This window comes from Nicotiana tabacum, chromosome 18, assembly GCF_000715075.1.
Source record: "Nicotiana tabacum cultivar K326 chromosome 18, ASM71507v2, whole genome shotgun sequence".
NCBI classification, from domain to species: domain Eukaryota; kingdom Viridiplantae; phylum Streptophyta; class Magnoliopsida; order Solanales; family Solanaceae; genus Nicotiana; species Nicotiana tabacum.
This window is the reverse complement of record NC_134097.1, coordinates 5,657,608-5,729,696: the sequence shown is the minus strand read 5'-3', so window position 1 is coordinate 5,729,696 and position 72,089 is coordinate 5,657,608. Positions and strand designations below refer to the sequence as shown.

General features: G+C 38.5%; 2 protein-coding genes across 2 annotated transcripts; both read left to right on the top strand.

The window, feature by feature from the left end:
• The first annotated feature begins 41,013 nt into the window (after positions 1 to 41,013).
• Positions 41,014 to 42,043, top strand: LOC107785604 (putative F-box protein PP2-B12). The gene is made up of 3 exons (XM_016606947.2): positions 41,014 to 41,181; positions 41,268 to 41,353; positions 41,439 to 42,043. The coding sequence occupies exons 1-3, from the start codon at positions 41,179 to 41,181 to the stop codon at positions 41,845 to 41,847; spliced, it is 498 nt and encodes a 165-aa protein (XP_016462433.1). The 5' UTR covers positions 41,014 to 41,178; the 3' UTR covers positions 41,848 to 42,043.
• A 4,738-nt stretch (positions 42,044 to 46,781) lies between these two features.
• LOC107785603 (putative F-box protein PP2-B12) lies at positions 46,782 to 47,811 on the top strand. The gene is made up of 3 exons (XM_016606946.2): positions 46,782 to 46,949; positions 47,036 to 47,121; positions 47,207 to 47,811. Exons 1-3 carry the CDS (start codon positions 46,947 to 46,949, stop codon positions 47,613 to 47,615), a joined length of 498 nt encoding a protein of 165 aa, XP_016462432.2. The 5' UTR covers positions 46,782 to 46,946; the 3' UTR covers positions 47,616 to 47,811.
• The last annotated feature ends 24,278 nt before the right edge of the window (positions 47,812 to 72,089 follow it).

The window sequence follows — 72,089 nt, the reverse complement described above, 5'->3', positions numbered from 1 at the left end:
ATAAAATACAACAGCTGTCCGGATTACAAATTGGACAGGAAAAATGTAAATACTCTGAAGGAGACTCTGTTGGTTGCGGATCATCGTATAGAATGGAACTCACCTAAGTCCTCGCCATAATCGCGCCTCTGCGCCCACAAGGTCGCTAAATATGTGTGTATCTGCAAAACAATGTGCAGCAAGTGTAGTATGAGTACGTAAATCAACGCATACCCATTAAGTATCCTGCCTAACCTCAAAGAAGTAGTGATGATGGGTCGACTCGGACACTTACTATGGGCTATAAATAAAATACCAATGATATAATTAAGTATCGATTTCGTAAAATGGCTGTAAGCTCAATATTTTGAAGTAAGTAAGCAGTTACTTTATAATTAAGAAATCTCCAATTTATTTTCCATTATTAAACAATTTATCTCAAGCCAAAGAGGCAATATCAATTATTATAATTTCCAAAGCAATTAATACAATCATGCGCAAGTCATGCCGAGGTCGTATGACCCGATCCAACATTATATTAAACTGTGCACTGACGGAGGGTCGAACGGCGCGAACCATAGATGCATCTATTTAATCTGCCGAGGCGTTCGGCCCGTTCCACAAAAGTAAACACAATCAAAAAATCACTCGAGAATTCATTAAGGAGCAATTACTCAAGGAAAATGTCACTCTTCTTTTAACGGTCAAGAAAACAAGTTTAATCCTTTTAGAAATTTATTTACCAAGTTCAATATGATTTAAGCAATTTAAATCGAAAATGAGGTTACAATTATCACAAGTATGGCATGCTTTTGGGGTCCTAAACTATCCGGACTTAAGCATAATAGTTGCTACGCACGGACTCTTGTCACCTTGTGCGTACGTAGCCCCCACATATAGAAGCACATATTTATGTAGCTCACCTATGAGGTAAATTTTCCTCTTACAAGGTTAGAAAGGAGACTTACCTCAATCCGAAGTTCCATAACCTGCTCCAACGCCACTCTAGCACCTCAAACCGATGCCCAACGCTCCAAACTAGCCAAACAATGTGGAAACTAATGAAAATATACTCTAATACTCATAACAATTCAATTTACAACAATTCCCAACTCCGATCGAAAAGTCATAATATCACCTTCGGGCCCACGTGCCCGGATTCCGAATTTTTTCGAAGATACACATTATCCACAACATTACGAACTCAAATATATAATTTATTCCCAATTCCATGTCCAAATTCGTGGTCCAAATCCAAAAATACCAAATTTCTAGATTTTCTACCAAAATCCCATTTTCTATAAATTTTTACTCATAAATTCATATATAAATCATGTATTTAACTCACAAAGTGAATAAAACACTTACCCCATAATAGGTGATGAAGATGGCATCCCAAATTGCTCCAAAAATCGGCTCCCATGGACGAAAATGAAATAAGATTAAGCCAAACCCTCGTTTTAAAGAAGACACTGCCCATCCCCGAATTTTGCACATGCGGTCCAATAGCCGCTCCTGCGGCTCCGCAGGTGCGGTTCAAATTCCGCTCTTTCAGTCCTCACTACCCAACCAAGACCTCGCACCTGCGGAAGTCTTTTCGCATCTGCGAGCATCGCAGGTGCGACATGCTCTGCGCATCTACGCAATTTACGCACCAGCTATAGCTGCCTCGCGCCTGCGCACTCGCAGGTACGCTTCTCCAGTCCGCTTCTGCGGCTCCCCTAACTCCAGTCCCTTCTCACTTCTGCGAGTAATTCTCCGCACCCGCGATCTCGCACCTGCGGCCAAAGTCACGCAGGTACGATTACACCAGAAGCATTAACCTTCAGAAATTCTTAAGTCAAAAAATCGATCCGTTAACCTTCTGGAATCCATCCGAGGCCCTCGTGACATCAACCAAATATACCAACTCATCCCAAAATACGTTACGAACTTAGTCAAGCATTCAAATTGCATCAACCAACACTAAAACCATGAATCACACCCCAATTCAAGCTTAATGAATTTTAGAACTTTAAACTTCTACATTCGATACCGAAACCTATCAAATCACGTCCGATTGGCCTCAAATTTTGCTCACAAATTATAATTGACATTACGGACCTACTCAAACTTCCGGAATTGGAATCCGACCTCGATATCAAAAAGTTCACTTCCGGTCAAACTTCTTAAAAACCTTCAAATTTCTAACTTTCTCCAAATGACCTCAAAATGACCTACGAACCTCCAAATCTACATCCGGATACACTCCCAATACCAGAATCACCATACAGATCTATTCCCAGACTCGGGATCCCAACGTACATCGATAACATTAAAATGCACTTCAACACAAATTTATGAAATCCTTCTAAAAATGCTATCTTCTACAATAGGCGCCGAAATTCTCACGGGTCACTCAAAACTCGATTCGGACATACGTCCAAGTCCTAATTCATCATACGAACTTGTTGGAACCTTCAAATCCCAATTCCGAGGTCGTTTACTTAAAAATACAACCTTAGTCAATTCTTCCAACTTAAGGCTTTCCAAATGAAGATTTTCTTTCCAATACCAACTCCGATCTCCCCGACATTTAATTCCAACCACGTGTACCAGTCATAATACTTGAAATAAAGCTGTTCATGGCCTCAAACCGTCGGACGATGCGCTAGAGCTCAAAACGACCGGTCGGGTCGTTACATTCTCTCCCACTTAAACCTACGTTCGTCCTCAAACGTGCTAAGAATTGCTATGGAGTTGTCTAAAATCACTGTTTAACAGCTTGTGCACCTACCCATGCTACTACAACTAAGTTGAGCCCATTAGCTAGAGCAAATCTGAATATTCTCCCCTTTATTTAGGCAAATAAGCCTTAGAGCCAAATTCCAACATTTGAAATTCTTTACTAGGCCTGCTTCCAACATACGAACACCGTTTGAATCACTACACGATGTACCAATACATGATAGTATACTCTCACTGAATTCACACCATGCATCGCATTATTCACATGACCATAATAACATTCTCTACGACAATAGCCGAAATCCCACGAATCTGATGCTCACAACACACCTCGTGACACATATAAGTCTCGTTCCAATTCTCGAAATGCCATGCTAGAGAAAATGTGTAGAACTCATAGCCACCAGCCAAATTACAATTTATGAAGTCTCTCCACCCGACAAGAACCATTACCTCATTCTGGACTAAATAACAATATCTACTTTTTAATATGTTTCATATAAATCTGATCGCACTAATCCCAGGCCCTAAAATCTCGTCTCACCCCAGTACAAGCTGCTCAGGCAATAAGCAACCTCAGATACTGCAAAAGCCTCATATGCTGCCACAATGTGCTAACAAGCTACGGACTCTAATGCGAAACATAAGGAAAATGAACTCTGGAAAGAACTACTCCACCCGCGTAGCTAATTTAAACAACCGAAAAGATGTTATGAACTTTCCCCAGAAAATGAGAAACAAAACACATACGAATAGATATGGGGGACTGTACTCAACATCACACTATTGCGGCGCGAAACCCGATCCAAATAAGCCTTCTAAAGCTCACGGGTAAAGCTCAAAATTTCAAGAATCTCTTTATTCACTATAAGGCTTCTAATTCACAAAGGAACATGAATTAGAATTAAGAAAAATAATGGATTTCGGGCAAAAATTTCATACGAATTTACACTACGTAATAGCAACGGGATTCGAAATTCTAAGGGAGCCCGGTATAATCTTTCTCAAGAATATCATACGGATTTTTCCCTACTTTGATCCGCTGTTACGTGTTGTCGCAATCAACATGTGTTAGAGGAATTGTCAAGAGAATGGCGATTCATATGTGTTAAGGCTATCCCTTCTTTCTTTTTGGCATGATCTATACGACACAGACGAAATGAGCAAATGCACAACTTCCATAAATGACTCTATTTCATAGAAGTATTAGAGATGCTTATGTTCTTGAATTCCCATATGTTTTATTATTCTATCGTATGTTCATGGGTCTCAGAAAATACGTAAGTTGATAAAGACTATTTCATGATATTAATCAGAGGTATAATGGTCTTACGACACTACGAAAGATTTTATTGACGTACTTCTCATGCATTGCATTCATTTACATTGACCCATGACCAGATGGCGTTATATACGCGTATATATGTATATGGGATATGGAAAAAGGTTACGGCATTATATACGCACCACCGCCTGATATGATGGGATGCCCTCAGAGGCTTGATGATGATATGAACACATATACCTATGCATGGTACGATATTTATATGCATATGCATGGAATTGTAAATATAAATGATTCACAGAGCTATTCAGATATACATGTTGAGTCCTTTACTCCATTTTTCTCTCATGTCTATTGTTTACTGATTTTCATTCCTTACATACTCGGTACATTATTTGTACTGATATTCTTTTTGTTGGGGACGCTGCGTTTTATGTCCACAGGTCCCGTTAGACAGGATGAGAGTCCTCCATATATGCTATCAGCTCAGCGGAAGGTGTTGGTGCGCTCTATTTGCTCCGGAGTTGCTATTTGGTTAGTATGATTAGAACATGTGTTGATTGGTATGGCGGGGTTATGTCCCAACTTTTATGATGTTATGTACTCTTAGAGACTTGTAGACAGGTGTCATGTATATGAATGACTGTATGGCCTTGTCGGCCTATGTTCAGTGTAAGAGTGCTCATTTTGGCCTTATAGGCCCGTATGTCTTAAGTATAAGTTGATATTTCACATTATACTCTAATTATCTCATGGAAGCCTCTCCGGCTCAGTTATCTATGATAGTATGATACGAAAAGATACGTTATGTTAGTACTCGGTTGAGTAAGGCACTGGGTGCCCGTCGCGGCCCATCGGTTTGGGTCGTGACACGACCCCATGTACTCTTTAAGTGCTGAGTCTAACCTCGATGAAGTAGTGACGAGGTTAAGGCGGGTCACTTACAATAACCTGCACGTAATATAATAATAATAAAAGTAGGAAAAGAAAACATGAAATGACGACAAAACAGTTAACTGATGAAAACAAACTCAATCCTCGAAATTAGTGAATCTAAAAATATCAGTCCTTAGAATCTCATATGAAAATACTGAAAGCTAACAAAATACAACAATGAGTACAAAAAACACATTCCATTGTGGCGCGCAACCCAATCCAACCGTACAAACACAATCCTCCCTTATTTTACCATATCAATATCAAGAATAACATATAAAATCCATTGCGGTGCACAACCCGATCCCACCATATAATCAGAATTAATAGCATAATCCTCCCTTATTTCACCATATCAATATCAAAATCACATATAAAACCCGTTGTGACGTGCAACCCGATCCCACCATATCAATATCAAATCCTTCCTTATTCCACCATATTTCAACTATTGCGTTGTGCAGCCCGATCCATAAACCAATTCAATAAATATATTCAATCCAATAACTCAATTCATAAGAATCTCTACGATTAAAGAATATGAAACAAAGCAATAAAGGAAACCCATGCCAAATCAAGGAATGCTACAATTAATACAAAGCAACAAGACAAACTAAATATATGGCAGTTAAAGTGTACAAATAAGACAATTAAGGCATATAACAATTAATCATGAAATCATGGAAGAAACAAACATTTCAATACAAGAGTAATAGATGATAAGTAATAAGTTACGACATAGAAAACAATTAAAGCATGTAACAATTAAGACATGGAATAAGATAATTGATGAAATACGGGAAAGCATGGAAATAATTATTTTGACAGTGTATATACACTGATCACCTTGCATATACTCTATTACACACATAATTCACATAACATATAGCTCAAGGGTTCCTAGTTCCTTCAAATCAAGGTTAGACCCAACACTTACCTCGCTCCGCAATCAAATCAAAGCTCAACTTGGACATTTCCTCTAAATTTCGCCTCCAAACCAATTGAATCTAACCAAAATTGACTTAATATTATCAAACAATGCTAAGAAAATCAATTACAATAGATAAACGAAATATCTTTACACTTTTCCCAAAAAGTCAACAAAAGTAAACCTCGGACTTGCTTGGTCAAAACCTGAGATTCGGACCAAAACTCAATTACCATTCACCCCCCGAGCCCGATTATGTGATTAGTTTCGAAATTCAACCTCAATTTGAGACCTAAATCTCAAATTTATAAAATCCCCCAATTCTACCCAAATCCCTAATTTTCTACCATGAAACAGCATAAATTAAGGTTAGAAATTAATGGGTGTTGATAGAAATGGAAGAAAAGGAGTTGAAATATACTAACATATGAAGTGGGGATGAAATTCTTCGTCAGAATTGCCTCTAGACTGAAATCTAATGTGAAGATAGTGTTAAATAAAGAAAATCCCGTCTTTGGAACATTTTAAATCACTAGCGTCAGGTCTTCATCACATTTGCGAAGGACCTGTCGGGATCGCGAAGCACAACGACCCTATTGGACTTCGCGTTCGCTAGATGCTCATCGTATTTGCAATGGCTCTTCCCCCTAGCCATCGCGTTCGCGACCCATTGATCGTGTTCGCGTAATTTCTGCAATCCAACCTCAGTGGGTCATAGGTGAAGACGTACTAGTTAAAAACTGGTCGTGATGACGATAAAAACTTATATCATTCCAATATACGTGGCATATATATTAAAATACATTGATTTTTAACTTAACAATAGAAAAAAGTATGATTAGGAGTAATCACTAGATGCTGGTAAGTTTTTAACTGGGCGGACCACGACCCAAACCAGTAAAAAGAGTACCACTAATATTATTGTTGCTTGTTACTAGAAAGAAATAATATTTGTAATCTTAAAAATAAGAGAAGTTATCTGCTAGCTATAACAAGTAACATTGACATGATAATATAAAATTCCTAATACTGACAGTTTATATAACTTAAGCTTTAAATATAAACAGTTGAATTTAGTTGACATAAGAAGAATTATGATTAATTAGAAAAAGGTGTTAAAATTGTTTCAAACCAGAGTTCAAATCGAAAATGTAACATTATAGATTTTTTACAATCCCCTTCCGTAAATTCCTGACTCTGCAAGGATTGATAGAATCCATAAAGTTTCCTATATAGAGGGGAAGGTACAAGATGTTGATGACATATATTCAAGTATCTCAAACTTCTTCAGTTCTTTAATTTTTTTTCCCATTTTCCATTATCACCACATTTATATATCATGATTTTCCAAAAAAAACAAAACATGGAAGTTGAAATTTTGTCAACAAAGTTGATAAAACCATCTTCACCAACTCCAAATCACCTTCAAAATTACAAACTATCCTTTTTTGATCAAATAGCTGATGAGGCACATTTACCTCTTGTTGGTTACTTATTTTAAGTTTCAACAACAACAACAAACCAAGTAGTTTCCCATAAGTGGGATTTGGGAAGGATAAGATGTATGTAGTTTCACCACCACTCCTGGAAGGACAGAGAGACTGTTTCCGATAAACCCTCGGGTAGAGAACGACTGAAAAAGAATAAGTAATTGCAACATGTAGGAATAACAGCAAGATGAAATTAATTTGAATTCACAACGAGAAATCTCATTCAGAGTAAAACACTCCTTATCAAAGATCGGTAAGAACATCTAATAATAAAGCTAATTATCGACTTAGATTTTTGATGTTTTGCATAGAGTTCTTGTGGCAATCATTTTAGAGATGATTCTTAGCATTAATAATTTAGTAAAGAATACTTATCTTTGACACGTCTCTTCTAACTAGTTTTACTAGATCTCTTTACACTGTGTTTATGCAATATATATGATTATCTCTTTTTGTGACAAGTGCAAACTCTATTTTCTAGAAAGATATATATTTAATTAATGGCGTACCTATGTTACCTTTTCAAGTATGATTGTTCACATGCACAACGAACATGTTAATAGGTCATTAGGTCCCCTTATTATTATTATTTTTTTTTTTTTGTGATAAACATGTTTATAGGTCACCCTATCAATATAATATTAAAGACGTTGGTAGGTGGGGGCGGAGCTAAAGTAAGGCAAGGGAATTCAATTGAATTTACTTCAGGGAAAAATTGAAATATTGTGCAAATAGAGTAAAAATGAGTATAATTTTTCCCTTTTTACACAATCAGGTTTCTGATGCTCAAAGACTCCTATGGTGCAAGTATTATTGGGTGCACCTCTACAAGTAAAATTAGTGGTTCAAATTCTACTCTGAACGGTCTTGATTTCGGCACAAAGTATAGATATGTAAACATAACTAAATTTTCAAATAGTATATATAATTTTGAACATATAAGAGACTAAAGTTAAACCCGTCAAATATAAATTTTAGATATACTTCTTCACAATACTGCACCCATCATGTGTCCAAGTTCTCCTAACCAGACAAACTTACCTGTTCCACAATGACAAAATCACATGCTCATGCTGTGCTTGAATACGTAGTTTGTACTTCGTACAGGTATTAATAATATGCCACTACACACGTTTTTTAAAATTAAGTGGGAAAAAACATTACATGCGACCAAACATATGTCACATCTACTATAGTATTATGGTGATAAATTTTGGAGTAACTTCACAAGTACGACATGACATATTGCACACTCAGTAGTACTATATAACCTCATTGCTATCCAATTAATTCGAAGCACTGTTTTAAAAGGTGTTTTCGGGGCTAGCCTCGGGGCGAACTCTAGAGCGAGGCGCATCAAAAACACCCCGAGGTGATTATGTGGGACGAAAATCTCAAAAGAGTATGTTTTCGATCGACCTCTGACTCGGTATATATAGTCGCAACAACTAAACAAAGGAAATAAAATAATAAAAAAATATGAAAAAAATAATAATAACAACAACAAGATAGTAACATAAGCGAAGCAGAAGCACATCAGATAGATAAAAAACCAAAAATAAGACTAAATAAGAGATATGAAGCAGAAAAATTAGAAATTTCCTTTTGTTAAGGTAACTTCGATTAGTAGTAGTAATTATGACAATCTCTGGATAACTGTAGTAGAAAACAATGCTAATTGAAAATGAGCTCATACTCATTTTCCTAAACCATGTATAACAATGTTATACTTTTTTAAAATTATTTGAATATATGTGCGTGCACCCATGTTTAAAGACTCCTATGGTGTAATAATTATTGGATGTACCTCTACAAGTGAAATTGGCGGTTCAAATCTCTCTTCGAATGATCTTGTTTTTGGCACACACACACACACACACACACACACACATATATATATATATATATATATATATATATATATATATATATATATATATATGTGTGTGTGTGTGTGTGTGTGTGTGTGTGTGTGTGTGTGTGTGTGTGATAATCGCTAAAACTTCAACAAAAATATAATTCTGAACTTATAATTTCAAAATTACAGTAGCTTCATGGTAAGACACTAAAATTAAACCCGTCTAATGTAAATTCCAGATCCACATTTTCACAATAGTGCACCCAATATCTTAAAATTCTAGATCCGCCTCTGTTCCTCGGACCCTGCGTGAATACGAAATAATTTGTGCACCGGGCTACCCTTTTTTTAATTTATTATGGTTTATGAAGTCTTCAACTAATGCTGATGTGATTTTGAGTTCTTTTAGGGAAAATGACATTGTATAACCGCTATCAAAATAATAGCCGAAAAATGTATTATACAAATTTTATATAATATTTCGGCTACCGAATATAAATACTTTTTGGCTCGGCAAAAAGTGATAATAACCCATCTCTGCCTGTAACAAAAAAAAAACCGAGTAGATAAATTTAGTGGGCCAACAACTCTGTGAAGTGAATTATTTGTCACGACCCCAATTTTCCACATTAGGATGTCGTGATGACACCTAGTCTCTAAGACTAGGTAAGCCTAACACATGTTGATTTAATAACATAATTGAACTATTTAATCATTTATCACAAACCATTAAATGACATACATAGCTGCAGGCAACCAATAGTTATACATTTTCCAAAATCGGCAGTATAGAGTCATAAGCACTACTGAAACACACCAGAATTTCTAAACACAATACTGTTTTGAATTACAATTTAACAATAGCATAATGAAGTAAGATGGTGACTTCGAGGCCTACGAACGTCAAGCAATAAATTTTCAAAGATGAGCTAGTCAAAATTCTTCGTGATTCCTGGACCATGAATTATGAAAAGTTAAGGGACCCAGAAGAATCTCTACAATCAGGTAAGCCAACTTTTACCAAAAGAAATGACAAAATTATTTCCATAAGTTTTGACCATTCTCATCTAAAAAATCCAATAAAACTATCTTTTCTTGCCAAACGATCCAACCCAAAGATACAGATCCCGACCCTAAAGCGAACCCTTCTGGAATATACAAAGTATCATGGAAGAACATGAGTGGTGTCAACATTTCAACAAAGAGGGTAAAAGAGTTTGGTGGTTCAAATGTGTAAGGCCCCGAAAAATTTTGCTAAGTAATTTAAGGTTCCGTGGTGCCAAGATAGGCTAATATATTGTATTTTCAAATTTTTGGGTTGAATAGTGTGTTGAAAAGTTGAATTGTTTCGACCTTGCGAAGCTAGGTCTGTAGCGCTCTAGACCGTGCTATATCCCTCGCGAAGCCAGGCTTGTAGCGCGTTAGACCATGTTATATCCCTCGCAAGGCCAGGTCTGTAGCGCGCTAGACAGTGCTACAAAGCTCGCGAAGCCTGGTCTATAGCTTGCTACAGAGTTCGTAAAGCCTGGTCTATAGCCCGATCCGAATTTCAGAGGATCCATTTTTCTATCCTTATAACCCAACCCTATCTCGATAAATAGATGTAAGGGACAATTTTAGAAGGGAATATCTGATATTTTTAGAGAGTGGAAGTGCCCTAGAGTGAGGAGAAATCCCTAAGCATTTGTTCATCAATATCTTGTTCAAACTTTGAAATCCAACAAGGAAATCTCACAAGTTCTTCATCTAAGAGGTAAGGTTCCATACCCTAGTTTTTAATTTAGAATTTGGGTAGAAGATGGTTGATTAGGAGTATGATTCTTGGGTATGAGAGTTTTATTTATACAAGTATGTACCAATAAGATTTGTGGGAAGACTGTTGGGCTAAAATAAGTAAAGATTGGGTTGAGGAGTGAAGAAAATCTTCTAGAAGAATCTTGTAGCCAAATTTGCACACCTAGTGATTGATAAAATGCTCAAATAAGCTAAAACCATGAAAATCTTTCTAGTTATGGTTCACTTTTGTTATTTTTCTAAATAGATTGAAATTGCTAGGATTTTCGGAACCTCGTAGTAATGTAAGGAAGGCGTATGTTGGCTAAACTACTCTCTTAGAATCGAATTCCATAATGTTTCTGTAGGTTTCAAGTATGGTTGGGTCAAGTCCTTAATTCCCATGTTTCGAGTTATTCTTAATAAATTCGATTATCCAGAGTAAGCGTAGTGTCGAAAGATGTATGTATTCAAAATGTATCCCTATTACTCCTATCATATTATGTTATCCTTCGGGAATGTGTCCAAGAATGATATGTGTATTAAAATATTATGTCTTTGAGTCGTGATTCAAATAAAAGTTATGATGCCAAATCGTGGGAGAAAAACTCGATCTGCTTAAGACTCTTAATGGCTCATACGTGTACCTAAAGTCTTGATTTGAAATGCATTGTTGTTGATAATCTATTAAGATGCTGAAAAGTGAAAGAAGTGGGTTGAAGATGTAATATGTGGCCACCGTGCCGATAATGAAAGTTATACTTGTGGATAATAGTGCCAACGAAATAAAATAATGTGAGAAAGGTTATGCAATTAGCCTTGGTTCAACTGTTCCAAATGGACCTCGAAAATAGATTTGCCTAAAATCTCATGTCCTCAAGTCATGCCACAATGTGGTTCTTTTAACTAATGCTATGTTGTGTAAGTATTTCCAATGTATTTTAAGATTTTACATATTCATGATTCGAATTTGTGTATTTCCCTTTTGGGGAAAATTATTTCAATAATAAATGGTGTGTCACTCGTTTATGATTATAACTTGTGCTTTGATTGCTAATCATCTTTTTCCATTATTTCGAAAGGAAACTATTGTGATTAAAGCCTTCATTACTAGTGAACTTCAAGTTGTGATTTCCGAAATAATCTATATGTTGATATATATGATGATGATCCATGAAAGTAAAGAAATGAAAGTGTGGAATATGAAATACGACCATTGTGCAATGAAAGAAGAATTATATGCATGGCCAAGAGAGCAAATAAAATAATGATGTTGTAAGCGGATGAAAATGCCAATGAGGCTATAAATGGTGTGAAAGGTTATGAGGTAAATGCATTTGTATTGTTGTTTCCTTTGTATGAAAATTAAAAATATTTTTGGGAGTATCGTTAGTCACCGAGGAAGTGTAGGTTGAAATAACCTAACCCCAAAACTACACGTGCCGGTATAGGAGTGGATTGTGATTTTTTCCCTTATTTGGGATGAGATTGATGTGATAAAAATATTTTCCCTTAATTAGGATAAGATGATTGATAGAAAAGGATGATGTTGATCCACACAACATTGCGGTGAGATGGCCTAGCCGATCGGGTCGTGATCGGATGCCATGCCGCACACATGGTGGTGATTCTGCTCGAAACTGTAATTGAAATGGTGATCGAGATTGTGATTGTGGTTGATGTCTCGGATGAGGCAGCCAAGCCGATGTCGTGATCGAACTCTGTGCTAAAAGTACGGTGGTATTGTGAACGGTGGCATATCGGTGCTAATGATCTCCCAACCAAAAAAATATTATCTTCATATTTTGGAAATTATTATGCTTTAACTTGGCATTTGGATATAATTGATTTTTGATTATTGTTTTCATGGTTTTCCCTTTCTTATATTGGCATTTTATTTTGAAAGAGGACATTTAGCTTTACATACTAGTACTATTCCATATATATTCTAACGTCTCTTTTGTCGGGGGCACTGTATCTTCAATGGATGGCGGTGGTTCATCAGCGGGAACTTTTGTCCTCGTTAGCAGTTATTCCTTATTCAGCAGGTTTTGGTGAGCCCTACTCTATTCTGGGCTTGATATCATCTGATGTTGTATTTGTGTTTTGTGGTATAGCCGGGGCCTTATTGCCGCCATTTTTATATTACTCTTCTATTGTACTTAGAGGATCCGTAGATAGGTTGTAGGTGGTGTTTGATGTTGTAAATTGAACTAAGAGTGTTGGTACTTGGCAAACATGTTTTTTTTCATTATATCTATGAACGCACAATATTTTGAAAATCGTAAATGAATTTCTTTTGAGAAATGAGAAAAGAATGGGGAATATTTTACTCTCCTCATGTATATCTCTTGATATTGATTTTATATTGTTCATGGATAAGATTGGATAGAAGGCATCAAGTAGGCTTGCTCGACCAGGTTATCTCAGTTGAGCGCCGGTTGCACTCCCCAAGGTCGGGTCGTGACAAAATGCCCCTTCACGGGACACTGCCCCTGGGATCTTGGTTGCGACTGCCAAAACTATTTGGAAGACATAATTTGAGAACCTGATGAACACTACCTGCATCATTGTGAAATATCTGGCCTCAACGAAACCAAATCTGAAACCAAGAAGAAAGGGAAAACCACTGAAAAGCAATTTCGAGCCAAATATAAAAAAAAAAGATCCTTCAATTGCCTCATTAAGCCGTCCAGATAAATATGAATTTTTTGCCTGTTACAAACCCCAGGAATGACCAAAATTACTAGAATAATTCACTCCGAGCCGGGGAGATAGTGAAATACAACCCAAACCCAAACCGCCATCAGCTCATAATGCTTAGAGTCCAAAAAGCCAATAAAACGTAAAACTCTATCAACTCAAAATACCCCAAAGGGCACACAACCACAGATATTCATGTTAAGCCCTTCAAGATCCAGTCATACCTAAGATTGTCCTTCACTTCAACCTTTTTAAAATGAGTGTATCGGCTATACTGCAAAATCCACAAGAAAAATATAGTGCTATCTACTGGAAAAATACTCCAATAAATGATATCGAAGCAACAATGAACTGGCAATCAGAAAATTTCATCTGTCAAAATAAAGTGCTGAACAATATTGGCAACACCATCAAGAACGTGGCCCATACACAAAACAAGACGATGAGCTAAACTGAAACAATTGAGAAAAACAATAGAGCAGACATCGTCACACTATGCGAGACTAATTAAAGCCCTAGAACTAAGGTTGGAAAATTTAAAATATAAGATTTGTCCGCCAAGAACTTTCCTTTTCCAATTCTTCCAGCAACAACAAAAGGAGACGATTTCCATCAGGGAACAAATTGAACTTTTGAGAAATGACTGCTTTGAATCACAAAAACTATAGTTTTTCCTTCAAAACCTACATTCTTCCCTATGTCTCCAGAAGCATATTCCCCACCTAAATTGGACGACACTTTTTCTACTTTTTCTACTACCTCACAAAATCTTATGTTTTTCACCCAACCCTTAAAAGAGGAACATGAATTTGATATTGCAAAAATGGTTTGGGAAAAGAAAGATGCTCTTGCAGCCCAGAAACAACCCAAGAAAATTCGAGATCACGGAGAGAGTTCAAAAGGGTCCATGCCTAAAAATCTGATGATTTCTGATCAGACGGCTCTAGACCTCTATGTCTCCCAGACAAGAAACATGTCAGAAGGAGATACCATATGGTCGGAATCTCTAAATTCATTAGACGCTGATACAATGGAAGACAACTCTCAATCAAGCAATGAATCCACAACAAATTCTTCCGAAGAAGACTATCCCCCAATGATTGTAAACCAACCAAGAGACCCATAAATATCTGAGTAGATGAGGACCAAGATTACATGTGTCACGACCCAAAATACAACTAGTCGTGATGGCACCTAACCCAACCCATTAGGTAAGCCGATTACTAATTATCCAATTTCAATAATAATTATTAAAGCAATTTAAGTGAATAAAGGTCTTAATCGTGTACAATCCCCAAGAACTGGTAGTACAAATCATGAACTTCTAAGAATAGAGTATACAAAGCAGAAATGAAATAAATACATAGTCTGTTTGAATAATACATAAACAGAGCTTTTATAAGTCTAAGGCTACCCTATACAAGAGCAGTTACACTGGAACACAGGTACATCTTCAAGTCCCGCAACCATTGAGCACAGCAACAACAGCAGCCAACATCTGCATGCAATGTGCAGAAGTGTAGTATCAGTACAACCGACCCCATGTACGGAGTAAGTAACAAACGTAGCCGTAGGTTGAAAGTAGTGACGAGCTTCCACCAAGGTCGGGTCCAAAACCAATAGTCCACAACAATCCATAACAACAATAAGCAAATAATACCAGATGTAACTCAGAGATAAAATGCTCAGCCAAATCATGATTTCAAAATAATAGTTCTTCCTTTCAAATACATCAGTGAAAACCCAAATCATTTACCGGAGTTTCAAAAAGAAAATATGAATAGTTTGAAAACAATAAATTTCTCCCAAAATCTTGTCAATAATAAATAAGATGTTTCATTTTCCTTCCGGATAACCCGTGTAAAAACAAATGCATCACTATGCCCATCTGTCAAAAATGTGTGATAAATCATGAATGATGTGATGTTGTACAGCATGAGGAAAATACATCTCTATGCATGTATGTCATGTGTGCATGCCAATGCGATGCAACTCAATGATAAAATCATAAACAGCCCCTCGGGCAGAACATCAATCATATACAGCCCCTCGGGCAAACCTCACAATCACTTGTGCCACTCGGGCATACGTCACAATCACTCTTGCCACTCGGGCATACCTCACAATCACTCTTGCCACTCGGGCATACCTCACAATCACTCATGCCTCCCAGTCACTCAGCACTCGGCACTCGCACTCAGTAGGTACCTGCGCTCACTGGGGGTGTGTACAGACTTCGGAGGGGCTCCTACAGCCCAAGCGCTATAATCTGCATGGACAACTCACATGATGCACGGACAACTCACGTGCTATAATAATAAAGTATGCTGCAGGCAGGCAACCCCGATACACACTCATCCTCACAAATCAGGCCCTCGGCCTCACTCAGGTATGCTGCAGGCGAGAAGCCCCGATCTACACTCATCCTCACAAATCAGGCCCTCAGCCGATATCAAACATGTTGCGGTGTGCAACCCGGTCCCATAAGTATGCAACAAAAAAATCAGGCCCTCGGCCTCACTCAGTCATAAACCTCTCAAGACACTCGGGCATTTCAGTAAAACAGGGCATTCAGTTCAAAACATTTATATGCATCAAAATAGAGTCATAAAACTGAGTTATGATATGCATTGAATTGAATATGACTGAGTATGAATTTTCAATTTAACACAATAATTCACAACAATATGACCTCTGTGGGTTCCAATAATACTGGCACATAGCCTCTACATGATTTTGAATATGCTTTTCAGCTCAATTTCTTTAACACATAAAACCGCTTGGAAAAATGCCAAGGTTATTTAACTATAAAATTTCACATAAATAATTATGTCACAATTTCTATAGTGCACCCACACGCCCGTCACCTAGCATGTGCGTCACCTCCCAACAATTCACAAAAATACATATATTCAGGGTTCATACCCTCAACTCTAAGATTAGAAGAGTTACTTACCTCGAACAAGCCGAATCCAATGTCGAGCAAGCTAAACAATGCTCCAGAAATTCCATTATGCGCGTATCAACTCCCGAACAGCTCGAATCTACCACAATTAATTTGATTCAGTCCACATAATTCATAGGAATTAATTCCATATCAAAATACTAATATTTCCACAAAATCCGAAATTACGCCCCAAAAATCACCCATGGGACCCACATCTCAAAATCTGACGAAAGTTACAAAATATTAATGCCCATTCAACCACGAGTCCAACCATATAAATTTACTCAAATCCGACATCAACTCGACCCTCAAATTTCCAAATTAAACCAAGAGAGTTTTCACAATTTTTTCCAACTTAATTCACCAATTACATGTTAAAAACAACCATGAATTCAGGTAATTTAACCAATATTGAGTTAAGAATACTTACCCCGTTGTTTTCCTTGAAAATCTCCCAAACATTGCCCTTATTCCCAGGCTCCAATCAGTCAAAAATGAAAAATAGGACGAAGTCCCATTTTCTGAACTTAAACTTTCTGTCCAGACTTCTCTTCTTCGCGAACGCGACACGTCCCTCGCATTCACGAAGCACAAAATATGCTTCCCAACATTTGCTCTTCACGAACGTGATGCTTTACGGAGCCCTTCTTCCCGAACGCGAGCTCCCCTTCACGAACGCGAAGGCTAAAACCCGTTCCCACTATGTTTTCCCTTCGCGAACGCGATACCCCATACGCGAACATGATGCACAACTCAGCTTCTCTTCGCAAACGCGAGACTCCTTCGCGAACGCGAAGAGTAAATCCTGCCAGCCACAAATTCCTCTTCGTGAACACGAGGGCCCACTCGCGAACGCGAAAGAGAAAATTCGAAAAATGCAGCAACAGATATCAGCATTCTCACCAAGGCCCAAAATGATCCGTTAACCATCCAAAACTCACCCGAGCCCCTCGGGAACTCAACCAAATATACCAACAAGTCCTAAAACATCATACGGACTTAGTCGAACCCTCAAATCACCTCAAACAACGCTAAAACCGTGAGTTGCACCTCAATTCAAGCCTAATGAACTTTGAAATTTCTAGTTTCTACAAACGACTCCGGAACCTATCAAATCACGTCTGATTGACCTCAAATTTTGCACCCAAGTCACATTTCACATTACGGGCCTATTCCAATATCCAGAATCGGATTCCGACCTCGATATCAAAAAGTCAACCCCCCGTTCACACTTCCCAAAATTTTAACTTTCAGCAATTCAAGCCAAATTCTAATATGGACTTCCAAATAATTTTCCAGATACGCTCCTAAGTCCAAAATCACCATACGGAGCTATTGGAATCATCAAAATTCGAATCCGAGGTCGTTTACACATAAGTCGACATTCGGTCACTATTTTAACTTAAGCATTAAACCTTGAAACTAAGTGTTCCAATTCATTCTAAAATCTCACCGTACCCGAACCATTTACCCCGGTAATTCATACAACAACTGTAAAGTACAATTTGAGCAGTAAAGGGGGAAGCAAAGTTGTAATACTTAAAACAACCGGTCAGGTCGTTACATTCTCCCCCACTTAAACATACGTTCGTCCTCGAACGTGCCTAGAGTTGTTTCCAAGCAATCAAATCACTGTTCCATCTTACCACACATGTACCCGGGGGTGAACCCACGTCACCCTATCCCACATAGGCTTGACTCCACAATACAACTGAAAATCATTAATTTAACCTTAGCCCATAAACCTTTAGAGTTTAATTTCCAACATTTAGAATTTCTTTCAAGACACAAATCTTACATTTACACACCGTATAAGTTCGAACAAGTTGCATCGAGCTATAACTATAACCACAGATATAATCAACCAACATATTACACAACTCGCCTGCTCGTAGCACCATTCCTGATTGCAGTGACTACTCCAAAACCAACCGCATACTAGTATTAAACCTATATCGAACCAAACCTCATCCCAAAACCTTCGTACACTATTGATAATAAAAGAAACACGCAGAATCTCGTAACCCCTTATCATAACCATAATCCCTTTCTGAGCCGACTTTCAATATTCTACTCCCGAATATACCAAAATTAAACCTGATAGAACTTATTCCAGGTCCAATGACCTTATATTACTAAACACAACTATTCCACAGACATGCAACACCAATAATACTCAGAGCCACAACGCGTGCCATCCGTGTACCAATATGCAACAATTCAAATGTGCTCAAATGAGAGAACTGCCCAGCAAGATTAACAAGTACCGCCACAGTGAAATGCTGAAAATTCATCATACACCGTAGAACCATCACTCGATTCTAACACAAGGTTCATACCTTAACATAGCTCCGCTGCAATAGGTGTCCCCATTCAAACGTTGGTCCATATTATATACCTCGAACCACCCCGCTCGAAACCAATAACCACAGAGAGGCAAATGACAAAAATTCCACACAAAACCTGAAAGAATATAACCATTACGCAATCGATCATGCAATACCCAAATACTCTCAAATTCCGCTATAAAGCTTGAATAGAACCGCACCATCTGTCTACATAACCAATGAATCACAACTCCTCGTAGCATAAGGGAGTAACTCACAGATCATCTCAGAACACGAATAAGCTCAACATCAACTGAATGACACATCCCTCAACAATAGCAGTATGGAGCCAACCATTCCAGCTCGGTGTAGAATACACATCTTAATTGGGCCTACCTATGGACCCTCAAATCAACTCGGGTTACCCACAAATAGATAGAAATTCTTTCGAAAATCCATAATGACTTAATCATAACACATTCTATCATTTGGCTAGCTTCGGCCACAACTTCACAGTCCACAACCAGGAAACAATCTGCTCCTGGGAACTCTCAATCTTTGAATCCATAGACCACGCGAATTACTATATTTCATTCCATCTCCACCGCTCGAATGCCTAACACTTCTCTCATACTCGATTATCCCACGAGAAATACTTTAAAAGTTGTTCCGTGCCAATTAACAAAATTTGAATATCAGCAGTCTATCAACCATGTGAGTACCACAATACTAATTTATACATCCGTAAGTAAAAATACAATGCGCCTTCTGAAGTCCGCCCCTTTCTCATACAACACCAAGTAGTAATAGTATTCATCTAGTTATTTGAAACCGTCCATGTTGTCCAACATTCGTTACCTTCCTTTCAAGACTGTACTGCCACCTTCTATATGAAAACCTAGCTTTCGTACAACACATAACATCTATATTGCCATCATGTGAAAAGCACAAGAATCTTATTATCAACTTTGAGTCACCAATAATTCACATACTATTTTAGTTAGAAACATTTCTCTTGCTTCTTTCCAGGAGGAAATCACAATTCACAACACGTTCTCCACATCGGTAGAAACCATCAAGAATACTTTGAAATCCATTTACACGTAATCAAGCCCTTAAAACTAAATTCCTCTAATTTGACCAAGCCACGCAAGTCGTCAAGTCCAGGTGTATTACGACAAAGCACCTGTAGAAAACCCCCACATTATAAGCACCCAAAGAACCGATCATATCCATTACCATACTGATCCAACCTACTACCCAGTTGTCCTATTTCTCCAAGTCCCTTCCGAATTTGTCTTCAAATTGATACTTCTCCTTGCTAAAACACCACGATCTTTAACCACAACTCACCCTACAAACCTTAGCATAGAACCACAATGCCCTACGGCCCATAAGACACTGTATTCTCCTTAGGCACCTCCATAATTACCACAACTGTAATACTCACTCTGAAAATACCTTATGCGAATCTAAAATTATTCCTCTTTTCTTTCTTATACTGGAATGTAGAATTCATAGTCAAACAGAATTACCGCACATCCCGATACCATCCAATATAAGTAACTGATTCTAGTGATATACAAAGTCGCAATATCCATACTCTATTACTGCCATGATACTACAGTCAGTCCAACGAAACTTCTCCCCAAGTTCATACAACGCCAACCATAAAATACCTCAATCATCCACTAAGCTCGCATTTATTCTCTTGACACTCAAGTCAACTTTCTCAACCAAATTAAGATTCAAATCTCCACCCATACACCCCGTCGTCAGAAAACAAACTCTCTACTCACATCATAAGGAATACACCTACGTAGATTACTCCGCAGGGGATAATCCACCTGCTTAGCCTCAATCTGGTATCTTGTTATACCCTTTTGCATTCACAATTACTATGCAATCACTTAGTCTATCTTACTCCAAACTCATTAACCAGACGTGAGAATTTAGTTTTACCCCAAAATTTAACAATGTGAAAGATCCTTCAAAATATTCATATTTGAGACTGTACGCCACATCAATTCGAAAATCAAGCACCCAATGGCATTTCCTTTACATTTCAAGGAAACACTTCTCGTCATATTCAAATTGTCTTAACACATCACGCATTTACATCATACTCATCACAAAGCCATTCTGCCACTCATCGAGCCACAAATTCCACTGTAGGGTCATTACCGGACATACGAGTCCAATTGTACAAGTTATAACTGAAGCTACCGAGCCTAAGCTGCGGTCTAAACCTGGCCTCAAGTCCTTTAGACTGGCCCATCACCAAAACACGGAATACACATCTTGAACCTCGTTCATAAAATCACAAGCCGATGATGCACAGCTGATACCGAGCGCTCATGTGCGCATACGAATACGTGGAAGGAATTCAAAGAGTTATGTCTCAAGCTGAATCAATCTCGCATGATTAGGAAAGAAAAATGGGAAGTATATATCCTAAATGCCATGTAGCCTCTCGAAGATAAGTATGGACGTCATAATACCGATCCGCAAGACTCTACTAGACACTTCCTCATGACTTGTAGAACCTATGAACCTAGTGCTCTGATACCACCTTGTCACGACCCAAAATCCAACTAGTCGTGATGGCACCTAACCCAACCCTTTAGGTAAGCCGATTACTAACTATCCAATTTCAATAATAATTATTAAAGCAATTTAAGTGAATAAAGGTCTTAATCGTGTACAATCCCCAAGAACTGGTAGTACAAATCATGAGCTTCTATGAATAGAGTATACAAAGCAAAAATAAAATAAATACATAGTCTGTTTGAATAATACATAAACAGAGCTTTTATAAATCTAAGGCCACCCTAAACAAGAGGCAGCTGCACAGGAACACAGGTACATCTTCAAGTTCCGCAACCATCGAGCACAGCAACAGCAGCAGCCAACATCTGCACGCAATGTGTAGAAGTGTAGTATCAGTACAACTGACCCCATGTACTAAGTAAGTAACAAACCTAGCCGTAGGTTGAAAGTAGTGACGAGCTTCCACCAAGGTCGGGTCCAAACCTAATAGTCCACAACAATACATAACAACAATAAGCAAATAATACCAGAAGTAACTAAGAGATAAAATGCTCAGCCAAATCATGATTTCAAAATAATAGTTCTTCCTTTCAAATACATCAGTGAAAACCCAAATCGTTATCCGGAGTTTCAAAAAAAAAATATGAATAGTTTGAAAACAATAAATTTCTCCCAAAATCTTGTCAATAATAAATAAGATGTTTCATTTTCCTTCCGGATAACCCATGTAAAAACAAATGCATCACTATGCCCATCTATCAAAAATGTGTGATAAATCATGAATGATGTGATGTTGTACAACATGAGAAAAATACATCTCTATACATGTATGTCATGTGTGCATGCCAATGCGATGCAACTCAATGATAAAATCATAAACAACCCCTCAGGCAGAACATCACTCATATACAGCCCCTCGGGCAAACCTCACAATCAATCGTGCAACTCGGGCATACCTCACAATCACTCTTGCCACTCGGACATACCTCACAATCACTCTTGCCACTCGGGCATACCTCACAATCACTCATGACTCCCAGTCACTCAGCACTCGGCACTCGGCACTCAGTAGGTACCTGCGCTCACTAGGGGTGTGTACAGAATCCGAAGGGGCTCCTACATCCCAAGCGCTATAATCTGCACGAACATATAATCTGCACGGACAACTCACATGCTATAATAATAAAGTATGCTGCAGGTGGGCAGCCCCGATCCACACTCATCCTCACAAATCAGGCCCTCGGCCTCACTCATGTATGCTGCAGGCGGGCAACCCCGATCCACACTCATCCTCACAAATCAGGCCCTCAGCCGGTATCAAATATGCAGCGGCATGCAGCCCGATCCCATAAATATGCAACAAAAAAATCAGGCCCTCGGCCTCACTCGGTCATAAACCTCTAAAGCCACTCGGGCATTTCAGTAAAACAGGGCATTCAGCCCAAAACATTTATATACATCAAAATAGAGTCATAAAACTGAGTTATGATATGCAATGAAATGAATATGACTGAGTATGAATTTTCAATTTAACACAATAATTCACAGCAATATGACCTCTGTGGGTCCCGATAATACTGGCACATAGCCTCTACATGATTTTGAATATGCTTTTCAGATCAATTTCTTTAACACATAAAACCGCATGGAAAAATGCCAAGGTTATTTAACTATAAAATTCCACATAAATAATTATGTCACAATTTCTATAGTGCACGCCCACACGTACATCACCTAGCATGTGCGTCACCTCCCAACAATTCACAAAAATACATATATTCAGGGTTCATATCCTCAACTCTAAGATTAGAAGAGTTACTTACCTCGAACAAGCCGAATCCAATGTCGAGCAAGCTAAACAATGCTCCAGAAAAACCATTATGCGCGTATCAACTCCCGAACGGCTCGAATCTACCACAATTAGTTTGATTCAATCCACATAATTCATAGGAATTAATTCCATATCAAAATACTAATATTTCCACAAAATCTGAAATTACGCCCCAAAAATCACCCATGGGACCCACATCTCAAAATCCGACGAAAGTTAAAAAATATTAATGCCCATTCAACTACGAGTCCAACCATATAAATTTTACTCAAATCCGACATCAACTCGACCCTCAAATCTCCAAATTAAACCAAGAGGGTTTTCAAATTTTTTTCCAACTTAATTCTCCAATTACATGTTAAAAACAACCATGAATTCGAGTAATTTAACCAATATTGACTTAAGAACACTTACCCCGTTGTTTTTCTTGAAAATCTCCCAAATATCGCCTCTTCCCGAGCTCCAATCAGTCAAAAATGAAAAATTGGATGAAGTCCCATTTTCTGAACTTAAACTTTCTGTCTAGACCTCTCTTCTTCGCGAACGTGACAGGTCCCTCACGTTCGCGAAGCACAAAATGTGCTTCCCAACATTTGCTCTTCGCGAACGCGAGACACGGCTCGCGAACGCGATGCTTTACAGAGCCCTTCTTCGCGAACGCGAGCTCCCCTTCGCGAACGCGAAGGCAAAAACCCGTGCCCACTATGTTTTTCCTTCGCGAATGCGATACCCCATACGCGAACGCGATGCACAACCCAGCTTCTCTTCGCGAACGCGAAAGAGAAAATTCGAAAAATGCAGCAACAAATATCAGCATTCTCACCAAGGCCAAAAATGATCCGTTAACCATCCAAAACTCACCCGAGCCCCTCGAAAACTCAATCAAATATACCAACAAGTCCTAAAACATTATACGGACTTAGTCGAACCCTCAAATCACCTCAAATAATGCTAAAATCGTGAATTACACCTCAATTCAAGCCTAATGAAATTTGAAATTTCTAGTTTCTACAAACGACTCCGGAACCTATCAAATCACATCCGATTGACCTCAAATTTTGCACACAAGTCACATTACGGGCCTATTACAATTTCCAGAATCGGATTCTGACCTCGATATTAAAAAGTCAACCCCCCTGTCAAACTTCCCAAAAATTTAACTTTCGGCAATTCAAGCCAAATTTCAATACAGACTTCCAAATAATTTTCCGGACACGCTCCTAAGTCCAAAATCACCATACGGAGCTATTGGAATCATCAAAATTTGAATCTGAGGTCGTTTACACATAAGTCGACATCCGGTCACTATTTTAACTTAAGCTTTAAACCTTGGAACTAAGTGTTCCAATTCATTCCAAAATCTCACCGGACCCGAACCATTTACCCCAGCAATTCACACAACAACTGTAAAGTATAATTTGAGCAGTAAAGGGGGAAGCAAGGTTGTAATACTCAAAACGACCGATCGGGTCGTTACAGCATGACAGATGAACCAATCCCAGAAAGAAGATATGAGTGCATGGCGTCGAAACTAGTTGGAACTGACTTCCACACTTTCACCTTAGATGTCGTCAAGACTTCAAAATGGCCTCAAAGGATCCAAGACTTCTATACTTGGATGGTGACCAAAAATTTGGTGGAACGAAAAAAGTATATCATCTTGTCAGAACTGACTTCGCAATTCTTAGGAATCCGTAGAGATGGGTGGAACTCACTTGAGATTCAAGAAAAAAATATTTTTCTTACTTCCCAGGATATTACCTTAAACATCAGAATCCTACATGAAGTTTTCTGTGGAGATACTAGCCAAAGACAAGAGAAAATGCGAAGACAACTCTTCGAGATGAAGTGTGTGTCATTTGATAGAAAAGACATTGACAAGCATTTTCAAAAAATGGCGAAGATATACTTTGAGATTGGTGGAGACATCAACCTAAAGTAAGTTTTCGTCTCTTCTTTTCCAAAGTTGTTGGCAAGCCCAAATATGACTATCATTGAAGAAATATTTCTATCAATAACAATCCCACAATTCGGCTACATCAGGCAAGCTATTTTTGTCGCATTGGAGGACATTTGTACGAAGTGCTCTGCCCTAAAACAAATTATCTAACACAATCCAGCGCTTCACAAAGCATGTCGCGGATCTGATCTGATCACTGGATCAGGATGTTCCTACCACACATCTAAGAGACAGAAAAGATTCAGGAGGTTAAGAAGGCCAAGAATTCCAGATGGGAAATCAAGGTCCAGGAGGCGCACAAAATATTTCAGACGAAGGAGGCCAGAAAATTTTCACAAAAAGAATAGATGCTTTATTTGCCACAAGATTGGATATTTCACAAGAAATTATCCCTAATCGAGGAGATTTGTTAAACTCCTTGAAGAGAATGAAGATTACACTGGCATACATCTCGGAAAAGAGGAGTACCTCGAGTCCATATTCTCTATGGAGGATGAACCCACTGAAGAAACTTTATTCTCTCTTGATATATACAAAAATCATGGTGCTGACCACTACCAAATTTCAAAATCGGTGGCCAAATTCTGAGAGGAGATCAACGCTCTCGTAGTCATCCCTCAAGTGGAACTCAAGGTTTATTCATTCAAATGGGATAAACAAACTCGAGTTATTGCTTTTACTGACACTGGAGGTGCTTTTTCACTCATGAATCCTGATGTTTTCCCTGAAGATCAAGGGGTGCCGAACTTTAAGATGTACCAGGAAATGATCTTATTGATGGTGCTGAAATGGAATACTAGCTACCATTGTCATCACAAAGCACCCGGTCACAATTGAGTTCTTTTAAGGATTGAAGTACAGAACCAAACTGATAGGGTATGATGTACCAGGAAATGATCTTATGGTTGGATTCAACATTTTCAAACAACTAAAAGATCAACTCCAGATCTGGGCTAACTAGATAACCTTTAAGAACTAGTTCAAACCTTATTATGAAATTCCAAGGCTATTCCAAATCATGGACGACGAACAAATGAAAGAGATTGAAAGAAATCTCATTGAGCATCCTTGTACTGAATCCCACAAAGATTTTATGAAGAAAAGCAAGAGCCCATTACGAAAAATGAAGAGTTGTTTTTATCTAGCTCCCTTTTAAGAAGAATAAAAGCATCAATCCAACAAAAATCAGTCATTCAGGCATGAATCCAGATCACCTTCAGATTGTAAAGAAAGAATGGGAAGAACTTTTGGAATTTGATCTCATAAAACCATCAGATTCACAATGGGGCATTTTATGTCAACAAAAGAGCTGAGCAGACAAAAGGTAAACTCAGGTTAGTTATTAGCTACCAACCACTTAAGCACTTTCTCCAAGATGATAAATTTCTATCCCAAATAAACTCACTCTTTTCTCCCATTTAGTCAAGGCCAAGTATTTTTCCATGTTTGATCTAAAATCTGTATTTTGGCAATTGGGAATCCACCCTGAAGAAAGACCCAAAATGGGATTTTTCATCCCCGATCACCACTTCCAATGGAAAGTCATGCCCTTCTGATGCAAAATTGCACCCTTTTTGTTTCAAAAAGCCATGATAAAAATATCTCCCCCCCCCCCAATCCTACATACTTCTTTAGTTTACATTGATAACATCCTATTATTTAGTGATACATTTGAGGAACATGTTAACTTGCTTCATCAATTTGAGGCATTGGTAAAATAGTATGGGATCATGCTTTCAGCAAAAAAGATAGTTCTTGCTCAAAAGGAGATTGATTTTCTCGGAATGTATTTTGTCCAAGGTGCATACAGTCTAGGACCACATATATGTCAGAAACTACTAAAATTTATAGATACCATCCTCACAACAAAGCAGATCTAACAGTTCTTAGGTGCAGTAAATTATGTAAGAGATTTCATCCCAAATATCTCTACATACATTTCTCCGCTCACAAAGATGCTCAAGAAAAATGCTCTGTCATGGGAAAAGGAACAAGATAAAGCAGTCAGGTAAATAAAGGAGATATCTAAAGATGCCAAGTCCCTCTAAATCCCTTCAAAAGATTAGAAGATACTGCAAATCGATGCCAACAATGAATATTGGAGTGTTGTTCTATTTGAAGAATAAGATGGCCAGAGGAAAATATGTAGATATGCCAGTGGAAAGTTCAAAGATGTCGAGAAACATTATCACTCTACTTTCAAGAAAATTCTTGTAGTGAAGAATGTAATCAAGAAATTTAATTGTTCCCTGATTCATACAGAATTTCTAATTGAAATGGATATGAAGGCCTTCCCAAAGATGATCCAGATAAACTCAAAAATTATTCTCAATCCTCAGATTCTTAGATGGGCCCAATTGTTCTCTCCATTTAAGTTTCAAGATAAGCACCTAAAAGGAAAGGATAACATTCTTGCAGATATTCTGTCTCGACCGGAAGAATTCTCAAAAAGATTTTCCCCAACAAAGATAAAGTCAAAACAACAGCTAATCAGCCACATCTTCAGGTTTCCAAATGTACCAGGAACAAGTTTATTAAAGCCAACAGATCATCCGCCAGAGTTGTTCAACCTCATGGATCCTTTTGATCCATCAATTATAATGGAAAGAAGAACTTATTATGAGCTCCAAGTTTTCTGGCAACATGGAGGATCCATTCTTAAGCCTTATGAGGTCAATCCATAATAACCATTGTGTCATATATTCATAGCACAAGCCAATTATTTTCCACAGGAATATTTATGGTTTTTCTGGTACTTATGCCATAAGTATTATATATTCATGGAATTCAAGTGCAACGTCTTCAAATATTTTGACAATATTGAGCTTGCACTTGAAGTATTTTTATTATGGTTCAAGCCTCGAAGATATTGGATAAAATATTTCAACGATTCGTACAAAGCAAAGGTATTAATGTTCAATAGACCAGTAAAGATTATTAATGGAAATGTCCAAGCACAAGCAGATCTATCATTCTGGTGAAAATTTCCCGTGCCCATTTTATCCATGGAAGAAGAATATAGTGAAGCACAAAGAGTTATCTTCAAGAAAAATAGGTATATCCCAAGAGAGATATGGCCAAAATATTGGGCGAGATGGAATTATACCAACACCCATCCTCACCGGGAAAGAGTCCGAGAAGTAGCAAAAGAAATACCAGACAATATACGAAGTTATCCGAGAAAAAATCACTCAAGACATCTACAACGAAGGAACACAACGAAGTGGGATTGTCAAGCTTCGGTTGTTACTACACAAGATGTTTGAAAATATTCCTAGAGGACAAAGTCCGGGAATTAATGCAAGATAATCACCTAAATCCCTGCTAATCTCACCTTAATCCCATATTATCTACCAATAGCCATAAAAAATATCCTACCCATACCAAGACAAAATTTCAGATATTTCCATGCTATCTGGCCCCATTTTCACGTACTTCCATATGCTTTGTCATATGGATCACCCAAATTTCACATGCTCCCACATGCTATACCATGTAGATTTCACCTCTTTCACATATTTTCAAGATGCTTTTTAGTGTATATGAGTTGCTTGACCTAAAGTCCTTCACATGTTTAAAGGGACCCACTTATAGATAGGTTTGACATATAATATAGGTTTACTTTATAATATAAGTTTGTTTTGTAATAACCTCCTAGCCCTATATAAAGGAGGCAATGTAGTAGTTGTAAGATCATCTTGTAATCTTTGTAAATTTTTGTGATATATTACATATGAGTTATTTTTAAACTTCACACTTGTTCTTTCTTTCGAATGGATTTAAAGGTCGGTCCATGAATGAAAAGAGTAAGAATACTCTAAGAAAGTTAGCTTATTATTGTACAAAAGTTTTATGAGTTATAACAGCTAATGTTGGTTATAGTACAAAAGTTTTTTAAGTTGTGTAGCTTGCCAAGCCGTCCCTTATGGGTTGTGTGTAATGACCCGACCGATCATTTTGACCATTTGTACTTTGCTCGGTAGTTTGAGAGCATGAGTAGCTCTGTATGATGTATTATAACCTGTGTGAGTCGTCGGTTTTGGTTTTCAGGTTATTCGGAATCGATTTGGAAGAATGAATTTCAAGATTGAAGCTTTAAGTTGGAAGAGTTGACCAAGTTTGAATTTTTAGTATTTAACCTCGGATCGTAGTTTTGATGGTTCTGTTAAGTCCAGATGGTGATTTTAGACTTGGGCGTATGCTCGAATTTTCATTTGGATATTTCTAGAAGGTTTCACACTAATTGACGAAAGTTGAAAATTTGAAGGTTTGGAAAATTTGTAAGTTTGACGGAGAGTTGACTTTAAGAATATTGGATTCAAATTTTGGTTCCGGGAGTTGGAATAGCTTCGTTATGTCATTTTAAACTTGTACGCAAAATTTGAGTTCATTCCGGATTGATTTGATATGTTTCGGCACGAGTTTTGGAAGTTAAAAGTGCAAAAGTTCATTAAGATTGATTTGAGGCGTGATTCATCGTTTTGATGTTGTTCTGCGGGATTTGAGGCCTCGAGTAGGTCCCTGTTATGTTATGAGACTTTTTGGTATATTTAGACGGGGTCCTGAGTGAACTCAATGAGTTCCGGATGAGGTTCAGATCATTTTGTCGCATGTTGCAATTGGCTGAGGCTTCTAGTTCTGCTGTAACCTCATCTGCGGAATATAGGTCGCTGAAGCGACTTCTCATATGCGGGGTTATCTTTGCAGAAACGAAAAGGGGTAGCTGGGCGTGAAGGTCGCAGGTGGGGGTGCATTGGCGCATCTGCGCGATCGCAAATGCAGTTCGATATGCGCAGAAGCGTGACCGCAGACGCGGGAAGTAGATCGTAGAACCGATGGCTGCTGGGTTCATTGTTTTTTCGCAGAAGCATGCAGAAGTGCGGGCGTTAGATGCAATGATATGATTGCATATGCGATGAAACCTGGGCAGAACTATATTTCGTGACTTGGTCATTTTCTTTTCACATTTTTGGGATTTTAAAGCTCGGTTTGGGCGACCTTGGAGAGGAATTTAACCACACGAATTGGGGTAAGCATTCTTAACTCGATTTTGATTATATTTCACCAATCTATACATGTTTTAGCATTTGATTAATGATTTGGAGTTGGACCTGAGTGAAACTAGTATGGTTGGACTCATAATCGAATGGGCTGTCGGATTTTATATGTTTTATCGAGTTCCGAGGTGCAGGCCCGAGTTTGACGTTTTAGTTGATTTTGGGCTTTTGATTAAAGATTCAACCTTTAACGATTAGGTTTGTTTTCTTTGGCATTATTTGATGTATTTGAGTTACTTTTAGCTAGTTTCAAGCTGTTCGGAGATCGGTACGCGCGAGATGGCATTTCCGGAGTATCGTTTGGCTTGCGCGGTATTAGATTTGGCTTTTTCGAGGTAAATAACACTTCTAAACTTGGTGTTGAGGGTATGGACACCTAAATATACGTGATATGTAGGCGTGAACCGTGTGAATTGCGACTCGGTTATCTCTGTGGTATTGTGTAGTTACCTCAGCTTATTTTTGTCTATGAAATCTCTATGTGCTAGAGTAAATGAGATGCGATCCATGTTAGAAACCATGTCTAGGATTTATGTTTATCCGGTTGGGACCCACTGAGGACATTTCTGTTATGGAAAACATTTGCTTACATTGCAATTACATACTCAGTCATACGTATTCCTTTGCATATCATATCTCAGTATCTGTTACAAGTTATTGATACATCACATCATCATTTTGGGGATAATTTTCATGACATTGTGAGTTCAAGAGACTAGAGAGATTGATGACTAAGTGAGGCCGAGGGCCTATTTGTGTGTGACATTAGGGGAACCGGCTGCACGCCGCAACATGCTTTATTGATTCATGTCGGGATTTGGCTTATTATAGCGCTTGGGATGGATATGCCCCTCTGGGGTCTTCACACCCAAAGTGAGCCCAATTGCTATTGATTCATTTACATTTGGGCTGGATCTGCGCTGGATTTATTGCATTTGGGATGGATCTGCCTTAGATTTATTTACATTTGGGCTGGATTTGCCTTGTATAGTACTGAGTGCAAGTGCCAAGCGTGAGTGTTGAGTGACTGTGAGGATTGAGTGATTGGGAGGACTGGGTGCATTGATACTCCAAGAGTGTGTATATGTCCTTATCATCGCATCGTATTACATTTGGCATGCATACTTGACATACAGGCATAGAGATGCATTTCCTTATGCTGTACGGTATAGTGACACTCATGACATTCACATGCGCATTGATATGTAGGCATAGAGATGTACTTTTCTCATGCCATCTGATAATGAGACTTTTTAACTGTTGTTGAATGTTTTTGGGAAAAATCACAGTTTTCAAACTTACTCATATTTTTTGTGTTTCCAGTGAAAGATTTGTGATTTACATTATACTTGAAAAATATGCCTATTTTTTGTAACTGTGAACGAGCTGAGCATCATACCATTGTTATTATATTGTTATAAACTGTTGCTGGTTATTGGAGTTGGACTCTGACCCTTGTCCTAACTCGTCACTACTTTTAGCCTCAGGTTAGGTTTGTTACTTATTGAGTGCATGGGGTCGGTTGCGTGCAGATGGTGTACCTTATTTCTGCACCTTGCGTGCAAATGTTTGATACTGATGTTGCTGTGTACGGTGGGAGCTGGATTTGAAAATGTACCTGCATACCGGCCATAACTACCTCTTGATCTTGGTAGCTTTAGAATTATAATCTGTTAATGTATATTTCATACAGATGATGTACCTTATTTCATATCAACTTTGTAAATTCTAAATCTTAGAAGCTCATGATTTGTACTATCAGTCCTTGGAAAATGTATAAAGGTTCAGTTATTTTATCATTCACTTGTCTCAATAAATCTCATTTGGATAGTTGTTAATTGGTTTACCTAGCGGGTTGGGTTAGGTGCCATCACGACATGTTGAGTTTTGGGTTGTGACATTTTTGAAGCCAATCCCTTTGTAGGAAAACGCTTGCAACTATAAGCAAATCAACTATTAGTGTAGCTTGGCAAGACGTCCCTTATGCATTGTTGAAGCCAGCCCTTTTGTAGGAAACATTCCGTATCTATGATTTAGTTTGCTTTAATGGAGCCTCTTGCTTTGTTTTTATTCTCTGGTATCAGAATACCTGAATCTGCATATAAGTGTGAAGAAGCGTAGCATGACTACACCACAACGGCACCCAGTAAGTATCAACCCTAACCTTGATAGAGTAGTGACGAGGCCAGGTCAAGACACCTACTAGATATAGAAACTTGCTCAAGATATACATAAGCTAACAATGAAAAAAAAAAATCAATGTAAGACCAACGGTGGAAAAATTATTGATTTGCAACCAACAATGAAGTAATACAAACATAAATGCGAGTAATAAAGAAACAATATAATCAGAACACCTATCTGGCTGAATCAACATGTGATATCATAACATACTGAATACGGAAGATAAACTAACACATGTTGATATACTGAAAGTCTGAATGACAAAAATCAAGTGCGTAGATACTAACATAAATCTGAAATGTATCTATAGCCAACATTTCTTAACATGAAATGCCTGTGACTCAATCAAACTATTACTCTAGTCTATGAAGCCTCTAATGAAGTACTAAAAATACTGACTTCTTGAAAATACTGAAGATTGAAAGGCAATGATAATGCCTCGAAAGAACCAGGGATCACCAAATAGCTAGTACGAGGATCCCAGCACTCTGAATCGTCAACATGTAGATCATTACCTACATCGTGAGATGGAGGCCCCGGGCAAAAGGGACGTCAGTACACTCGAATTGCAATGGTATGTAAAGCAACAAAAAGAAAGAATTATAAATACTGAAACTGAAACTAAGCTGGTAACTGAGAATTGATAATTAATAATTGAAATGATAACTATTGAAACTGAAATTGAAATGATAACTGATAACTGAAATGATAACTCATAACTGAACTGAACAAAGGAAGTAAGGATATGATTACTCCCTCTTCTGAAATATGACAACCTATTTATCTGAATAAACTACGTCCTCTGGCCCAATATATATGTGCACAAGCTACGACCTCAGGCCCAAGTATGCGTATACATAACTACGGCCTCTGGCCAGAAAATGCATAAAGCATCAACTACGGCCTCAGTCCCTAACATGCATAAAGCATAAACTACGGCCTCAGTCCCAAATATGCATAAAGCATATAAACTACGACCTCAGGCCCAAATACAGGTGTTCAACATTCAGGGATTTAAAAAAAGGAACTAAGAATTGTACTGTAATAAATGATACTGAAATACTGAACCATATTAAGTTACATGATACTTGAATGCTGAATAAAACTGAACTGAGACATGTATTCATGAACTGATTTTGAGGACTTATGCCTGAACTATTTATGACATGCTGGTAATCTAGACTGAGACTCATGGGAATTAAACACAAGTCTATATTGATTATGCACTGATCTCACAACGTTCGGAATGAAAGTCATGAATGAATTATGAAGCTAGAGAATAGAAGTTCTGCAACTATTCAGGTAACTAGGCTGAACTATATTTTTGAGGCAATTAGTAGCGTCTACAACTATTCATAGAACTGAGGCATAATTATTTTCTGAGAAAATTTGTAATAGTCATGAGAATGAGACATAGGGAGAATCATTAACATTCCAAAACGTAGAGAGTTAGCCTCACATACCTTAACTTCCTTCTCTTGAGCGTAATACAACATTCGTCAATCCTTTCAGCTTTAATCCATATCAATACAAGTCAAAGGGATTCCATATTAGCAATAATACTCATGTTTTGGCCACTTAGGCCTTTTATCAAACACTTGATAGGCATAAAGCTTCATAGTCCTTATTAATGGTGTTTCTACACCCAACAACCCATTCTTTTGCTCCTAGATAATGCTAAAATCTCAAATTGTTATAATCAATACCATTCTTCATCACTCGTAAGATAAACAACACCCTTAACTGATAATCAACAATCAACAACCCAAACCTATAATCGTTCATGCTTTTCTATCAAACCCATCAACTCATATCTCATGAACTAGAGTCTATAATCATTAATCCAATGCGATAATCAATTAGATGGTGAAGACATTACCTTTTTGAAGTTCAATCCTCTTGATTTCAAGTTCTAGGGTTTCTTCACTCAACAATGATGTCCCAATAGAATATCTAATGATATGGAGGGTTTAACCATGTTAATAAGGTGTTGGAAAATTGAAATTAACTTAGAATCACCTTTAGAACTTACCTTGGATGGTGGATGGACCTTGGGAGAGGTTAGGTTCTTGAGAGGTTCCTTTTCTAGAGCAAAATATTTTTTGTTTTGGGGTGTGGGGGATGAAGTAGGGCTTTAAAAATGACCCCCCAGGTGCGCCACTATGCACCTGAAGGCCTGACCACGCACTTGACCACGCAAAATGGCAGTAGCACTGCCTCAAGTGCGCGGCCGCGCACGTGACCCTCTGGGCACGCACATGGTCGTGCATATTGTGCACTGCTCTGTAAAACACACATAACATTTTACACAGAGAGCTGTTCGGCCTCCACAATATCTCTGTGGGAAGCTATTTCAAAGGCCTACAACTTTCATGTTTTGAGTTTTCCCAAATGCCTAACACATTTTCACTATATCTTGCTGCAAGACAGAACTTTCGTAAACGTAGTAGATTTTATCGAATCTTATACACCTCACTCTCTTATTGATTCTAAAATAACTATTTCCACCCATACTCATATCGATAGAACTTCACATGTCCAAAATATAACATTACTACTCATTTAACACCTTTATAAATTCGAGGTGTTACATTTGCTATGGTATGGCTGAGACCACTACACCAGATGGTGTCGTTAAAGGTATGATCCTGATTTGTTATAAAAGGATATTTTTCCTTAATTGATTCGGTTATGAATATTGAGGCGAGTCCTCCTATTATGCTCAGTTTCTGGGTGAGTTTCATAATTTTGTGACCCACTTATATGTTTATCCCAGTTGGGAGGTTTGATGATGTTAGCCCGTGTCTATCATTTTTATTTTTGTACATTATTGAGGACTATAAGTCCAAAAGTAACTTTTTATTACTCACTACATCAGGTTTTGATGTGATTTCGGAATAATGTATTTCAATTTTGTGAATTATATGTCCTATTGGAATGGGGCTTCATTATGTATTGTGAAAATTATTTACGGAATTTATTAAAAGAAAGAAAGAAAGGAAATGGAAAATTTTCAGTTGGCACAATGTGCAAAATATTTGTGATTTGAAGTTGAGGACGAGATCCTCGCATTTTTATATGATGTAAAATATTTAAACTGGGCTACAAGCCGCGGTAGAAGTTATATAAGGAAGAGTATCTTGTGGTGAAAACTTTATGAGTGTAAATTCTCCTTTTGTGAAATCTTAATTGTACTATAGTACTGATAGGGAGTCATGCATGTTAGGCTTATTTGATAATTCTTTTATGTGTTTATGTGCATATTTAGCCATAATTGTGTTGTAAATATTGATGTTTTGGCCCCACGATGTGAGTGCCCGGGTGGCGTTAAATATGACTCGTTAATTCGGGTAAATTGCTGTCAGTATTGTGAAAATTAGAAATGAGGGTTTGATTAATATGAAGTTAATTGAGGATGATGGAATTAATTATGAACAACTATTATGACCAGAGGTGTGGTTGTGGGCATACGTATGACGTGTGCGTAGGCACGAGTTGCTACAACCAGTTGAAACTAATACCGTGCGTTGATGTAAAAATGAGGTCTTTTGAAAATGTTTAGAGTGTAAGAAATTGGTTTTAAAGTGTATAAATATGTATAAAAGGAAATAATATCAACTGAGACGGTGTTGTAAAACCTATGTTAAATTTGTGGTGACGTAGAATCACCTACGAGTATGTGTGTAAGAATACACTCAGTAATATAATGTCCCCGAAATAATTCTTGGCACGTTCGAGGACGAACGCATGTTTAAGAGGGGGAGAATGTAACGACACGACTTGTCATTCTAATAATTAGCGTCTCGTTTAGCGACTTAAGGTCACGAACAACTTTGTGATGTGTATTATGACTTACGTGTGTGGTCGAATTTGGTTTTCGGATGATTCAAGATTAAATTGAAAGAACTTATCTTATTTCAGAAGCTTAAAAGAAAAGAGTTGACCGAAGAGTTAAATTTTGAGCAAACGACTCCGGAATAGAACTTCGATGATTCCAAGAACTCTGTATGATGATTTTGGACTTAGGAGCGTGTCCGAAAAATCATTTGGATGTCCATAGTTAAATTAGGCTTGAAATGGCTAAAATAAAAATTTAAGTTTGCAGGTTTGACCGGGGAGTTGACTTTTTATTATCGGGGCTGGAATCCGATTCTGAAAAATTGGAATACCTCCATTATATCATTTATGACTTGTGTGCAAAATTTGAGATCAATCGGGCTTGATTTGATAGGTTTCGGCATCGATCGTAGACGTTGGAATTTCCTTAATTTTAATAGGCTTGAATTGGAGTACGATTTGTATTTTTGATATCGTTTGATGTGATTTGAGGGTCCGACTGAGTTCGTATCGTATTATAGAACTTGTTGGTACATTCGGGCGGGGTCCCGACTCGCTCGAATGAGTTTTGGGGTGAGTTTTGAGTGAGTCCGAGCATTTTGGCACTCTGATGATGTTCTGGAACTTTTGGAAGTGCGGGGGCACATTTTTGAGTGTTGAGGCAAAGGAAAAAGTGCGGACCGCACAATTCTGCCCGCGGCCGCACAAAATTTGCTCGCGGTCGCGCTCCCGTGGAGTTCTGCAGGTTCGATATTCTGACTTCAGAGGCTTATATCTTTTAATATACACTGAATTTGGAGATGATTCAAAAACGAAAGTTGTAGCCCTTAGAATCTAGTTTCCAGAAAGAAAATTATTATTTGGACATTTGTAGATAAAGTTATGGTCAATCTACTGAAACCTGGTAGTGTAGAGCTGCAGAAGTGCGGCCGCACAATTTTGAGTGCGAACTCAGCATCGTGGGATTTTCAAGAAAATCATCGGGGGTAAGTGATTCTAACTCAGATTTGGTTAATATACATGAAAATATCATTATTTTCATTATTTAATTAGTATTTTGAGACGAAAATTTGGGGAAATTTTACAAAAATAAAAATTCAAGATTTGGAGGATGATTTGTTATCAGAATTTGGTAAATTTGGTATGGTTGAAATCGTATCGGAATGGGTGTTCGGATTTCGTAAAAATTCTGTTGGGTTCCGATAGGCGAGCCCCGCGTTGACTTTGGTTGGCTTTTTAGAATGAATTTGTAAGTCAACATTTTATTATCCAGAATTGTTTCTGATGAATTTTAATGAAATTATACAATTAATTTGGATAGATTTGAGCTGTCCGGAGGTCAATTTAAGCATGAAAGCTATTTTGGAATATCAGCCTAACTTGAAAAAGGTAAGTATCTTGCCTAACCTTGTGTGGGGAAAGTTCCCCTAGGCATTGAATCCTATGTAAAAATTGTGTGATTGGAAAACCATGTACGCGAGGTGACGAGTACATACTTGGTTTATATGTGTAAACTATATCGGGTAAACATTCGTAGACACCTTATGTATTAAATTAGAATAATGTGCAAACTATATCGGTTAAAAACTAATCCTTGATTTGTCATGCTTCATTCTTTGTTTGCTGAGTTTGCAATTATATGATAATTTGGTGTGATTGCGACTTGGAATTTTATATGAATTTCATGTGTTTGTTGATTTGATATTTCCTGAAAATAATTATATTATGAATTTCTCCGTATGCAAATAATTAAATAAATAAGTTTAAATTGAGGTATTAATATATTTATCAAAATTTTGGACTAAAGAAGGTGTCGTCTTATGCTGAGTTAATTTTCCTTGTTATTGTTTTTAAGGTTTTATATATGTTGTGTGGAGCCTTGGGCTGTTTTTGAGAAATTTATTGATTTTACTATATCATTAGAATTGGTTGTGGTCATTGGAAAAATTATGATATGAATTGATTGTGTTGTGTTGTCGTGATAATATTCCGTGTAAATTATTGTATGATTTGAGTTATTATTATTAAGGTATAAGGGTGACATTTCACTGTTGATATTATATGGGTATAAGGGTAGCATTTCACTGTGGTTATGTGGGTTGAGATATTGTCTGGACGGAGTGATAAGGGTGGCTATTATATGGAGCGATAAGGGTGTCTATAGGAGCGATAAGGGTGGCTAGTGATATTGTCAAGGCGGAGGGATAAAGGACGCAAGTATAGTAGTGATAAGGGTGGCTATAGAAGAGATAAGGGTGGTTATTGTCAGGGATGATATGTGTTGATGCGGAGTTATTGTGATGGTAATTTTTATGTGATGATGTGGGGTTATTACGTTGATAATTTTCATGTGATATTGTAATTTTTCTTGTATTTATTTTTATATCTTGTGCAACTTGTCTTATTGCTTCGGTAAACATGATAATAGTCTGATCTATGTTAAAATTTGGAGCCTGTGGCTATTTCCAAGAGGATTATGTTATATGGGATCGCGTTTCACGCCGCAACAGGTATGATTAATGTTATATGGGATCGGGTTGCATGCCGCAACAGATATGAAATGTGGGCACGAGGTGCCGGGGAAAATATGATGATGATATTGGCACGTGAGTTGTCTATGCGGTTGTGATAGAGATATTGTCCCGAGATGCCGTGAAAATATGAAAGTGGGCTTAGACCCATATTTTATGATTATGAGATGAGGTGTCACAAGGTGACTTTTATTTGAAAGGATTATATTCAAAATATTATTTGAAATAATTATATTCGAAAGACATTTATTTGAAAGAATTATATTTGAAGGATATTATTTGAAAGAATTATATTCGAAAGATATTTGTGTGAAAGAATTATATTTGAAAGATATTTAATTGAAAGAAGAATATTCGAAATATATTTATTGGAAAGGATTACATTCTAGAGATTTCTATTGATAAACTTATAGATGAAAGATATATATTTTGAAGGACTTGAGTATTGGTTGTACTTGTGTTCATTACCTGTTTGATCAATACTAATGGAGTTCTTGATGCCTTGAAGTTTACATCACTAGTTGATTATTGTTGCTATCACTGCTATTTATTTTCTATTATTATTTTTATCCTATATTGCACGGGTTATTATACTAGTGAGTGTCTTGACTGTACCTCGTCACTACTCCACCGAGGTTAGTCTTGATACTTACTGGGTACCGACTATGGTATACTCAATTCTACACTTCTGCATATTTTTGTGCAGAACCAGGTATTGGAGATATCGGATTCGGACAGAAATTAGAGTGTGATCGCAAGGATTTAAGGTAGGGCTGCTTGGTCATCGCAATCCCTTGAAATCTTTCCATTTTTATTGTAATATCCACTCTTATTCGAACAGTATTGTATATTCGATCCTTGGGATCACTGCATGTACTCAGTTAGAGTTCGTGACTCAGTATTACCAGTCTTTGGAGGTTGTTAATTAATTCCGCTGTTGGTTTCAATTATCTTATAAAAAGAAAATATGGCTCGAAATGTAATTGTAATTGGCTTATCTAGTCTTAGATACTAAGTCCCATTACGACGCCTGTGGTAGAATTTTGGGTCCTGACAGTACTGAATCTAGGTTACTCGTGAATTAGATCTCTTGGTTGCACTAATATTTTTCCATTTTCCTAGTTGTTGCAGACTTGCAGTGTTTGAGCATTTGGACTCAAAGTTTATCAAATCCAAGTGAAAATTACTTATCTTTAAGTTTATAGTAAAATCCATCTCAAATATTTCCTCCTCTCGTTCTCCTAAACTCAAATTTTTGAATTGTTTTTAGCTAAGTCCCGAAAATAGAACTTAAAATAACCCTTCCAGTGATACAATTTGCAAACGCGACCCAGCCTTCGCATTCGCGAAACACAAAATTGCCATAGCCCGTAATCCATTATCGCGCACCCGACAGGAGTCACGCGATCGCTAAGGCCTTTGTCTCACCTTCATCGCGAACGCGACCAGCTCCTCCGCGAACGCGAAGGCTAAGGACCCAGCCCCTTCCGTGAATGCAACTCCGATTCCCCTTCGGGAACGCGAAGGCCACACTTTCAGGCCACACTCCCTTCTTCGCGAACATGCTACGGGTGGTCCGAAACTCACCTGGGACCCGTTCAATCGAGCAACAAATTCATAAACACTAGCTGGAACTATCCAAGGCATCTAGACACATACGAAATCACCACATCTAAGAATCAAGGGCCAAAATCAACAGCGGGGCTACTAACATCCTATAGATATACACCTACTATATCTCAAAGGTTAACTTCTTGTTATATATTCTGGGACGTGAGGGGCTAGGGATCGTTGAAAAAAAGATGGTTTTGTAGTTAATCTTTTAAACAATACCCATTTTATTTGATCTAGTTTGCCGATGCGTTTTAAGCTTTTGTGTCTGGTAATATGGGTCTTAAGATGGGTCACACGGGCGCCAACTAAGTTGGTTTATTTTGTATTTACCCTTTTGTCCCAAAAAATACAATAGTGACTAAATAATATATGTGCAACTTGACATCTCTTTTCAAGAATATCCAAATGGTCCTAAAAAGACAACCTTATCTGTTTCAACAATGGCAGAATGAGCCCTATTACAAAGGGTTTGCCAATAGACACGTTTTTAACATTCAAGTAAAAAAATTGTTCTTGTTAACACACCTACTATAGTACTATGGTGACAAATTTTGGAGTCCAGTAAATGCTCTATAAATATCAGGACGAAGCAAAAGGGAGTAGAGCCAACTAAAAAGATATAAAGAGCGAGCATCATATCATATATAGCAATACAAGAAAGATGGTGAGTTATTCTTCTCGTTGATATATTCTTACTCTTTCTTTCTTACGTAACAACTGATCAAGTGTTAATATATTGTATTTAATCAGCAAGGCCAGTGGATAGCCGCAAGAGACCTTTCAATTACATGGGTGGACAATCCTCAGTACTGGACATGGAAAACTGTTGATCCTAAGTCTGTCTCTCTCTAACTATCTCTCTCTAAATTTCATTAAAATGAGAAATATATTTTAATCCGATCTCAACATTTTGTACTACAGTATTGAAGTGGCGGAGCTTCGTAGGGTAGCTTGGCTTGACATTTATGGAAAGATCGAGACAAAAAATCTTATTCGAAAGACTAGTTATGCTGTATATTTAGTGTTCAAGTTAACAGATAACCCTCGTGAACTTGAACGAGCCACAGCATCGCTAAGATTTGTGAACGAAGTGGCGGAGGGCGCTGGCATTGAGGGTACCACTGTTTTCATCTCAAAGAAAAAGGAATTACCAGGAGAACTTGGCCGGTTCCCACATCTCCGAAGTGATGGCTGGTTAGAAATCAAGCTTGGTGAGTTTTTCAACAACTTAGGAGAGGATGGTGAAGTCGAAATGAGGTTGATGGAAATCAATAACGGCACTTGGAAATCAGGCATCATCGTTAAGGGCTTCGACATTCGTCCTAACTAATTGGATAGATCTCTACCCAGTGGCCTTTATGTTTTCTGTTTTGCATCTTTGTTGTGTTTGTCTTTATCATTTTCTAATAAAATCACTCTTTCTCTATGATAAGAGTGAGCTTGTTGTAAGTGCATGTGATATTATTTATGATCCATCTTTATTACCTTATTCTGAATTATAATAAAATATTTTACGATTTCTACTACTTAGATAATTGGTGTACTCTTGGATCAATAAAAGGCAAGAATATTATAAAATAAAAGAGGGAAACGCAAATTAAAAATGTTTGTCATGTGTCTTACTACAATAAGAAAATAACTATAAGCTTCAAATTCTGGCTCTATCCATACGTTCTTACATTGTGAAAATGAGTTCACAACTCGTATAATGTAACTGAACTTCAAATTTAACAAAATAAATAAATAAATTGAACCACACTTTTTTATTCAACACCCCTTGCAATTTCACCACAACAAAAGAGGCTTTTAGCGGCAATAAAAATCAGTTTTAGTGGCAACAATAATGGTCGCTAAAACAAAATAAACAACAATGATAACATAGAAGGAGACTTCACGGTTGCAGACGTTGTGCAACTATACCTCAAGTCTTCTCAACTAGTAAAATCTGGCCAATCTCACTCAGCGTTATTGGGACCTATTCCGGTATCTGCGCAAGAAGTTCAGAGTGTAGTATGAGTACAACCGATCATATGTAGTCTATAAATGCCAAGCCTAACCTTGACGAAGTAGTGGCGCGGCTAAGGCGAGCAACTTAGAATAACTTGTACACAACAAGAATAACAAGAAAATAGGACATGGAAGTAAAACAGCTAACTCATGAAAACGAAATCGAAATATAACTACCAAAGAGCCTAGAATAACAAGCCTCGTAACCTCGTTACAATACCGAGGCAAATCCAACAATCACAAACAAGTACCACATATACAATCCTTTCCGGCGTGCAACCCTATCCCACCATATCTTCATCTGTCAATATCATAATCCGTCCTTATTCTACCATTTAAATTCATTATCTTTCAATTTCCGTTGCGGCGTGCAACCCGCTCCCCAAATCATTTCAATCAACATAAACAATTCAATAACTAAATTTACAAGAATTTCTACATCAAGGGGTAAATTTATAACGCAATAAGGAACCATATAATAAATCAAGAATCTCAACATCTCGAAGTCTCAACTTTACCAATTCGTCGGTATCTATTAACTATACCACTCATGCAATGGAATTCATATTTATAGAATGCAACAAATATTACAAAACCATAAGGCAAGTAAAGCATGTGACAATTTAGGTATGCAAGTAAAGCAAGTAGAGGCAAGTAGCAACTAAGCATGAAGTCATGGAAGGGACATACAATTTAATACAAGAGTAATTAAATGACAAGTAACAATTACTACATAGAAGTGTCACGACCCCAAATTCAACTAGCCGTGATGTCACCTAATCCAACCCGTTAGGTAAGCTAATTTACAAATATCCGATTCAATTAATATTTAACTGAATCTAATACACTCTCCAATGACTGGTAGTACAATTCATGAGCTTCTAAGATTAGAATTTACAAAGCATGTGTGAAATAAAAATACGTCATCTGTTTGAAATATACATGAACAGATTAAAATTCTAAAGCTATCATGAACAAGAGACAGCTATGACTGGAACGCAGGTACATCTTCAGATCCAGCTCCCGCCATGTACAGTAGCATCAACATCCAAAATCTGAACGGAAGGTGCAAATGAGTAGTACGAGTACAATCTACCCCATGTACTCAATAAATAACAAACCTAACCTTAGGTTGAAAGTAGTGACGAGTTGGGACAGGGGTCACAGTCCAACTCTAATAACTAATAACATCTCATAACAATACAATTTAAAGCAACACAAGTAATAACTCAATAATAAAATGCCCAGCTTGTACAAAATTCCGGGAAAATAATAATTTTCTTTTCAATATAACAGTAAAACTCTAATCATTTGCCAAAAGTCACCGAAAATATGAGTAAGTCTGAAACGTGTAATATTTCACAAAAACTTTAACGACATATAAGAAATCATATTATTAGATGACATGAGGAAAAATACTTCTCTATGCCTATATATCAAGTATGCATGTCTAATGCAATGCAGCATAATGATAAACTCATGTACTCACACTCTGAGAGTACTTAATCTCACAGTACTGTATATAGCCAATCAGCCTAGGGAAGATCCATCACAAATATATATACAAAGTAACTTACATTCATTCTCTCAGTACTGTACAAGGCCAATCCAGCCCAGGGAACTCCATCCCAAATATAAATAAATAAGACAACTCCATGCCCAGAGAACTCCATCCCAAATATAAATAAATATGTCAACTCCATGCCAAGGGAACTCCATCCCAAATATAAATAAATAAGGCAACTTCATTCTGAGGGAACTCCATCCCAAATATAATATCCATTGCGCGCACTGTGGGGGATTGTAGTGACTGTTAATTATTATTCGAACAGTATTGTATATTCAATCCTTGAGATCATTTCATGTATTCAGTTAGAGTTCATGACCCAGTATTACCAGTCTTGGGAGGTTGTTATAATTATTTCCGTTGTTGGTTTCGATTATCTATATAAAACAAATGGATTGATATGTTATTAAAATCGGCTTACATAGTCTTAGAGACTAAGTGTCATCACGATGCCTGTGGTGGAATTTTGGGTGGTGACAGTAATATTGCGAATCACGAGTGAGATTAGTGTCATGAGGTTAAACTTGGGGTGCACTCTCTCAAAATTTCAAGAAGTTAGAGATTATTTAAACCTTGGTAGTTGCAATACTAGTGAAGTTTCCCTTTAATAACAACACTTTTGTTATTTGACATTTAGACTGGAAAATCAGTCATAAGTCGACACAGGATTAAAAAAAATAGATACCTAATAGATGCCATAACACACACCTCAAACAAAATCCAAACAAAAAATGTACAAAACAATGTACAGACCTTAATTTGAGGTTGCCGTTTTCCTTTTTAAGTTGCAATTCAAGTTGCTTATCAACAATATAGCCACCATAAAAATACATGAAATCTCGAACCAAAATGACGCAAAAATACTATTCTTAAGACGAAGATAAGTATTAAAACCTGAATTTGACTAAAATATTTATAACGCACGAAAGCATTTGCCCAACTTATCATACATAATGCATGAAATACATGCGTTATGCAAATTTTTCATAAAATTCAAATGAAAATCGACTTTCTACCGTCATCGCAAGTAGAAGCACTTAATTGTATGTTATTACAAGTTTAAAGATAAATTGATCAACTTCGAATAACAAAAAAATAAATTTAATGCGTTCAAACAATAAGACAAAAATTAATTCTTGTGAAAGACGATTGGTCCAAATGGTCCCAAATGTACACCGTAGTCTATTTCCAGACGGCATAACCAAATAAGGGTCCGTTTATACTCAACAAACTCGTTTTTTTCATTCAAGAGCAAGAGCATTAACTCACTCTTGTTATGTCAATATCTCTCTATTGAGTGCACGTATATTTTTCATATCTAGACTATCCTAAATATTTATTTTAATTTAAAAAATTAATGGGTTCAAATGAACTCCTAGTCTATTATAAACTTTGTCTGCCGCTGATATTTGTATAAATTTTTGTGATTTCTAATTGTATGTTTATGTGTCGTGTCAAAACAATGAGTGGATTGTTCAATTACAAAACAAAGCAAAATGACTTTTTAAACTAATTTCCATTAGCCCAGTGACCTTATGAGAAATCAACTCTGTTAAAACTGCTCTTTGCTTCGGTCCGATGAAGGATGACTAACCAAAGAAATTCACATTTCGGGAAGATTATCTAAATTATATATGTGTACTGAATATAGGTTACTCGTGAATTAGATCTCTTGGTTGCATTAGTATTTTTACATTTTCCAAGTTGTTGGAGACTTGCAGTGTTTGAGCATTTGGACTCAAAGTTTATCAAATTCAAGTGAAAATTACTTATCTCCAAGATTATAGTAAAATCCATCTTAAAAATTTCTCCTCTCGTTCTCCTAAACTCAAATTTTGGAATTTTATTTAGCTAAGTCTCGAAATAGAACTTAAAATAACCCTTCCAGTGAAACAATTTGCAAACGCGACCCAGCCTTCGCATTCGCGAAACACAAAACTGCCATAGCCCGTAATCCATTATCGCGCACCCGACAGGAGTCACGCGATCGCTAAGGCCTTTGTCTCGCCTTCATCGCGAACGCGACCAGCTCCTCCGCGAACGCGAAGGCTAAGGACCCAGCCCCTTCCGTGAATGCAACTCCGATTCCCCTTCGGGAACGCGAAGGCCACACTTTCAGGCCACACTCCCTTCTTCGCGAACATGCTACGGGTGGTCCGAAACTCACCTGGGACCCGTTCAATCGAGCAACAAATTCATAAACACTAGCTGGAACTATCCAAGGCATCTAGACACATACGAAATCACCACATCTAAGAATCAAGGGCCAAAATCAACAGCGGGGCTACTAACATCCTATAGATATACACCTACTATATCTCAAAGGTTAACTTCTTGTTATATATTCTGGGACGTGAGGGGCTAGGGATCGTTGAAAAAAAGATGGTTTTGTAGTTAATCTTTTAAACAATACCCATTTTATTTGATCTAGTTTGCCGATGCGTTTTAAGCTTTTGTGTCTGGTAATATGGGTCTTAAGATGGGTCACACGGGCGCCAACTAAGTTGGTTTATTTTGTATTTACCCTTTTGTCCCAAAAAATACAATAGTGACTAAATAATATATGTGCAACTTGACATCTCTTTTCAAGAATATCCAAATGGTCCTAAAAAGACAACCTTATCTGTTTCAACAATGGCAGAATGAGCCCTATTACAAAGGGTTTGCCAATAGACACGTTTTTAACATTCAAGTAAAAAAATTGTTCTTGTTAACACACCTACTATAGTACTATGGTGACAAATTTTGGAGTCCAGTAAATGCTCTATAAATATCAGGACGAAGCAAAAGGGAGTAGAGCCAACTAAAAAGATATAAAGAGCGAGCATCATATCATATATAGCAATACAAGAAAGATGGTGAGTTATTCTTCTCGTTGATATATTCTTACTCTTTCTTTCTTACGTAACAACTGATCAAGTGTTAATATATTGTATTTAATCAGCAAGGCCAGTGGATAGCCGCAAGAGACCTTTCAATTACATGGGTGGACAATCCTCAGTACTGGACATGGAAAACTGTTGATCCTAAGTCTGTCTCTCTCTAACTATCTCTCTCTAAATTTCATTAAAATGAGAAATATATTTTAATCCGATCTCAACATTTTGTACTACAGTATTGAAGTGGCGGAGCTTCGTAGGGTAGCTTGGCTTGACATTTATGGAAAGATCGAGACAAAAAATCTTATTCGAAAGACTAGTTATGCTGTATATTTAGTGTTCAAGTTAACAGATAACCCTCGTGAACTTGAACGAGCCACAGCATCGCTAAGATTTGTGAACGAAGTGGCGGAGGGCGCTGGCATTGAGGGTACCACTGTTTTCATCTCAAAGAAAAAGGAATTACCAGGAGAACTTGGCCGGTTCCCACATCTCCGAAGTGATGGCTGGTTAGAAATCAAGCTTGGTGAGTTTTTCAACAACTTAGGAGAGGATGGTGAAGTCGAAATGAGGTTGATGGAAATCAATAACGGCACTTGGAAATCAGGCATCATCGTTAAGGGCTTCGACATTCGTCCTAACTAATTGGATAGATCTCTACCCAGTGGCCTTTATGTTTTCTGTTTTGCATCTTTGTTGTGTTTGTCTTTATCATTTTCTAATAAAATCACTCTTTCTCTATGATAAGAGTGAGCTTGTTGTAAGTGCATGTGATATTATTTATGATCCATCTTTATTACCTTATTCTGAATTATAATAAAATATTTTACGATTTCTACTACTTAGATAATTGGTGTACTCTTGGATCAATAAAAGGCAAGAATATTATAAAATAAAAGAGGGAAACGCAAATTAAAAATGTTTGTCATGTGTCTTACTACAATAAGAAAATAACTATAAGCTTCAAATTCTGGCTCTATCCATACGTTCTTACATTGTGAAAATGAGTTCACAACTCGTATATAATGTAAACTGAACTTCAAATTTAACAAAATAAATAAATAAATTGAACCACACTTTTTTATTCAACACCCCTTGCAATTTCACCACAACAAAAGAGGCTTTTAGCGGCAATAAAAATCAGTTTTAGTGGCAACAATAATGGTCGCTAAAACAAAATAAACAACAATGATAACATAGAAGGAGACTTCACGGTTGCAGACGTTGTGCAACTATACCTCAAGTCTTCTCAACTAGTAAAATCTGGCCAATCTCACTCAGCGTTATTGGGACCTATTCCGGTATCTGCGCAAGAAGTTCAGAGTGTAGTATGAGTACAACCGATCATATGTAGTCTATAAATGCCAAGCCTAACCTTGACGAAGTAGTGGCGCGGCTAAGGCGAGCAACTTAGAATAACTTGTACACAACAAGAATAACAAGAAAATAGGACATGGAAGTAAAACAGCTAACTCATGAAAACGAAATCGAAATATAACTACCAAAGAGCCTAGAATAACAAGCCTCGTAACCTCGTTACAATACCGAGGCAAATCCAACAATCACAAACAAGTACCACATATACAATCCTTTCCGGCGTGCAACCCTATCCCACCATATCTTCATCTGTCAATATCATAATCCGTCCTTATTCTACCATTTAAATTCATTATCTTTCAATTTCCGTTGCGGCGTGCAACCCGCTCCCCAAATCATTTCAATCAACATAAACAATTCAATAACTAAATTTACAAGAATTTCTACATCAAGGGGTAAATTTATAACGCAATAAGGAACCATATAATAAATCAAGAATCTCAACATCTCGAAGTCTCAACTTTACCAATTCGTCGGTATCTATTAACTATACCACTCATGCAATGGAATTCATATTTATAGAATGCAACAAATATTACAAAACCATAAGGCAAGTAAAGCATGTGACAATTTAGGTATGCAAGTAAAGCAAGTAGAGGCAAGTAGCAACTAAGCATGAAGTCATGGAAGGGACATACAATTTAATACAAGAGTAATTAAATGACAAGTAACAATTACTACATAGAAGTGTCACGACCCCAAATTCAACTAGCCGTGATGTCACCTAATCCAACCCGTTAGGTAAGCTAATTTACAAATATCCGATTCAATTAATATTTAACTGAATCTAATACACTCTCCAATGACTGGTAGTACAATTCATGAGCTTCTAAGATTAGAATTTACAAAGCATGTGTGAAATAAAAATACGTCATCTGTTTGAAATATACATGAACAGATTAAAATTCTAAAGCTATCATGAACAAGAGACAGCTATGACTGGAACGCAGGTACATCTTCAGATCCAGCTCCCGCCATGTACAGTAGCATCAACATCCAAAATCTGAACGGAAGGTGCAAATGAGTAGTACGAGTACAATCTACCCCATGTACTCAATAAATAACAAACCTAACCTTAGGTTGAAAGTAGTGACGAGTTGGGACAGGGGTCACAGTCCAACTCTAATAACTAATAACATCTCATAACAATACAATTTAAAGCAACACAAGTAATAACTCAATAATAAAATGCCCAGCTTGTACAAAATTCCGGGAAAATAATAATTTTCTTTTCAATATAACAGTAAAACTCTAATCATTTGCCAAAAGTCACCGAAAATATGAGTAAGTCTGAAACGTGTAATATTTCACAAAAACTTTAACGACATATAAGAAATCATATTATTAGATGACATGAGGAAAAATACTTCTCTATGCCTATATATCAAGTATGCATGTCTAATGCAATGCAGCATAATGATAAACTCATGTACTCACACTCTGAGAGTACTTAATCTCACAGTACTGTATATAGCCAATCAGCCTAGGGAAGATCCATCACAAATATATATACAAAGTAACTTACATTCATTCTCTCAGTACTGTACAAGGCCAATCCAGCCCAGGGAACTCCATCCCAAATATAAATAAATAAGACAACTCCATGCCCAGAGAACTCCATCCCAAATATAAATAAATATGTCAACTCCATGCCAAGGGAACTCCATCCCAAATATAAATAAATAAGGCAACTTCATTCTGAGGGAACTCCATCCCAAATATAATATCCATTGCGCGCACTGTGGGGGATTGTAGTGACTGTTAATTATTATTCGAACAGTATTGTATATTCAATCCTTGAGATCATTTCATGTATTCAGTTAGAGTTCATGACCCAGTATTACCAGTCTTGGGAGGTTGTTATAATTATTTCCGTTGTTGGTTTCGATTATCTATATAAAACAAATGGATTGATATGTTATTAAAATCGGCTTACATAGTCTTAGAGACTAAGTGTCATCACGATGCCTGTGGTGGAATTTTGGGTGGTGACAGTAATATTGCGAATCACGAGTGAGATTAGTGTCATGAGGTTAAACTTGGGGTGCACTCTCTCAAAATTTCAAGAAGTTAGAGATTATTTAAACCTTGGTAGTTGCAATACTAGTGAAGTTTCCCTTTAATAACAACACTTTTGTTATTTGACATTTAGACTGGAAAATCAGTCATAAGTCGACACAGGATTAAAAAAAATAGATACCTAATAGATGCCATAACACACACCTCAAACAAAATCCAAACAAAAAATGTACAAAACAATGTACAGACCTTAATTTGAGGTTGCCGTTTTCCTTTTTAAGTTGCAATTCAAGTTGCTTATCAACAATATAGCCACCATAAAAATACATGAAATCTCGAACCAAAATGACGCAAAAATACTATTCTTAAGACGAAGATAAGTATTAAAACCTGAATTTGACTAAAATATTTATAACGCACGAAAGCATTTGCCCAACTTATCATACATAATGCATGAAATACATGCGTTATGCAAACTTTTCATAAAATTCAAATGAAAATCGACTTTCTACCGTCATCGCAAGTAGAAGCACTTAATTGTATGTTATTACAAGTTTAAAGATAAATTGCTCAACTTCGAATAACAAAAAAATAAATTTAATGCGTTCAAACAATACGACAAAAATTAATTCTTGTGAAAGACGATTGGTCCAAATGGTCCCAAATGTACACCGTAGTCTATTTCCAGACGGCATAACCAAATAAGGGTCCGTTTATACTCAACAAACTCGTTTTTTTCATTCAAGAGCAAGAGCATTAACTCACTCTTGTTATGTCAATATCTCTCTATTGAGTGCACGTATATTTTTCATATCTAGACTATCCTAAATATTTATTTTAATTTAAAAAATTAATGGGTTCAAATGAACTCCTAGTCTATTATAAACTTTGTCTGCCGCTGATATTTGTATAAATTTTTGTGATTTCTAATTGTATGTTTATGTGTCGTGTCAAAACAATGAGTGGATTGTTCAATTACAAAACAAAGCAAAATGACTTTTTAAACTAATTTCCATTAGCCCAGTGACCTTATGAGAAATCAACTCTGTTAAAACTGCTCTTTGCTTCGGTCCGATGAAGGATGACTAACCAAAGAAATTCACATTTCGGGAAGATTATCTAAATTATATATGTGTACTGAATATAGGTTACTCGTGAATTAGATCTCTTGGTTGCATTAGTATTTTTACATTTTCCAAGTTGTTGGAGACTTGCAGTGTTTGAGCATTTGGACTCAAAGTTTATCAAATTCAAGTGAAAATTACTTATCTCCAAGATTATAGTAAAATCCATCTTAAAAATTTCTCCTCTCGTTCTCCTAAACTCAAATTTTGGAATTTTATTTAGCTAAGTCTCGAAATAGAACTTAAAATAACCCTTCCAGTGAAACAATTTGCAAACGCGACCCAGCCTTCGCATTCGCGAAACACAAAACTGCCATAGCCCGTAATCCATTATCGCGCACCCGACAGGAGTCACGCGATCGCTAAGGCCTTTGTCTCGCCTTCATCGCGAACGCGACCAGCTCCTCCGCGAACGCGAAGGCTAAGGACCCAGCCCCTTCCGTGAATGCAACTCCGATTCCCCTTCGGGAACGCGAAGGCCACACTTTCAGGCCACACTCCCTTCTTCGCGAACATGCTACGGGTGGTCCGAAACTCACCTGGGACCCGTTCAATCGCATAATTAAAAAATTAAGTTAGAAAAGTGGACCGGATATGGACCTATGTGTAAACGACCTCGGATTTGAATTTTGATAATTCTAATAGCTCCGTATGGTAATTTTGGGCTTAGGAGCGTGTCCAAAATATTATTTGGAGGTCCGTAGAGTAATTAGGCTTGAAATGCCGAAAGTTTAATTTTTGAGAAGTTTGATCAGGGGTTGACTTTTTGATATCGGGGTCGGAATCCGATTCTGAAAATTGGAATACCTCTATTATGTCATTTATGACTTGTATATAAAATTTAAGGTCAATCGGACGTGATTTGGTAGGTTCCGGAGTCGTTTGTAGAATTAGAAATTTCAAAGTTCATTAGGCTTGAATTGGGGTGTAATTCATGGTTTTAACGTTGTTTGAGGTGATTTGAGGGTTCAACTAAGTCCGTATGATATTTTAGGACTTGTTGGTATATTTGCTTGAGGTCCCGAGGGGCTCGGGTGAGTTTCATATGGTTAAAGAGTTGGATATTGGACTTGAAACTCTGCTGGAATTTTTCTGATACACCATCTGGTTTCCTTCATCGCGTTCGCGAGTGGAGTCTCGCGTTCGCGAAGAGGAACTGAGAGGCTAACAATATTTTCTCTTAGCGTTCGCGAATAGAAGCATGTGTTCGCGAAGGGTAGACTGGGTGTGCATCGCGAACGTGAGAGGTGTTACACGTTTGAGAAGAAGAGAGGAAGCAGCGGAAGACCACAGACAATTGGAGTACGCGTTCGCGTATGGGGGTGTCGCGTTCGCGTAGTGAGGGGGAAACGAAGCATCGCGTTCGTGATGGGTTGAACGCGTTCGTATAGAAGGCATTGAGGCAGAGGCATTTTGTGCTTCGCGAATGCGAGGGTGATGTCGCGTTCGCGAAGGAGGAATTTGGACGGGAGTTATTTTGTGTTTCGCAAATGCGATGCACTGACCATGTTCACGAAGAAGAAAAGTCTGGGCAGTGAGTTTAAGTTCTGAAAATGGGACTTCATCCAGTTTTCAGTTTTTGACGATTTGGAGCTCAGATTTGAGGCGATTTGGGTGATTTTCAGAGGAAACAATGGGGTAAGTGTTCTTAACTCAATATTGTGTAAATTACCCGAATCCATGGTTGTTTTTAACATTTAATTGGTGAATAGAGTTGGGAAAATTTGAAAACCTTCTTGGTTTAAATTGAAGATTTGAGGGTCGAGTTAGGGTCGGATTTTGGTAAAATTAGTATGGTTAGACTCGTGGTTGAATGAGCTTCCAGATTTTGTAACTTTTGTCGAGTTCCGAGGCAATTTTTGAGCTAAATTTTGGATTTTTATTTAAAATCATTATTATCTTGTGGAATTAATTCCAATGAATTTTATTGACTTAAACGAATTATTTATGAGATTCGAGGCGTTTGGAGATCAATTCACAAGGAAAGGACATTGGAGAATAAGAATTTAGCGGTTTGAGGTAAGTAATGATTGTAAATCTAGTCCTAAGGGTATGAAACCCCAGATTTCGTATCATTCTACTATTTTGAAGTGACGTACATGCTAGGTGACGGTCGTGTGGACGTGCACTGTGGGAGATTTGTGACTTGGTCCATCCCGTAGTAGTTGTAAAGTTGCATACTTTGTTGAAACCATTTGATACTTATATGCTTTAGAAAGAATTTCTGTAAATTAGGCTGAATGCCATGTTTGGGCCTTGCGCCAATGCTGTTTGGACCCTTAGGGGCTGTTTCTTACCATCCTCTCATTGTTTTCGATTGAAAATCTATACTCAATCATGTTTATACTTGTTTACCGCATTACTCAGTTTTATGACTCTATTTTGATGAATATAAATGTTTTGGGCCGAATGCCCTATTTTACTGAGATGCCCGAGTGGCTTGAGAGGTTTATGACTGAGTGAGGCCGAGGGCCTGATTTGTGAGGATGAGTATGGATCGGAGCTGCCTGCCTACAACATATTTTATTATTATGGCACGTGAGTTGTTCGTGCAGCACGTGAGTTGTCCGGGCAGATTATAGCGCTTGGGTTGAAGGAGCCCCTCCGGAGTCTGTACACACCCCCCAGTGAGCGCAGGTACCTACTGAGTGCGAGTGCCGAGTGCCGAAGGCTGAGTGACTGGAAGGCATGAGTGATTGTGAGGTATGCCCAAGTGGCAAGAGTGATTGTGAGGTATGCCCGAGTGACATCAGTGACTGTGAGGTTTGCCCGAGGAGCTGTTTATGATTTCATCATTCTTTGCTCACCTTTGCATTGAGCCTCTGTTTGAAAAACTATTGGAAAAATACTTTTAAATGATTTTTACTAGAACCGGGTTTAGACGAGATGATTCGATTCAAACACTAATTTTTAAAGCATGTTGTACTTTACTGAGATTTCATGATATAAACGTTATATGCTTTATTGCTCATCACTACTGCTCAGTCTTTATTTATTATTGTTACTTACTGAGTTAGTGTACTCACGTTACTCCCTGCACCTTGTGTGCAGATTCAGGTGCAGCTGGACATGGTAGCAGTTATTGAGTGTTCTGGTTGCAGAGTTTTCTTGAAGATAGCAAGGTAGCTGTTTGGCTATCACAGCCCCTGCTCTTCTCCCTCTTATCTTCCTCTAGTTGTATTTAGCTATTTCCCAGGCTTAGTTAGCCTTGATATTGTTAGATAGGTTGTAGTAGATGCTCATGACTGGTGACACCCCGATGTCGGACTTTTTTTTTTCTGCACTTCTATTTTTCTTGGATTTGAACTCTTTAAATGGAGGTTTTATTTTAAATAACCTTGAAATTTTCTTTGAAATAAAAATATCCGTTTATTTTGGAAATGAGTCGGCTTGCCTAGTTCCACGATAGGCGCCATCACGATAGAGGTTAGTTTGGGTCGTGACAGATTGGTATCACAGCCTAGGTTACATAGGTCTCATGAGTCATGAGCGGGTTTAGTAGAGTCTAGCGGATTGGTACGGAGGCTGCAAAACCTTTAGGAAACTCCATATTCTTGAATTCTTGTCGTGCGAATCTGTTGATTCTAGTAACTAAACATCTACGAATTCATTCTCTCACAGATGGTGAGGACTCGTGCTAACGGTCAGGAGGGCCAACCACCAGTACCACCAGCCAGGGCCGCGAGAGGTCGAGGCCGCGATAAAGGTTGTGGTAGGGGCAGAGGTGGAACCCGTACAACAGCTGCGGCAGTACCTGCAGATCCACCGGTTGTCCCAGATCAAGACCAAGTTCCAGTTGTTGATGCACCAGCTCAGGCACCACCTGTGCCTATTGTGATTCCAGGCCTTCAGGAGGCCTTAACTCAGATTCTGACAGCGTGTACTGGCCTTGCTCAGGTGGTCTCTATTTCGACGGCCACAGCCACTTCTCAGGCCAGGGGAGGCACTCAGACTCCCGTCGCTCACACACCCGAGCAGGTTATTCAGGGACTTCAGACACTAGAGGCACCACCAACCCAACCGGTTGCTGTTGCTTAGGATTATGTGGTTCCTGCTATGCCTGAGGATGATCAGCGTAGGTTGGAGAGGTTTGGGAGACTCCAGCCACCACCTTTCAGTGGCATAGAGAGAGAGGATGCTCAGGACTTTTTGGACAAGTGTCAAAGGATACTCCATATTGCTGGTATTTTGGAAACTTGTGGGGTCTCATTCACTACCTTTCAGTTTTCTGGGGCTGCACTCAGATGGTGGGAGACTTACGAGAGGCGTAAGCCTGTTGGCGCAGCACCCCTTACTTGGCAGTAGTTCTCCATGGTTTTTTTGGAGAAGTTTGTGCCTCGATCCCGCAGAGAGGAGCTGCGTAGACAGTTTGAGTGGCTTTGCCAGGGCGATATGTCTGTGACACAGTATGAGATGCGATTCTCTGAGTTGGACCTTCATGCTATCTGGTTGGTTCCCACGGACAGATAGAGGATCATGAGGTTTATTGATGGCCTCAATTATCTGCTACAGTTGCTCATGACCAGGGAGCGGGTTTCGGGTGCTAGCTTTGATGAGGTTGTCAACATTTCTCGGCAGATTGAGATGGTTCACAGTCAGGAGAGGGTTGAACGAGAGGACAAGAGGCCTCGTGGCCAGGGTGGATTCAGCGGTGCTCATTTTGGGGTTCAGTTCCAGCATGGTAGAGGTTGTCATTTCAGACAGCCTCAGTCAGCTCGGCTATTTCATCGGGGTACATCATCTGGCCATGGTTCTCAAAGTTCTCATCAGGGCCACTCATCACTTAGTGCCCTTCCAGTTCAGAGTTCATCCCGTGCTCCACCTATTCAGGGCTCTTCCATGCCAGGTTCTTCTACCAGTCATCCCGGTGCTAGGGGTTCCTTTCAGTTTCCGCCGCCAGCACCAGGGAATTATTTTGAGTGTGGGGAGCTTGGGCATATGTGGAGGCAGTGTCCTCATCGTCATGGAGGTCTATCTCAGCAGAGGAGTCAGCCTCCGACTACAGCACCGGTTACCTCACCACCCGCCCAGTCAGCTCGAGGTGGAGGTTAGTCAGCTAGGGGTCGCTCTAGAGGGGGAGGCCGATCAGGGGCTGGTCAGGCCCGTTTCTATGCTCTCCCTACCAGACCAGACCCTATTGCTTCAGATGTTGTGATTACAGGTATTGTCTCAGTTTGTCACCGAGATGCCTCAGTATTATTTGACCCTGGTTCCACGTATTCATATGGTTCCTCGTATTTCACCCATTTTCTGGATATACCCCGTGAGTATTTAGTTTCTTCTGTTCATGTATCTACTCCTGTGGGCGATACTATTATTGTGGGCCGCGTATATCGGTCATGTGTGGTAACTTTTGGGGGTCTGGAGACCCAAGTGGACCTTTTACTGCTCAGTATGGTCGACTTTGATGTGATATTGGGTATGGATTGGTTATCTCCATGTCATGATGTTCTAGATTGTCATGCTAAGACGGTGACGTTAGCTATGCCAGGAATTCCAAGGGTTGAGTGGAGCAGTTCTGTAGATTATATACCAAGTAGAGAGATTTCATATTTGAAGGCTCAGCGCATGGTTGAGAAGGGTTGCCTATCTTATTTGGCTTTTGTGAGGGATGTTAGTGCATAGACTCCTGTCATTGATTCTGTTCTGGTGGTACGTGATTTTCCGGATGTGTTTCCTGCAGACCTGTCGGGCATGCCACTTGACAGGGATATTGACTTTGGTATTGATTTGGTGCCGGGAACTCAGTCCATTTCTATTCCACCGTATCGTATGGCACCGGCGGAGTTGAAGGAATTGAAAGAACAGCTCTAGGAACTCCTTGATAAGGGTTTTATTCAGCTTAGTGTGTCACCTTGGGGTGCACCGGTTCTATTTGTGAAGAAGAAGGATGGTTCCATGAGAATGTGTATTGATTACAGGCAGTTGAACAAGGTCACAGTTAAGAATAAGTATCCTTTGACTCGCATTGATGATTTATTCGACAATCTTCAGGGAGCAAGGGTGTTCTCCAAGATTGATTTGAGGTCCGGTTATCACCAGCTGAAGATTCGGGATTCAGATATTCTTAAAACAACTTTCAGGACCCGATATGGCCATTATGAGTTCTTTGTGATGTCTTTTGGGCTGACCAATGCCCCAGCAGCGTTCATTCATTTGATGAACAGTGTATTCCAGCCCTATTTGGACTTATTCGTTGTTGTATTCATTGATGACATCCTGGTGTACTCTCGTAGCCAGGAGGAGCACGCTCAGCATCTGAGGATTTTATTATAGAAATTGAGGGAGGAGAAGCTTTATGAAAAGTTCTCCAAATGTGAGTTTTGGCTCAGTTTAGTAGCATTCCTGGGGCACGTGGTGTCCAGCGAGGGTACTCAGGTGGATCCGAAGAAGATAGAGGCAGTGCAGAGTTGGCCTAGATCGTCCTCAGCCACGGAGATTAGGAGCTTTCTTGGTTTGGCGGGTTACTACCATCACTTTGTGGAGGGAGTTTCATCTATTGCATCGCCCTTAACCAAATTGACCCAAAAGGGTGCTCCATTCAGGTGGTCGGATGACTGTGAGGAGATCTTTCAGAAGCTTAAGACTGCTTTGACCACAGCTCCAGTGTTGGTTCTGCCATCAGCTTCAGGTTCTTACACCTTGTGTTGTGATGCCTCGAGGATAGGCATTGGTTGTGTTTTGATGCAGGAGGCTAGGGTGATCGCCTATGCCTGGCGCCAATTGAAGACCCATGAGAAGAACTATCCTATCCATGATCTTGAGTTAGCAGCCATTGTTCACGCCTTGAAGATTTGGCGTCATTATTTGTATGGGGTTCATTATGAGATCTATACTGATCACCGGAGTCTGCAGTATCTGTTAAAGCAGAAGGATCTTAATTTGCGTCAGCGAAGATGGTTGGAGCTTCTTAAGGACTATGATATTACTATTTTGTACCATCCGGGGAAGGCCAATGTGGTGGCCGATGCTTTGAGTCGCCGGACAGAGAGTTTGGGGAGTTTAGCATATCTTCCAGTAGCAGAGAGACCTTTGGCATTGGATGTTCAGGTCTTAGCGGGCCAGCTTGTCAGATTGGATATTTCGGAGCCTAGTTAGTATGATGACCCTCATTTGCTCGTTCTTCAGGACAGGGTTCAGAGAGGTGATTCTAGGGATGTGACTATTGGTGATGATGGCGTGCTAAGAATGCATGTCCAGATATGTGTGCCTAATGTAGATGGGCTTTGAGAGTTGATTCTTGAGGAGGCCCACAACTCGCGGTATTCCATTCATCCGGGTGCCGCGAAGATGTACCAAGATTTGAGGCAACACTATTGGTAGAGGCGGATGAAGAATGATATAGTTGGGTTTGTGGCTCAGTGTCTCAACTATCAGCAGGTTAAATATGAGCATCAGAGACCAGGTGGGTTGCTTCAGAGGTTAGAGATCCCAGAGTGGAAGTGAGAGCGGATCACCATGGATTTTGTAGTTGGGCTCCCACGGACTTCGAGGAAGTTCAATGCTATTTGGTTTATTGTGGATCGGCTGACCAAGTCTGCGCACTTCATTCCACTTGGTACTACTTACTCTTCAGAGCGGTTGGCTGAGATTTACATCCGAGAGATCATTCGCCTGTATGGTGTCCCAGTTTCCATCATTTCAGATAGGGGTACTCAGTTCACATCGAAGTTTTGGAGGGCCGTGTAGCGAGAGTTGGGTACTCAGGTTGAGTTGAGCATAACTTTTCACCCTCAGATGGACGGGCAGTCCAAGCGCACTATTCAGATATTGGAGGACATGTTGCGTGCTTATGTCATTGACTTTGGGGGTTCATGGGACCAGTTTCTGCCACTCGCGGAGTTTGCATATAACAATAGTTATGAGTCGAGTATTCAGATGGATCCGTACGAGGATTTATATGGGAGGAGGTGTAGATCTCCATTTGGATGGTTTGAGCCGGGTGAGGCTAGGTACTTAGGTACAGATTTGGTCCAGGACGCATTAGATAAGGCGAAATTGATTCAGGAGCGGCTTCGCACGGCGCCGTCTAGGCAGAAGAGCTAGGCGGATAGGAAGGTTCGTGATGTGACTTTTATGGTTGGGGAGAAGGTTTTGCTGAAGGTATCACCCATGAAGGGTGTTATGAGGTTTGAAAAGAGGGGCAAGTTGAGCCCCCGGTTCATTGGGCCTTTTGAGGTGCTTCAGAGGATATGAGAGGTGGCTTATAAGCTTGCTTTGCCACCCAACTTGTCGAGTGTGCATCCAGTGTTTCATGTTTCCATGCTCCGGAAGTATATTGGAGATCCGTCCCATGTTTTGGATTTCAACACGGTTCAGTTGGAGGGTGATATGGCTTATGATGTAGAGCCGGTGGCTATTTTGGATCGGCAGGTTCGAAGGTTGAGGTCAAAGGATATAGCTTCATTGAAGGTGCAATGGAGAGGTCAACCTGTGGAGGAGGCCACCTGGGAGACCGAGCGGGAGATGCTGAGCAGATATCCATGCCTATTCGATACTCCAAGTATGTTTCTAGACCCGTTCGAGGACGAACGGATGTTTAAGAGGGGGAGGATGTAACGACCCGGCCGGTCGTTTCAAGAGTTATAGCCCCGTTTTCCACATTTCTACTTCTTTTGTGTTATTCAGCTATATTATGTTATATCGGGTTAGTTGGTTCGGGTCCGGGAGGAACTCGGAGTGAAATGAGACACTTAGTCTCATAATTGAAAATTTAAGTTAGAAAAGTGGACCGGATATGAGCCTATGTGTAAACGACCTCGGATATGAATTCTGATAATTCCAATAGCTCCGTATGGTGATTTCGGGCTTAGGATCGTGTCCGGAATACTATTTAGAGGTCCGTAGAGGAAATATGCTTGAAATGCCGAAAGTTTAATTTTTGAGAAGTGTGACCGGGGGTTGACTTTTTGATATCGGGGTTGGAATCCAATTTTGAAAATTGGAATACCTCTGTTATGTCATTTATGACTTATGTGTAAAATCTGAGGTCAATCGGATGTGATTTGATAGGTTCCGGAGTCGTTTGTAGAAATTAGAAATTTCAAAGTTCATTAGGCTTGAATTGGGGTGTAATTCATGGTTTTAGCGTTGTTTGAAGTGATTTGAGGGTTCGACTAAGTCTGTATGATGTTTTAGGACTTGTTGGTATATTTGGTTGAGGTCCCGAGGGGCTCGGGTGAGTTTCGGATGGTTAACGATTTGGATTTTGGACTTGGAACTCTGCTGGAATATTTCTGATACATCATCTGGTTTGCTTCATCGCGTTCGCGAGTGGAGCCTCGCATTCGCAAAGAGGAACTGAGAGGCTAGCAATATTTGCTCTTCACATTCGCGAAGAGAAGCATGCGTTCGCGAAGGGTGGACTAGGTGTGCATCGCGAATGCGAGAGGTGTTACGTGTTCACGAAGAAGAGAGGAAGCAGCTGAAGACCCCAGGCAATTGGTCTACGCATTTGCGTAGGGGGGTGTCGCGTTTGCGTAGTGAGGGGGAAACAAAGCATCGCTTTCGCGATGGGTTGAATGCGTTTGCGAAGGAGGAATTTGGACGGGAGTTATTTTGTGCTTCATGAACGCGAGGCACTGACCGCGTTCGCGAAGAAGAAAAGTCTGGGCAGTGAGTTTAAGTTCTGAAAATGGGACTTCGTCCCATTTTCAGTTTTTGACGATTTGGAGCTCGGATTTGAGGCATTTTGGGTGATTTTCAAAGGAAACAATGGGGGTAAGTGTTCTTAACTCAATATGGGGTAAATTACCCGAATCCATCGTTGTTTGTATCATTTAATTGGTGAATTGAGTTGGGAAAATTTGAAAACCCTCTTGGTTTAAATTGAAGATTTGAGGGTTGAGTTAGGGTCGAATTTTGGTAAAATTGGTATGGTTAGACTCGTGGTTGAATGAGCTTACGGATTTTGTAACTTTTGTCAAGTTCTGTGGTGTGGGCCCCACGGGCGAGTTTTGAGCTAATTTTTGGATTTTTATGGAAAATCATTATTATCTTGTGGAATTAATTCCAATGAATTTTACTGACAGAAACGAATTATTTATTACCTGATTCGAGGCATTTGGAAACCAATTCACGAGGCAAGGACATTACAGAATAAGAATTTCGCGGTTTGAGGTAAGTAACGATTGTAAATCTAGTCCTGAGGGTATGAAACCCCGGATTTCGTATCATTCTACTATTTTGAAGTGATGCACATGCTAGGTGACGGGCGTGTGAGCGTGCACTGTTGGGGATTTGTGACTTGGTCCGTACCGTAGCAACTGTAAAGTTGCATACTTTGTTGAAACCATTTGATACTTATATGTTTTAGAAAGACTTTCTATAAATTGGGCTGAATGCTATGTTTAGGCCTTGCGCAAATGCTGTTTGGACCCTTAGGGGCTATTTCTTACCATCCTCTCATTGTTTTTGATTAAAAATCTATACTCAGTCATGTTTATACTTGTTTACCACATAACTCAGTTTTATGACTCTATTTTGATGAATATAAATGTTTTGGGCTGAATGCCCTGTTTTACTGAGATGCCCGAGTGGCTTGAGAGGTTTATGACAGAGTGAGGCCGAGGGCCTGATTTGTGAGGATGAGTGTGGATCGGGGCAGCCCGCCTGCAACATACTTTATTATTATGGCACGTGAGTTGTCCGTGCAGATTATAGCGCTTGGGCTGAAGGAGCTCCTCCGGAGTCCGTACACACCCCCAGTGAGCGCAGGTACCTACTGAGTGCGAGTGCCGAATGCTGAGTGACTGGGAGGCATGAGTGATTGTGAGGTATGCCCGAGTAGCAAGAGTGATTGTGAGGTATGCCCGAGTGGCACGAGTGACTGTGAGGTTTTCCCGAGGGGCTGTTTATGATTTCATCATTTTTTGCTAACCTTTGCATTGAGCTTTTGTTTGAAAAACTATTGGAAAAATATCTTTAAATGATTTTTACTGGAACCGGGTTTAAACGAGATGATTCGATTCAAACACTGATTTTTAAAGCATTTTGTACTTTACTGAGATTTCATGATATGAACGTTATATGCTTTATTGCTCGTCATTACTGCTCAGTCTTTATTTATTATTGTTACTTACTCAGTTGGCGTACTCACGTTACTCCCTGCACCTTGTGTGCAGATTCAGGTGTAGCTGGACACGGTAGCAGTTATTGAGTGTTCTGATTGCAGATTTTTCTTGGAGACAAGGTAGTTGTTTGGCGATCACAGCCCCTGCTCTTCTCCCTCTTATCTTCCTCTAGTTGTATTTAGCTATTTCTCAGGCTGAGTTAGCCTTGATATTGTTAGACAGATTGTAGTAGATGCTCATGACTAGTGACACCCCGATGTCGGGCTTTTCTTTTCCGCACTTCTGTTTTTCTTTGAATTGAACTCTTTAAATGGAGGTTTTATGTTAAATAACCTTGAAATTTTCTTTGAAATGATAATATCGGTTTGTTTTGGAAATGTGTCGGCTTGCCTAGTTCCACGATAGGCACCATCACGATAGAGGTTAGTTTGGGTCGTGACACCCAGCCCCTTCCATGAATGCAACTCCAATCCCCCTTCGCAAATGCGAAGGCCAAACATCCAGGCCATACTTCCTTCTTCGCGCACGTGAGTGTGCTCTGCGATCGCGAAGCACACTGGACACCATTAATATCAGCCACCTCAAACATGCTTCGGGTGGTCCGAAACTCACCTGGGAACCGTTCAATCGAGCAACAAATTCATAAACACTAGCTGGAACTATCCAAGGCATCTATACACATATGAAATCAACACATCTAAGAATCAAGGACCTAATTGAGTGGATTGTTCAATTACAAAACAAAGCAAAGTGACTTTTTAAACTAATTTCCATTAGCCCAATAACCTTATGAGAAATCAACTCTGTTAAAACTGCTCTTTGCTTCGGTCCGATGAAGGGTGACTAACCAAAGAAATTCACATCCCGGGAAGATTATTTAAATTATATATGTGTACTAAATCTAGGTTACTCGTGAATTAGATCTCTTGGTTGCATTAGTATTTTTTCATTTTCAAAGTTGTTGGAGACTTGCAGTGTTTGAGCATTTGGACTCAAAGTTTATGAAATCCAAGTGAAAATTACTTATCTCCAAGATTATAGTAAAATCCATCTTAAACATTTCTCCTCTCGTTCTCCTAAACTCAAATTTTTGAATTTTATTTTGCTAAGTCCCGAAATAGAACTTAAAATAACCCTTCCAGTGATACAATTTTCAAATGCGACCCAACCTTCGCATTCGCGAAACACAAAATTACCATAGCTCGTAATCCATTATCGCGAACCCGACAGGAGTCACGCGAATGTGAAGGCCTCTGTCTCACCTTCATCGCGAATGCGACCAGCTCCTCCGCGAATGTGAAGGCTAAGGACCCAGCTCCTTCCGTTAATGCAACTCCGATCCCCCTTCGCGAACGCGAAGGCCAAACTTTCAGGCCACACTCCCTTCTTCGTGAACGCGAGTGTGCTCCGCGATCGCGAAGCACACTGGACACCATTAATATCAGCCACCTCAAACATGCTTCGGGTGGTCTGAAACTCACCTGGGACCCGTTCAATCGAGCAACAAATTCATAAACACTAGTTGGAACTATTCAAGGCATCTAGACACATGAAATCACCACATCTAAGAATCGAGGACCAAATCAACGCAGGGCTACTAGCATCCTATAGATATACACCTACTATATCTCAAAGTTTAACTTCTTGTTATATATTTTGGGAGGTGAGGGGTTAGGGATCGTTGAAAAAAAGATGGTTTTGTAGTTAATCTTTTAAACAATACCCATTTTGTTTGATCTTATAGTACTTTATATGTACTCACACTCTCAGAGTACTCAATCTTATAGTACTGTATATAGCCAATCAACCCAGGGAAGATCCATCACAAATATATATACAAAGTAACTGATATTCATTCACTTAGTATTGTACAAGGCCAATCTAGCCTAGGGAACTCCATCCCAAATATAAATAAATAAGGCAACTCCATGCCCAGAGAACTCCATCCCATATATAAATAAATAAAGCAACTCCATGCCAAGGGAACTCCATCCCAAATATAAATAAATAAGGCAACTCCATTCCGAGGAACTCCATCCCAAATATAAATAAAAACGACAACTTGATGCCTAGGGAACTCCATCCCAAATATAATATCCAATGCGCGCACTGTGGGGATGCAGACTCCGGAGGAACTCCTTCAGCCCAAGCGCTATAATAAATAAATAAATAAAAACATAATGCGGCGTGCAGCCCGATCCCATAATATCCTCACAATCAGGCCCTCGGCCTCACTCAGTCATCAATCTCTCCAGTCTCTCTGGCTCATAATGTCATGAAACTAGCCTAAAATGATGATATGATGTATCAATAAATAACGATAGAGATTTAGATATAATATGTAATGAATGAACATGACTTTGTATGAAATTACAATTTCAACAAATAATTCAACAATAATATGACCTTTGATGGTCTCAATAATAGCGGCATATAGCCTTGGCATGATTTTTAACATGATTCTCAGTTCAATTTCCTTAATACATGAAGGTACATGGATAATGCCAAGATTATTTAATTACAAAATTCTACAGAATCGATTACGTCTCAAATATACACGGTGCACGCCCACACGCCCGTCACCTAGCATGTGCATCACCTTCATACAATTCATATAACACGTAATTCAGGGATTAATACCCTCAGCTCCAAGTTTAGAAATGTTACTTACCTCAAACAGTGCAATTCTTTATTCCAATAAGCCTTTTACTCGCGATTCGACATCTGAACGCCTCAAATCCAGTCACAAATAATACGATACAATCAACATGAGGTGTAGGAATGAATTCTATATGAAAATGTTAAATTTCACAATAAATCTAAAAAAATTCAACAATGGGGTACATGTCTCGGAACCTGACAAAAGTTACAAAATATGAATGCTCATTCAACCACGAGTCCAACCATACCAAATTTACCAAGTTCCGACATCAACTCGACCTTCAAATCCTCAAATCTTATTTTCAAATCACTAGGCTCAAATTCTCGAATTACACATCAAAAACACGTAATCTAATTGGAATATTCTATGATAATTCAATATTAATGACTAACAATGATCAGAAGTGACTTACCTCAAGATTTCCCGTAAAATTCTATGAAACATCGCCATTAAGCCGTGTTCTTTCGCCCAAAAATGTTGAAACGAGCTAAAAAAAAATAAAACTGCTCAATAAAAACACATTTCCCGTCACTGAAAGTCCAATTCCCGTCACTAAAAGTCCATTTCCCATCACTAAAGTTTCGCACCAGAACCTGCTTGCTCGAGCAATTTATATTTTCACCAAAAAGGCTCTAACTCTATCATACGAACTCAGAATTCGGCGATTCTTGTTCCTATGAGTCACAAATAATAATACGAACTTTGTCGTTCAATCGAAGCTCAACTCGTAGCTCATTTGCTCAATCTTAAACAATTTTGATTGTTAAATAATTAACTTATATTTCGCGCTAAAAACCCATTCGCAACTTAATGAAATTAGACCAAACATTTCAGATCATTCCTATAATTCATTATCAAACTCCGGGAAGTCTTGAAATCGAATTTCGATCTCCAGAACTGAAAATGGACCTTTGGATCATTACATGTTTATGCTCAAAACACCAAACTCTTCCAAAATCTCTTCCAAAACTCATCTGAGCCCCATGGGACCCCAATGAAGTATACTAACAAGTCCCATAACATGACACAAACTTAGTCAATGCCTCAAATTATATTAAACAACACAAACACGAATCGCACCCCAATTCAGTCTTTATGAAAACTAACAAATTTCAAATTCTACATTTGATGCCGAAACCTATCAAATCAAGTCTGATTGACCTCAAATTTTGTACACAAGTGATACATGACATAACAGACCTATCAAAATTTCCAGAACTGGATTCTGACCCCGATATCAATAAAGTTAACTCCCGGTCAAACTTTCAAAACTTCCATTTCCAAATTTTGTCATTTCAAGCCAAAATCAGCTACGAACTTTCACCTTACCGTGCATATACCTGGGGTGATCCCACATCACCCTATTCCATATAGGCCTGACAACAAAATATAATTGAAAATCATTACTTTAATCATGGCCCATAAACCTTGGAACCCAATTTCTAATATCCAAAAGTCTTTTCAAGACCCGAATCTCACATCTACACACTTTATAATTCTGAACAAGCTGTATTAAGCCTTCACCATAACCCGAGATATAATCACATAACATACTACACAACTCACATACTCGCAACACCCTTTCCGGTCACAGTAACTACTCAAAACCGACCAAGTACTAGTATTAAACCCTGCATTCCACATACCCTCATTCCAAAACTTTCGTACACTACTGATAATGAAAGAAATTTATAGGAACTCACAACCACTCACCAGATCAACGTGTCATGGAGCTTTCCCTCATTCAACAAGTACCATAGCCAATTATTTAAGCCGAATACTAAATTATTCTTCCAACGCGCTGTAATCAAACCTGATAGTATCCATTCTAGGTCCAATGAACTTATATCACCAAACACAACTATTCTAGCTATTCTGATGTAATCCCGCCTTTTTAAAAAATGACATTTTATAAAACTAACTCATCAAATTCTGTGAGAAGAACATATGTTTGTGCATGTGCACAATTTTCTCAAATTGCTCTGATCAGGCAATATCATAGCATGTAGAGGAAGGAAATAATTAATCAGATAAACGATCAAGGAAATGTAATTTTCACACACTGTACGAACAACTCACGTGCCAATAATATCAATATATGGATCTGCACGGAAAAATCACGTGCTAATAACATAATCCGCCCGATATAGTCCCAGGCCTCCAGTCCAACATATCATATGGGAGCATTTAAAGAGGTATACAGGTCTATGATGAGTAGGATAAGATTCTCATGTTCCTGGACTGGTATAAATTGCATGCCAAAGCGTAGGCATGTACAAAGTGTGCTATCGTAGGTCAAATCAGAAATCTTTCATCACTAAGGCATTTATCAAGTTTGATAAGGTGATTTAACCCCTATGCAACCTCAAACACGACTCAAATAGCTCACACAATGTTACAGATATAAGAAATATCATAGCTTAAAGCTTAACAATCAATTCTAGGCTTATTATAGCCTAAACGCAATTCGAGCATGGATAAATAGCCCTTTAAAAAGTCCTGAATGACTTAACGATAACACGTACTATTAATTTAATGTCCTCAGAATAATTATTGGCACGTTCGAGGATGAACGTATGTTTTAAGAGGGAGAGAATGTAACATCCCGACTTGTCATTTTGTGAATTGGCATCCCGTTCAATGGTTTAAGGGATCGTGCAACTTCATAATATGTATTATAATGTACGTGTGTGGTAGGGTTTGGTTTTTGTAAGATTCGAAATTAAAATGAAAGAACAATTCCTACTTTTAAAGATTAAATGAAAAGAATTGACTGGAGTATTGACTTCTGAGAAAATGACTCCGGAATTGAATTTTGATGATTCCAATAGCTTCGTATGGTGATTTCGTACTTAGGCATATGTACGGAATTGGATTTTGAATTCCGTAGGTCAATTCGACGCATTTTGGCAAAAGTTGGAAAAAGGAAGTTTTTTAGAAAGTTTGACCAGGAGTTAACTTTATTGATATCGGGGAAAAAATTCAATTCCAAAAGTTGGAATAGGTCTGTACTGTTATTTATAACTTGTGTGCAAAATTTGAAGTCAATCAGAGTTGGTTTGGTATGAATCGCTATTAGTTTTGAAATTAGGAAGTTCATAAGTTTCTTAGGCTTGAATCGATGTGCGGTTCGTGATTCTATTGTTGTTAGGGTAAATCTGAGGCTTCGAGCAAGTTCGAATCATGTTTTGGGACTTGTTAGTATACTTGGTTGGAGTCCCATGGGGCTTGGATGAGTTTTGGATGGGTTTTTAACGTATTTGGTGTTTTGCCATTATTTTGAGCATAAGCGTGTAATGATCCAAAGATCCATTTTTAGTTCTATAGATCTAAATTCAATTTCGAGACTTCCAGGAGTTTGATAATGAATTATAGGAATGATCTGGAATGTTTGGTCTAATTTCATCAAGTTGCAATTAGGGTTTTAGCGTGAAACATGAGTTAATTGTTTAACGAGCGAAGTTGGTATCACATTGAGCAAATGAGCTCTAAATTGAGTTTTGATTGAACGACTAGGTTCGTATTATTATTTGTGACTCATAGGAACAAGAATCGTCGAATTCCGAGTTTGTATGATGGGGGTAGAGCCTTTTTAGTGAAAATTAAATTGCTGGTGTAAACAGTTCTGGTGCGAACCTTTAGCGACCGGATTTGGCATTTAACGACGGGAATTAGACTTTTAGCGACTAGATTAGTGTTTTTATTGGGCAGAAACTTAAGAACCAAAAATGGTCATTTCCTTCATTTCGTTTTGGATTGTTGAAGCATGGTTCTTGGGCGATTTTGACGATTTCTTCATGAATTCAACTTGGGTAAGTGTCCTATATCCGAAAGTGATTATATTTCATAAATCTATAGTTATATTCATCAGTTAATTCAGATTTATGAAAGAAAATGAGATTTGTGCAAAATCTTTCCAAAAATAAAAATTTAAGATTTCGAGGTCGAGTTGTTATCGGAATTTGGTAAAATTGGTATGGTTGAACTCGTATCTGAATGGGGGTTTAGATTTCATGAAAAATCTGTCAGGTTTTGAGAAGGGGGGCCTGTGTTGACTTCCGATTGTCTTTTATGATTCTAGACTCGTTCGAGGACGAACGTTTGTTTAAGAGGTGGAGAATGTAACGACCCGACCGATTATTTTGCTTTTTAGATCCCCGTTTCCCTAAATAAGAGTCCCTGTATGTGATTTTACTGTTTTATGACTTGCGGGGATGGTTAGTAGGGGATTTGGAAGGGTTCTGGTTGAAATCGGAACACTTAATTCCTTAATATTGACTTTAAAGGGTTAAGTTTGACTTGGGTCAACATTTTTAGTAAACGACCTTTTAATGTGAATTTTTATGTCGACGTTATATTATCCGGAATTATTTTCGATGAATTTTAATGAAGTTATACAATTAATTTGGATAGATTTGAGCTATCCGGAGGTCAATTCAAGAAAGATGGCTATTTTGGAATATCGGCCTAACTTCAAAAAGGTAAGTATCTTGCCTAACCATGAGTGGGGAAATTACCCCTTAGGCATTGAGTCTTATGTGAAAAATGTGTTATTGAAAGCCATGTACGCGAGGTGACGAGCACGTACTTGGTTTATATGTGCAAATTATACCAGTTAAAATTTGTAGACACCCTTATGTATTAAATTGGAAAATTGCTGGAACTTATTAAATCCTTTATTTGTCATGCCTCATTCCTTGCTTGTCGAGTTTGTTTTTATATGATAATTTGGTGTGATTTCCACTTTGATTTTTATGTGAAATGTCGTGGTTGGTTGGGTTGACATCTCTTAGAAATATTTTCATTATGGATTCCTTATCTACAAAAAATTAATTAAATAAGTTTATAATGAGGCATCAATGTATATATTTATCAAAAATTTGGATTAAAGAAGACGTTGTCCTATGCTGAGTTACTTTTCCATCTCTGTTGTTGTTTTTGAGATTTTATATATGTTGTGGGGAGCCTTAGACTATTTGATGTGAAATTTATTAATTTTGTTGTATCTTTGGAATTGGCCGTGGCCATTGGACAATTTGTGATGAGAATTGATTGTGTTGTGTTGTTTTGATAATATTCCATGTAAATTATTGGGTGATTTGAGTTATTGTTGTGAGGACATGAAGGTGGCATTTCACTGTTGATAATATGCGAACATAAGGGTGGCATATCACTGTTGTTATGTGTGTCGGGTTATTGTCTGGGAGGAGAGATAAGGGTGGATATAGAAGATATAAGGTGTAACGACCCGGTCGGTCGTTTCGAGAGTTATAGACCCGTTTCTCCCATTTCTGCTTCCTTTTGTGCTTTTTAGCTATATTATGATATACCGGGTTAGTTGGTTTGGGTCCGGAGAGGTTTCAGAGTAGATTGAGACACATAGTCTCTAAAGTAGAAGCTTAAGTTAGAAAAGTCAATCGGATGTTGACTTATGTGTAAACGATCTCGGATTTGAATTCTGATTGTTCCATTTGCTTCGTTAGGTGCTTTTGGACTTAGGAGCACGTCTGGAATATAATTTGGAGGTCCGTATTAGAATTAGGCTTGAATTGGCGAAAGTTAGAAATTTGGCGATTTTGGTCGGTAGTGGAAAATTTGATATCGGAGTCGGAATGGAATTCCGATAGTTGGAGTAGGTTCGTGGTGTAATTTGTGACGTGTGTGTAAATTTTGAGGTCATTCAGACATGGTTTGGTTGGTTTCGGCAGCGGTTCTCGAATTTGGAAGTTTAGAAGTTCTTAGGCTTGAATCCGAGGGTAATTTGGTGTTTTGATGTTGTTTTGAGTGTTTCGAAGGTTCGACTAAGTTTGTATGTTGATATATGACTTGTTGGTATGTTTGGTTGAGGTTTTGAGGGGCTCAGGTTGAATTTGGGTGGTTATCGGACTTGGAAGTAAGTTGAGGAAGCAACTGAAATTTTGCTGTTGTTGTAGTAATCGCACCTACGGAGTAGGAACCGCAGGTGCGAGCCCGCAGAAGCGAAAAGGAGAAGGCTTGGCAGTGGCCGCAGGTGTGAGGTTCTTTCTGCACCTGCGAGGCCGCAGATGCGGACCTTTTGCGCAGAAGCAAAAATGAGTGCGCAGGTGTGGTAGCTGGAGAAATTAGTGATTTCCGCAGAAGCGGACTTTCAACCACAAAAGAGGGATCGCATAAGCGGGATTTGGGCCGCAGGTGCGGAAGATCTGGGCAGAACACATAAACACGAGGTTTCGAGAATTTTCACCATTTCTAACATTTTGAGCTCGTAATTTAGAGATTTTAAGAGGGTTTTTCAAGGGGAATTCTTGAGGTAAGATCCTGTGTCTATTTTTCTTCAATGATTACGTTTCCCTACTAATTTTACACATAGTTGGTGAGTTTTTGAGGTGAAAGTTGGGGTTTGAGGCTAGGGATTTGTAGAGTTAATTTTAGGGAATTGAATGGTCATTTGATATCGGATTTTGGTAAATTTGATATGGTTAGATTCGTGTGAGAATGGGCTTTTGGGTTTTATTACTTTGGTCGGATTTCGAGACATGGACCCGGGGGCCGGATTTGAGCCAATTTCGGGTTTTGAGTCTAATTTGGTATTTTTCTTATGGAATTCATTCCTTTAGCATAAATTGATGGTATTGTACTGATTGTAAATAGATTCGGAGCATTTTGAGACCGAATCGAGGGGCAAGAGCATTTCGGAGTAGGAGTTCTTAAACTGTTGAGGTAAGTGATAGTTTTAAATTTGGTCTTGAGGGTATGAAACCGGGAGTTTGGTATAGTGTGACTGTTTGGAGGTGGCACCCATGCTAGATGACGGGCGTGTGGATGTACGCCGTGAGTGATCGAGACTTGGTCTGTCCCGGGAGACTCTAAAGTCTAATAGCCTTTA

Coding starts and splice junctions, on each gene's coding strand:
- LOC107785604 (XM_016606947.2), top strand. Junction 41,354..41,438: donor TGGAAAACTGTTGATCCTAA/GTCTGTCTCTCT, acceptor TTTGTACTACAG/TATTGAAGTGGCGGAGCTTC.
- LOC107785603 (XM_016606946.2), top strand. Junction 47,122..47,206: donor TGGAAAACTGTTGATCCTAA/GTCTGTCTCTCT, acceptor TTTGTACTACAG/TATTGAAGTGGCGGAGCTTC.